Genomic DNA, 62,367 nt, shown 5'->3' with positions numbered 1-62,367 from the left:
GTTAGCATATTTTAAGAGTAATGTGTCTGAAATTCCTTGAAAAATCGGGGCATTACACTTGGTCTATTTGCCTCAAATAAGGCTGGATGCGCCAAGGAATTGGAGACAAACATTGCCAGCTGATCTTGTCAAGAAATAATTCTTAAACATAATCTTCAGCGATAACAAGGCATTAGTGACCAGCTGCAAGTTGAGGTTGCCACTACAAGTGCAAAAGACTTGCCATTGTAGTCTGAAGGGCTCTCGTTATGATTCTTCGAAAAAGAAATAGTCAAAGCATCATCAATCAGCTTAGCAGAACATTGCATTATTTTGTAGTTAGAAAATCCATTAATCTCACATCCCTGCATACAACATCTCAAAGAACATCATTATATCCAACAAAAATTAGGATTCTAATTAAATTACGCCTCTTGTGAACCTGGGTATGACTAATTTGAATCACAATCGATTTACTACACCACGTAAGACAACATGCGAGATCAAGATAGGTCAATGCGTTAGGCACAACAAATTTAAATATATACGGAGAGGGAAAAACTAAAAAGGGCAAAATATTTCACACTTCTAATTACTCTCAACAGAAAAACCAACAAAACATACTCCCTCCATCCGTTTTTCAGAGTCTAGTATTTCATTTTGGGTTGTCCCTTAACAAGTATCCATCTTGTAAAGTTAGTGGGTAAAAGTTTTTGTATTTTTATTTTGCCCCTAAAAGTACATTCCATTTTGAAAAGTTAGTGAGTAAAAGTGTAACGATGATGTCTCCATAGATGGTAAGTAGAAAAAGTGGAGATAAAAGTTGATGTGAAATGTATAATGATAATGTCTCCTTAATAAGTTGAAGTTACGAAACAGGACACTTAATAAGGGACGGAAGGAGTACAAAAGAAGAAAGAACTAATAAGGCAAGGCCACCTTCTGGGAACTGATTGCCATCTTCTTTTTTGCCATGATCCTCTATCAACGACTTTGATTGCCAAAAACTTTACTTGTTAATCTAAAATGAAAAGAAGCCCTAAATATTTAAGAACATGAAATTAATTTGAGACTCAAATATAATGAACATATACACAGAAATCAGAGCTAAAATATATAAGATTAGTAAGGAAATCTGAGAGAGTAAAGTAATTCATATATGTACGATGAGCTGCTCAGATCAACTGTTCTAGACAAAAAGATGGTACATCTATTCACATCAACAGGCAAGAGCAAGATTACATAGGTCTGTAAAGTATGAATAGTTATTGTGCTAATATTTCTTTCAGAGAGAGATTTTTTTTTTTTAAGAATTCATTCAAAGATAATTGAACCAAAATCTATAAAAAAAATTTAATAAAACACAAAACAAGCATTGTCAAAGGTGATGGTATTTCATTGAGATGGACAAACAACACATTACACACATGCACATATAGATTCAATCAACAAATATGAAATCGAAATAAACAAACTTATTCGAGTAAGGTGAATATTTACCTAATTACGGTCATCTGAACCTCATCGATCTCACTTCCATCGATGCTGATCAAATTCCCCATGAAGTCAGTGTACTCGGCGAATGATCACCGTTCCTGAAGCCACGAAGCTGTAGATCAACAATTGTTGGCCCATTTCTTCTCTGCTTTTTCTCCTAACCAAAACCCTAACCCAAGAATATGCAAAACGCAGAGAGAGAGAGAGAGTGTGTGTGTGTTCTCCAATCGAAGAAGAAATGGCATTGTCTGTGTGTAGAATTCACGGAGAGAGAGGGAGAGAGGAAAGTCAGTGGAGTACGTGTTCACACAGCAGAGCCACGTATTACTGCCAGGCTTTAGAAAGACGCCAACGCATAGGAAACTTGAAAAGACAAGCATACCCACCTAGCCAACATTAGATGCCCTCCAATTGAGGGGTAAAATTGTCCAAATCAGCCAAAATTGGCTAGCAATTCCAATTCCCAACTGGTTCTTCTTATAGAGGGTTAGGAAAACAAATATGATATGAAAATGATGAATGTCTTCCAATGTTTCATTATGACATGTTACTCTAGTTTCTCGGAAATACAAAATATAAATAAAACACGAATACGAAGTAATGGAAAACAATAACACATCAGACAAATTTCTTCTCCAATAAGCCGGATGCACCATCACGCCTAGTTGATGGAGCTTTCATTTTAGAAGAAACTAAGAAGGCTAATACTCCGTGCAATATAAAATCCAACTATTCCTTGTGTTCATTGTTTCCTTTTTCTATATATCAACAAGTATTAGAACATGTCGGGCCAATGTTAACGAGGTAACATAACTTCCTCATAACAATGTAGGCATATGTTGCTTATTTAATGAATACTATCATGCTTTCTACATTACAGGTTTCCATCATACAGAATTAATACAACAGGGTAAGTTTTCATTTTGAGACAGCAATGACCGACCAAGCATATCATTCCTCAATTAAGGAAAGCGTTCTGTCAGCCGAATATGGTCGAGGGTCCTTTTCAAGCCATACTTGAGCACTGCTTGGTTACCCTCTCTGAATCCTTCTCCATAGGCCGCTGAAGTATCCGACTCTATCTGGTGTTTAAAAAACTCACCAAGTTTCTTCTCAAATTGAGATCGTTTACCTTTCTTTGATGATGTGGAACTAGAAGAATATGAAGATGATGACTCCGAAGATGAAGCAACACTACTACCAGAACCAGCTGCAATCTCGGAGTCTAGCCACATATGAGCTAAAACTTGGCAGATACCTTCTTCCACATCAGGAGTTAGATTTCGGTAACCTACAAAGCACTCCAATAAAAAATTGATCTTCAGCATATTAGACAGAAAACAAAATGTGTTGTGAAGAAAAAGAAAATTATTTCTTTTGTTTTCTGTTTTCCTATCCATTCCCTTCCCTTAATAAATCTCCCCCCCCCCCCCCCCCCCCCCCCCCCCCACACACACACACACACACAAAAACAAACACAAAACCCTTAAATCTTTTTTTCTTTTTTCTTTTTTCTTTTTTTGAATATCAAAATACCCAGGCTCTGTAGCGTAAGATATTTTTCACTGAAGAATATTTTCCATGAAAAATGAGTTTGCAAAAAGAAAATTTTTGTTTATGTTTTTGGGTGTTTGGTTGATAGTGAAAAGTATTTTTCACAACAAAAGGTTTCGAGAGAAATCACCTTGAGTCAAGTTCATGTTTAGGCAAATACTTGAAACTACGATGTGTCTATTTTCCGCTTGACCAAAAAAAAAAGAAACTACGATGTGAAATTACCTCTCTCCCCTATCGCATACACATTCTTAATTTAACCCGAATATGAACCCAACTTTTTTTCAAATTTTTTTTATCCTATCCTATTAACTTGTTAAACCACCGATTGACCTACCAAAATTTTGATTTACATAACCCCAATTATACAAACACAAAGTATTTGCAAATACATACATGTGTGTGTAGATATATGTTTATGTAATATCTACTTATATCATCAGGATGTATGAAGTTCGGACCCCATTTTCACCGTGACATATCAATAGAGAAGAGATATCAATGGAGCATCAAAAGATTCAAAAGATTCAAGATGGGATTTTATATTACGATTAAGGTTGATTGTGAGGTTTGAGTGCTTTGACTCTATAGATTTTGAGAATGATAAGGTTGGTGGAAGAGACAAGGCTGTGGAGGAGGGCAATAGACACAAAGATATTGGTTGAGCATGTGGAAGGAGTAGAAAACCAAAAACTACTTGCGCCTTTCAAAGAGGAAAACATTTTCAACCACATGATATGACCAAAAATATTTTACATGGTAATTGTCTTTTGCCCAACCAAACACCAAAAAATAGGTAAAACAATTTATAGGAAAATATTTTTCGTCAAAACAAACGGAGTCTTAATCCAATCACAACCTTAAGGTACTATTTCACACAAATCAGAAAAAGCACCTTTGAGCCGCAACCATGCATGCATCATCTCGTGAGCAAGGATTGACCCAGTCAGCAACCTGCTTCATACAAGGGGTGTCATTTCACAGCAGAAACCAAAACTAGAGAATGAATTAGAATATAGATGAACATAAATTAACAAGAATTACCTAGGGAGGCCATACAAAATGAGGATAGCTGTCACTTCACAATGACGAACCAACCTATAAGGCTCTGTGAACATGTCTATTATGCGGTAGCCCCCAATCCTCGGCCTCCTTAAAATCTGATTATTTTGGTCAAATAAGTATGTATTGAATGAGTAACTACTTGTTCAATATAGTTAAGTCCTCAGAATCTAAGGATGAGATGTTAGAGAATTAGTCGCATACAGTGCTGACGATTTGTTCTTCTGATAGGCAGAGTCCTCTTGTTTCAGGCAAGTGATGATGACCCTACAAACGATAACAAAAATTGTGAATAATAGCTTCTGATTACAGTTCAACAGAACCTGTGTATTGATGTACATTAGATAAATATTGAGTTGCAACAATTTCATTGCATGAACCTCATATTTTTCCCATCTTAGAAGAAAAAAAAACCTCACATTTTTCTCTCCTTCCATGGCATCATTTAAAGCCTGTCTCTCGACCAAAAGTAATGGAATTTGCTGCTCCACTTTCATATTTAAGCCTTCATAAAAATCTTGTATTTCAAGGTAAAGAGGTTGGCACTCATGTGTATCCATGACTGCAGAATCCAGACACTCCAAACATAGTTTCCGACCATCATCAAGCACCAGATATCTCGTGTCACTTGGCTGCACATACAGGAAAGCTTTTAGAAACAATGCTAACAAAAGAAGCTTTGGTGATAATTGGCTAGCTACAAAGACTAATTGGGAGCAGTAATAACAATTTTCTGCATTTTCTTTTTTCATTCTTATGTTACTATACTTTTACCCCAAACTCACCTCCATTCTTTCACAGCTGCAACACCTAGGAGTCCCATCATGTTCATGTGTTGGGCAGTATTTTTGAAGCCAAAAAGGATGTGCTCTATACTCAATGAGACCAGCTGCATTTGTCGGTATCTAGACAAAGATGAAAGTTAGTAGAGATACTGAAGGCACCATATGGTTAGCGTTATAACAAAAACTAACACATATGGAAATATTAGTCTAAAATGTTCATTAATAACATGCTTTGGGTATTGAAAGATGTTAAGATTCACCACCTTGAAAAGTTGGTAATCATTCCAACTGGGGATATGCGTAAGAAGACTCACAAAAATCGAAGAACAAAGGAGATGAAAGTGCAAATTATTGCTTCGAAAATGACCCAAATTGGGGAGTTTCTACCTGAAGTCATATGGAAATATTTTCCTTCCATGTCAATCTTGAGTACCAAATGTTCACTATGAAGAGTACGAAACCTCTGATTGGCAATTAATCTTTCCCGATGAAAATCAATTAACCAACAAAAGTACCACCATAACAAAGGATGCAAATAACCTATGTAGCACGGATACGGACACGGACATTACAGGGGACACGACAAAAATAAACAAATAAATAAAATTTATTTTATACTAGTGCAAATATTGTTACATGTATATTCATGAAGCTTCAATATATATAAACAAGTATCATATATACATCATATTACACTTTCAACCCAAAATATTTGAAGTAATACACATTTACCCCCCAAAAATTAAAAAAATTGCATATTCAACCCTGGCCATGTCCCCATACGTGTCCCTCTAAAAAAATTAATTAAATTTATTGGACAAACCACGTGGCGTGTCTCATAAGTATTTTGCCATGTCCCCGCGTTTGTGTTGGACATGGGGCCTGTAGCAGTGTCGGTGCTTCATAGCAAATAACTATGACACCAAGTTAAGGTTTCACAATGTTGAGTATTGAGGTAAGACTTCGAGCTTCCAGTGCTGTTCTGGACACTATAGTTAATTTTCGAAGTGTTGATTGGGACCAGAGAATAAGCATAACACACAATTTGAATGTTAACACTTATTTCCAAGTGAAACCAGTGATTCTGTGCCAAAGTAGGTTTCATATTCCTATTTGGAAAAGGAAATTGATGCATGTCAAGAATTGCAGAGAAATATGCATCATTTTAACGGAGTGCCCTTCTTGGTTTTGTCATTTTTGTCATTCTCAAAGAAATTCCCATAAACCAGTCGTGCATCAGAATGCTATAAGCTCAAGAACATAACACAAGTACAGAAGATAAAATGTATCCTTTTTGGTGGAAAGCTTTTCTGATATTTATTTCTGTTATGTTTAGTTATTGACAAAATCTAGAGATAAAGTTTTAAGCAACATTGTGGAAGAGTTGAGGGCCTTGGGTCACTTTGCATTGAATTCCTTTAGCACCAATACCATTATTTTGCAGTCACTAGATGGCAGGGACTACTAACTTCTTGAAGATTTTAAATTGGCCACCAACTTTATGTTTTTCCACCCTGATGGCCTGTCAAACATTGTTTGTCAGAGAACTAAATTCAGACAAGGCACTATAGCATTAATTTCAATGCATAGTGCCCTACTTATTTTGCTAGTGAGATTTCGAAACAATACTTTTTCAGCTATTGACCAAAGTGAAAGACAGTAGAACTAGAACCCATGAATTTCACCCTCAATTATAGGAAATGGTCTATTGGGATTGCTTATATATATTGTCTGATAATTGAGATGTTCTTTCTAAACGTAATTTAAGAACTAATCTAGTATGAAGTAATTATTTCAAGATGGAAGGAAGACACTTACAAAGTTCTTGCAAACATCACATCTTGGGTGATGCTTCTCTTTATAGCAGGATTTATGGTAGGGGCGATTCTCAGACATGGAGAACTGTCAGGGAAAGCAGCCGAAGATATCAACCCTTTGCTGGGCAGTGGAAAAAAAATCAAAATGTGCTTTAACTAGATTTGAACCTCATAATCCGAAATTGGTAAATTGCAAGCATGACACCGGAAACATTCTGGGTGCCAAAAATTTTCCATGCAACTCAGGAATCGTCCATGACCAATTTCAGCATTGCAACCGGCACAGATCCTAGAATCAAACATCGTTCAAATAACACGTTCAGGTGTGTGCCAGAGAAGGCGTATGCTGCAGAAGGAAAATTTCATCTTCCAAACTGCTCTCATATTATGTAGTATGTGACTGGTTCAGAGCACAACTTTGCCAAGCAAGCTAACTCACTGTGTGACAAAAACTGGATGTTTTACTCCCATAACTAGAACACCTCAGTGTAAAGTCTACTAGTTCTACCATAGTAAAATACGTTGGATAACTTGATTGATGTTATTAGGGCCGCTTTCTAATATTTTTTGATTTTGGAAGCATTGGCAAACTAGCATGGTACTAAATCTTTGGTTTCTATGAGGTTTTAGCCTCAATTATATATATATGCCTCTCTAAGTGAATGAATCTTTGCATCTGCATGTGCAAAAAGTGGTTGGAAACGAAGGAGAACTAAAGCATAATGAATCTGCTGTTATACGTTCAACTTTGCTCTCGATTCTAACCATGTTCGAAATCAAAATTTGGAAAAAAGAGATGAAAGATCTACGTAGGTATTTCATGAAACTTCTAGCACATTTCACGAGGGTAACGGTGGCATAAGCACATATCCTAACATAAATATACTTTGATGTTGAAATTTTGACTTCCTTTCCAGTGCACCAATAGCTAGCTAATTAATTGACACCCTTATAGTTAAAGACTGATAAATGAGAAGAAACAAGTCAAGACAGGAGGCAAGAAAAGAAGAAAAAAATGTATATGGGTGCTAGCTTTATTTTCTTGCCGAACCAATGTAACGTAAGTATCACATTCAAATTCAGAATACTGCTGCAAGAAAACGATTTACCTGTACCCAGACTGAAAATAGTATGGGTAGGGTGGCAACAGATTTCCATAATCATATCTTGGTGCAGAATCAATATTCAGACTTTCTTGAAGAGCCTTGGCAAGTTGCTCATCTTCCTCAAAATGAGATTCAGTATCAGCATCTTTTTCTGGGTACGCATCAGTATCATCATCTAGTAGAGCAATAAGAAAACAAAATTAGAGTTACCAATAACAAATGAAAGAAAGCACCAGGTGCCTTCCCTCTTATTGAAGGCATGTTTGATTCTTCATTCAACTAGAACTAACGTCTACAACAGGCAACACAGCAAGGAGAAGATATAATGTGGCAATTATTCAATAATCAATATAAGAACCACCTTTCCTACGACTATATTTTGCACATCATCATAAGCTATGTACCTACAACTACAAAATGGTTTTTTACTGAATGTCAAGAAGTACTGTTAAGAAGCTCAATGTAATACTAACCCAAGGGACACATGATACTTCTTTATTCAATAGGTTAGATAGTATCTGTTTTCCCCTGGATGTTGAAGACACAAATATACTTCCTGTAGTAAGCCGGAATATCACTCTTAGTCCAATGGGCCTATTGGGCCCATGGCCTCCTAAGCCCACATGCAAAGGATAAGAATGAGGAGCATAGGGATTCCCTATCTGTTTGGGGGACAGCCAGGTCGGAGCCTTGGCCCGGGTCATGTTTAGAGACTGCAGTGAATCTCAAGTGCTCCAATATGAAACAAATCGGTACGGCCAAGTGGTGCCAGTCTTGGTCGACCACGTGGCATGGACAAACAGTAAACAATGAGATCGACGCACAGTACATGTACGGTCTGGCCACGCGTCGTCACCCAATACCGACACTTGGCGCCGTCCCCGACTGGGCGAGGGTAAGACTTCCATCGGTCGTTGGTACGGGTGTACGGGTCCAACCTAGTGCATCCAAGTAGCTCAATAATGCGCTGGTCAACAAGCTCAAGGCTGAACTACAACCTGGCTCTGCGTTCAGGCGGGGGTTGGTGGTCGGTGACATCACCTCGGCACGAGGGGAGCATGCTCCCTCGCTAACTTGGCCTCCAACTCCTCTATAAATACTATAGTTATAAACCATATGCTCTCTTCTCCCCTACTAAGTTTGGCTTTCCTCTTCTTGAGTTGGAACTTAGTCATTGGAGTGCCCGCCGGCAACCTTCGACCGGAAGGCACTAACCATTCACAATCTGTGCAGTGATCGGTAGAGGAAGAAGTGGGCTAGCAGATCAAACCCAAGAAAAGTAACCCAAATTTGAGAGAGTGAGGCCTAGATAGAAGAGTGAACACCACCCCACAATTAGTGAACCCAACGTGAAACTTCAACTGTTGTTCTTCTTCCTTCTTCACCTCCCCCTCACAGATCTCCTCACCTACCCCTAACAAAATGGTGGAAATCGACTTGAACCTCCACGACGTGCCTCTCCTTGGACTAAACACCCTGCCGAGCTAAATCCGTTCTGCAATGGCGAAGGTTAAGCCTTAGAGCCACACCACAGGGCCTACATCCGTCTTCTAGACCAACGTTTGGAGTCTAGAGACGAGATCTAGCGCTCCATGCAGGACGACCTCCGCCAGCTCAAGGAGGACGTCCAAAGACCAACGTACTTGAATGTCTTGTAGCTCATGTGGTTGGAGAGAGCAAACTCCATGCCACTTCGAAGAGCTGCATGACCGCCAACCAAAAAGATTAGCCAAGGACTGCCTGTCTCCCGTATGAGACGACGATCGCTGAGGTGACGGGGAATGACGCAGGAGGTCTAGCCCTTCGCTACCACGACGCGATGAAGAAATTCCAAAATGCCCTCCCGTCCACAAACAGCTCAGAGAGGTCTCAGTGGCGAGTACCCACTCGTGTTGTTATCCTCCTGACTCTAAGCTAGGGAAAACGTCTAGCCATGAAACCGCCGTTGACCGACAACTCAACAGACGGTTGAAAGAATGTCTGAGCGACCCACGTCGTTCGGGCACCAAAGCTGAACGTTGGAGAGAGCGTTCTGCCTGTGAGGCACATGACGGACGTTGTCATGGAAGGGAGAACAAAAACGGATGAAAGCCACTGCGGCGGCCACCCCAACGACGAACCCATCAAAAAGCTCGGATCACATCGCAATGGCCCCCAAGGTGTCCACTGAGACCACGCCCATCGACTGCCTAAAGCTGCGGGACAGGTCTCTCCGCCAGAACAAGAAAAAAAAATATGAAGGAAAAACCCAAGAGAAGCGGCAGCGGACCACTAAAAGACATCCTCCTAAACCAGATGGTCTCCTCACCCTTGACCGAGGAGATCAACTCGGTCATGCTGCCGGCTGGCTTTTCCCAGCCAAAATTCACCAAGTATGACATAAAAACTGACGCGTACACCCATCTGGTATAGTTCATGCAGGTTATGTTGCTGCACTCTTGTAATGACGCCCTCCTGTGCAAAGTGTTCCCATCAAGCCTAGGAGAACTAGGCCTCTTATGATTTGACCGCCTCAATTCCGGTTCAATCTCATGCTTCAAGGATCTCTCTAACTCCTTGCACCGGTTCGTGACTAGTTCGCGTCAAAAGAAGAACGTCAAGCACCTGCTCAACCTCAGAAAAAACAAGTCCGAGACCCTACGCAGTACATGAAGCGTTACTGGAAAAATTTTAACAAAATAAACGGTGTGACCAAAGTCTAGCCGTCACGTCCTTCGAAATGGGTCTATGAGGATCTCGTCATGGCAAAACCAAAAACCATGGACGAACTCATGGACCGGCTCGGAAGGTGGTACAGCCTTGAAGAGGCCAAGGCGGAGCACGTAGCAGTAGAGCAGAACCTGGTAACGAAGGGCGCCAGCAATCACGGGAACCAAAAGGAAGTCAACAAAGTGAAGACCGCTAACAAAAGTCCAGCAGCGGGTAAAAACGGTCCTCGGCCTTGGGAATACGAGGCGGGAAAGACTGTTTTCAACGACAATATTCTTAAGGACATCTCCAAGGAATCGTACTACGAGCGACCAACCAAGAAGCTCAGTGTCAGCCGCTCGAAACACCCCAAAGCCATATGCTCCTACCACGACGAACGGGACCGCGGCACAACCAGCTGTAAACAATTCAAAGCCTACCTTGAAAAGCTGGTGGCGGAGAGGCGCCTAGATAAGTGGGTAGACCAAGGGAAGACCCTCGAGAAGGCTCAACTCAACAACAATTAGAAAGATGACGATGGAGAGGTCTGCACTATCCACGACATCCACGGACATGCTAGCTCCTCAGTCGAGCATCGCCTGGAGCTCCAAATGGCGACGGCCAGAAAGGAGGTGATGTCTGTTGGCCCGGCACTCAAGAAAAGCTGGACCAAGGACCCCTAGACGATCTTTTTTTTTGAGCGAGACCTGGACCGCATGCAGCTCCCTCACAACGACGCTCTGGTCGTCATTCTCCAGATCGATGGTTGAAACATTCGACGTGTGTTGGTGGACCACATCAGCTCCGCTAAGATCATGTATTACTCACTCTTCAAGGAGCTTGGCCTTCCTGAGCTGAACCTAAGCCCGTCCAACATACCTTTGGTCAGGTTCAATAGCTCACCGGTATGGCCGATCTGACGCATCACACAGCCAGTCCGGACCAGATTTGTGATCATTCACACAGAATTCACAGTTGCTGACGTCTCGAGCCCTTACAGCGCCATCATCGGCCGAGCATGGCTGCACGGCATGAAGACCGTCGCGTCAACCTACTGCCAAGTGTTGCGTTACATCGGGGCGAACGGACGTCAAATAGACTTTCTCGGCGACCAGGTCGCATCAAAGAACTACCATGTGGCAGCAGTAAGGTGTAACAGTCCAAACAGGTGCATTGGATTTAGGTGCAGATCCAACCGGCATTGGAGGATGTCGGAAGAAACGAGGATGAGAAATCTATCGAGGACCTCATCACGGTGCCTGCAAATTTAGCCGGAGACCAATACTTCCTCGTCGGCTCTTCGATGGGGGACAACAAGGGAGAGAGACTTCAGTCCTCTGTTTCACCATATCAACATCGCTGTCATCTCGGGCATCCATCTCTTCAAAATCTCAAGCGGCTGGTCCTGTCTTGTGGTCGTGTCAATGTCTTACCATGTGAGTAAACACCATCATGTTTCCTTTCCCCCTAGGATAGAGAGACAAGTGTCAAGACCTTTTCATTAAGTTCATTCTGATATTCGGAGTCCTATCCATGTTTCGTCGCATACTGGTTTTCAGTATTTTGTTATTTTTGTGAATGATTCTAGAATTACTTATGTTTATTTTATGAAAGAACGGTCTGAGTTGTATGCCATTTTTAAGTCATTTTATCAATGAATAAAAACTCAATTTGATGTTCTTATTCGTATTTTTCGTTTTGATAATGCTCATGAATATTATCGTAATGCTTTGTCTGTAATCTTTAATGATCACGGTATTATCCACCAAACATCTTGTTCTCGAACTGCACAACAAAATGGGATTGCCGGACGCAAGTTGCAACATATGCTAGAGGTCTCCCGTGCTCTTTTATTTCAACAAGTACCCAAATCCTATTAGAGTGATGTTGTTCTTACTGCAGCATGCCTTATCAATCGTATGCCGTGTAGAGTTCTAGGGGGTCAGATTCCACACAATGTTTTGTTTCTTGGTCGTCCACTTCATCCACTACCCCCTCGCATATTTGGGTGCACATGTTATATTCATACTTTGGATCCAGGACGGGATAAACTGGATCCTTGATCTGTCCAATGTGTGTTTCTTGGGTATTCTCGTACTCAGAAGGGGTATAAATGTTACTCTCCTAATCTTCGTCGTGAATTTGTTTGTGCTAATGTAACCTTCAATGAGTTATTACATTTTTTTCCCGTCCACATCTTCATTGGATCCGTCTCACTACATACTCACAGCAATTCCATCTCCACCGCCGTTGCAGGTCTATGCTCATCGGTCTAAAATTCCCATCCCCCCTCCCTCTCCCCCTCCCCTACCACATCTTCCACTGCGTTGCGAGATCCGGACATCTCTCCCGACTCTCTTCCCATAGCTCTTCGCAAAGGTACTGGTACTTGTACTTGTACTTCTCATCCCATAGATCATTATGTCGCTTATGCTCACTTATCTCCATCTCTTCGTGCATGAGGATGAAATGTCAGCCCTTCATCATAAGGGCACTTGGGAGTTGGTACCTCTTCCGCCTGGAAAGACCATTGTTGGGTGTTGTTAGGTGTTCACAGCCAAATATATCATCCTAATGGGTCTGTTGGGCGCTACAAAGCACGTTTTGCTGCCAAGAGTTATACTCAGACATATGGTGTTATTATGCTAAGACTTTCTCACCAGTTGCCAAACTTGGGTATGTTCAGCTTCTTATCTCTCTTCCGGCCAATCTTTGATGGCCCCTGTTTCAGTTGGATGTTAAGAATGCTTTTTTGCATGGGGATCTTCAGGAGGAAGTTTATGTGGAGCAACCACGAGGGATTGTTGCTCAGGGGGAGACTAATCATGTGTGTCATCTTCGAAAAGCATTGTATGGTTTTAAATAGTCTCCTAAAGCTTGGTTTGGCAAGTTTTGTGACGCCGTTCTTCGATTTGGCATGCATCGATGTCAGTGTGATCATTCCGTATTTTCTCACATCTGATCGCAGAAAGGTATTATTGATAGTCTATGTGGATGATATTATCATTACTGGCGATGATCAGAAAGGCATTGATGAGTTGAAAGGTTTCTTACAGCGTGAGTTTCATACCAAAGACTTGGGAAAATTGCGATACTTCTTGGGTATTGTAGTGGCGCGATCTAAAGATGGCATTAGTTTAACTTAACAAATGTATGTGTTGGATATTCTGGAAGAATTTGATTTGTTAGGGACTAAGCTTGTTGAGAACCCTATGGATCCCAATGTCAAACTTTGTATTGATCAGGGGGAGTTATTTTCAAAACCGGAACAGTATCACCATGCCCGCTTGGTTGGTAAGCTAAATTATCTTATTATTGCATGCTCATTGCTCGGACATATCCTTTGCCGTCAGTATTGTGAGTCAATTTATGTCTGCTCCTTGCCTTCCACAATGGGAGGCTGTTGTTAGAATCATGAAGTATCTTAAGGCACATCTAGAACTTTATTTTTTATACCGGGCTAATGGGCACTTGCATGTTGAGGCATTTACTGATTCAGATTGGGCAGGAGGACCATCCGACATAAGATCTACTACAGGGTATTGTGTCTTTTTGGGTGAAAATCTTGTTAATTGGAAGACCAAGAAGCAAACAATGGTTGCGCGATCAAGTGCAGAAGCAGAGTATCGAGCAATGGCCCACATAACATGTGAGGTTGCATGGGTACACGCTCGTTTCTCGAGGAAATCGGATATGAGGTGAAACTTCCTATGAATCTATATTGTGATAATCATGCGGCAATTCACATTGGCAGATATGTTTACTAAGTCGTTCAAGCCACGGTTAGCTAAAGGTGTGATAGCTACTCTGTTTCTGTCTACAAGAGCTCAATTGGCAAATATGTTTACTAAGTCGTTCAAGCCACGGTTAGAGTCATTGTGTAACAAGCTGGGACTTTATGATATCTATTCTCCAGCTTAAGAGAGAGCGTTAGAATACTTTTAGTCTTTGTCCCACATTACTCAGTCAAGTATTGTAACAGCGTATCTCATATTATAAATAATAGTTATTTGTGTTCATTAACACTCTAATCACTTTTCCCAAACAACATATACAATCTATACATCTACTTGTATACGTTTAAACCTCTGTAATCTAAAATATTAGGTTTTTTTTTTTTTGGATGTTTAATTTGTAAGGTTGCTTTCTTTTTAACTTATACAAGTCTGGAACTTATTTTGATATTTTTTTACTTTTCGTAACTTTTTGTTGAGCTTCTTGTCGTAATTTTTGCGATTAATTGTTCGTCTCGACGAGATGAATCGGAAAAAGTACAAAAGTATGGACCGATGTTTTTTTGAAACGTATGGACCAATGTTGAAAGAATTCAAATAAGACGATACTTTAGACAAATAAGACAACTATTTGACACTTTTTCCATCTTTAGTGAACTTTTTTTTGCTTTTGGTCATAATTTTGTACTTTCTAGACATCTCTCGTCGAGACAGATGAATAATCCAAAAAATATCACACGAATCTAACAAAAATTAAGAAAAGACGAACAATACACACAAAACGAAGAAGAAAATCAAAAAGAATGCACCCTAAATTTGCGTTGATCATTTCAGTTATACGAAAGAAGCCCTAGAAATGTGCGCGAAGCTCCTCGAATCAAATCCCGAGTAAATCACGGCTTGGAATTGCAGAAAACTCGACGTCGAGTACATCGTTAGTCATTGGAAATGAGAGAGAGAGAGAGAGAGAGAGAGAGAGAGAGAGAGAGAGAGAGAATTTAAATCTTATTGAATAATGAAAGACTGAAAAGTGGTTTGTTAGCTACAGGAGGCGAGAAAGTGGGTTTCAACATCACAGTAGTTCATTCTTGTGAAGGGGATGAGTCTTTTAATTTTAACCCATATTGAACACATTTTCCACCCATTTTAAACCCATGTAGATATGGGTTTTATTTGGGTTCAACCCATTATTCAATATGGGCGGGGCGGGGCGGGGCGGGGCGGGTTGAGTGGGCAGATTTGGGCGGGTTAAAAAATATGGGTTAGGATTGTCACATCAAGTTACAACTATAGAAAAAGTAGCAACAATTTCGCATTGTATAGTAGGCCGAACGAATTAGCTCGGACCACGTGCTCAACGGACACGGACCGGGGCTAAGCCACGGCTGAACCTAACGTCGTCAAAGCCCGAGCTCGGCGAAGCCCGAAGCTCAGATAAGGATCTCACCTCACTGCTCAACGGCTCGGTCAAAGTCAAAGCACGAACAGACGACTTCATCACGTCTCTCTGTCTCCCCGAGCCGTCCGCTTCCTGGCTCGGCCAAAGTCAGGGCTCGGCCACTCTCAATGCCACATTTTCCCCAAACCAGGGGTACGGTTATGCCAAGAGATAATGATTAAAGCACATGAGGGTGCCAGCTCACCCTAGAAATGGTTATCCAGCCTTATCTCTGACGTCGCGATGACTTCAACCAACCCGTGCAAGGCATGTGCCTGTACTTAGAGAGCAAGCCAAGCAAACTCTATAAATACCAAGTGATGCAGCCCAAACTCAGACCTAAAACGCTAGTCTCTTGCTTTGCTCTCTGCACATTCTCATCCTCTAGCCGGGGGTGTTCCCGCAAGAGGGCCTTGCCAGGAACACCCCCGGCCAGGTCTTAGTCATGCGTTCCCTATGCAGGTCAGAGCGCCCTTGCCGGGAACACCCCCGGCCAGGTCTTAGTCATGCGTTCCCTATGCAGGTCAGAGCGAGAAGGCTAGGCACCCACAAGATCCATTGAAGAGGAGCTCATATTCAAGATTACGGGCCACACAATTGGTGAACCCGACGTGAAACGCTTCTGATTCACGGCGGCTCAAGATCCCTTCAACCATTATCTCTTCACGAAACAACCTCTGAATCTTGGCCACGACGGGCAGAGAACTACCAGACGGTTCCACGGTTCCATCTCTGACACCAAGGACCCTAGTGGAAACCCAGTTTTGCTACCGACGGCGGGACACATGTCAATCTTGATCCCTACAAGCTCTGGGCTCTCTCCGGCTCAGGACGACGTAAAGCAGGCATACATCCGGCTGTTACAGCGACGGGACAACGAGATAGCTGCCTTAAGGGCGGAGATGGCTCAGATGAAGCAACACATGAAAGACGTCCTCGCAACCTCAAAATCTGCTGGTGGTCGGAGGCGGCGATAGCCAACACCTCCTCCACCGCCGCAGAAGCTGCCCTTGGAGACGGGTTACTGCGGTTCGATGAAGGATCGTCTCGGTTTCACGCTTGAGAACGGCGACGCAAGGGAGTTGATTGTCTATAGACAACCGACTACATCTGCTACACGTCGCTCGAGAATCCATCAAGAACGCAGCTGATCCCGGGACACCGCCGACTCTTTCACAAGCACTTACTCAACCGGTCATGCGGAAAAATCCCGTAGCATGGCATCTCATCATAGCCAAGCCACGGTGGAGACAAGGCGCCACGTTTCCGAGCGTTTTGGAGAAATTCCCAATGAGAACTTGGAAGCCGAAACGTTCGACGAGACAGCAAAGGAGTTCGTGTCGAAATTCCTAATGAAAGCCAAACTTACGAACCAAAAACACGGCACAACAAAGAAATCCATTGACGGTCTTCGCTGAGTGGACTCGGAGATGAAGAAGCAGCCCTGGCGCAAGCACCATGAGAAACCTTCGGACAGGGACCCCAAGGATAAGGAGTACAAGAAGTCGAGAACGATGGGCACGGCAAACCTCCACACCTAGGATTCGAATGGCAGTTGAAGGAGCTCGGCATCTCACCCATCACGCCTAACATAATCAACGAGCCTCCAGAGCCTACCTTTCACTTGCCAAAATTCAACAAATTCGATCCGAATACCTGTGAGGCCTATACACACTTAATCCACTTTCGGCAAACTATCGCCCTTTGTACCCTAAAGGATGAAATCAAATGCAAAGCATTCCCCTCTAGCCTCGGCTCTCTTGGACTCCAGTGGTTCAACAAATTGCCCCTGGATCCATTCGGAACCTAGTTGAGCTTGAAAGGGCATTCAACACCCGGTTCACAACGAGCAACAAAACGGCCAAGGAACCGAAGTCCCTGCCCCAAATGAGGAAACAGTTGAACGAGACACTCAGGAAATATGCCGAACGCTACTGGCAACTTTTCAATGAAATTCCTGGGATTGACGGCTATTGGGCCGCATGTTCCTTTGAAAATGGATTGGAGTCCGGTAGCAAGATCTTGGACAAATTGGCAATCCAACCCCCACACGGCATGGACGAATTAATGCTAATTGTAGAAAGGTTCTGCGGCCTCGAGGAACTTCAAGCTGACCGAGCCGCTCAGGGGATTCCCAACCCAACTGCTCCATTGCCAGCAACCACCCCTCAGCTTGTGGCATAAGTGCCCACCCCGCAATCCTAGCCGAAGAAGCACATGAACAACATCAAGGAAAGAAGCGCCAACCAAGCACAATTACGTGGCTGAGACAACGATTTTCAAAGAACCCATTTGGTCTTTCCTCAAGGAGATCATGCGGGAACCCTACTTCAAGTGGCCGACAGGCAAGCCCGGCACGGACACGGGCTAGCCAGATCAAAACCCAAGAAAGAAATGTTCCTATCACAACGAGCTCAGCCATTACACGACGGCTTGTGCTCCGGACAAAGCACTCTTGGAGCGTCTTATGGCCCAGGGTCACCAGAACCGGTACATAGACCGAGCCAAAACTCCCGCCCTCCAGCCCATGGCTGTCCTCCCGAACCCCAATGAGCAGCGGATGGTGATCCACGTCATCCATGGCCCAATAACAAAAGAGTCCGAAGCTCAGCTGCGTATCGAGCTCGATCAAGCTTCCACTTCTAAGCAAGTGCTCTCGGTTGGACCCGGCTCCAAGAGACAGAGAACGGAGGATCTACCGAAATGGACAATCACTTTTACTGAGCGTTACCTCGAAAGGGTGCAAACCCCTCACACCGACGCTCTTGGGTTTATCGTCCAGCACGCATGACATTCGGCATGTTCTCGTCGACCAAGGCAGTTCGGCAACGGTCATGTACTACGACCTTTTCAAAAAACTTGATCTCCCAGAATCTGCACTCCAGCCGGCGGAAGTACCCCTCATTAGATTCAATGGAGCCCCGGTTTGGCCGCTCGACCAAGTATTCTTTCCGATCGTCGGCACGGCTACGTTAAGTGTCGAATTTGTCGTCGTGAACGTACCAAGCCCGTACAACGCAATACTTGACCGAAGCTAGCTCCACAGCATGAAAGCTATCGCCTCAACCGACCACCAGATGGTCCGCTTCATCGGTGCCAATGGTCGGAAAAAGACCTACGCGGCGATCAAGTTAGCATCCAAGAAGTGCTACGTCTCGGCCGTCCACAATGCAACAACCCCGAAGCAAGTCCAATGGGTCGAAGTTCCCGACTTGGCAGTCCTCGAAGACGTTGGCGAGCCCGCCGAAGAAAAAGCTATTGAAGACCTCGTAACCATGCCTCTCAACGAAGACGGCTCCCACTTCTTTCTGCTCGATTCTTCGCTCAGCGAAGCCGTGCGTGAGGAGATGTTCCAGTTCCTCAAACAAAACATCGAAGTATTCGCATGGACTCCCTATGAAATGCCAAGCGTGGATCCGAGCTTCATATGCCATAGCTTTAACGTCAAGGAGGATTGGAAGCCTGTGGTACAGAAGGTTAGACGCTCGGCCCCGGAGCACACCGAGGCAGTAATTGATTGAGTCAACCGACTCTTCGAAGCAAACGCAATACAAGAAGTCCAGTATCTCACGTGGTTATCAAATACCGTCGTGGTGACGAAGAAAAACAGAAAATGGAGGGTCTGCGTCAATTACCCTAATTTAAATGACGCCTGCCCCAAAGACTGTTTCCCCTTTCGAAGATCCACCAGTTGGTGGACGCCGACGCCACGGCTGGACACGCTCGGCTCAGCTTCATGGGCGCCTACCGAGGCTACCACCAGATCGCGATGGACCCCAACGATATGGGGAAAACATAGTTCATAACTCCATACCGAATCTACTGTTACTGAGTCATGCCTTTTGGACTCAAGAATTCAGGCGCAACTTTCACTTGAGCTATCTTCAAAATGCTACACTCCCAGACCGGCCATACAGTTGAAGCATACATTGATGACTTGGTTGTCAAGAGCCAGAAGGAGTCAAACCACCTCTGCCATTTGGCCGACGTATTTGAAGTTTTACAGATGCACAAGCTCCGTCTAAACGTAGAAAAATGTGCGTTCGGCGTTGGAGGCGGAAAGTTTCTCGGGCACCTAGTCACAAGGCGAGGAATCGAGGCCGACCCCTGTCACATATCGGCCGTCACAAACCTCCAGCCACCAAGGACAATTCAATAAATTCAACGACTGACGGGCATGGCAGCAGTGTTGAACAAATTCATCAGCAAGTCCTTGGACAAGTGCCATGCATTCTTCCACGCCCTAAAAGGAAAGAACCGACGAAGCTTTGAATGGACAACAGATTGCGACACGGCTTTGGCCGAACTCAAAGGCTACCTCAGTTCAGCTCCATTACTTGTCAAGCCAAAGGAGTTTGAGGACCACTACTTATACCTTGCTATCTCACCCCACGTTGTACGTTCAGCTCTGGTTCGGCGAGAAGGCGTAAAAGACAAACCAATTTACCTCCCAAACACACTACCTCCCACTTGAAAAACTAGCGCTCGCACTCGTGCTGGCAGCACGAAAGCTTCTGCCATACTTTCAATCTCATACCATAATTGTCCTTATGGCGCACCCCCTCAAAAGCCTCTTCCGAAAGGCCGACCTCTCAAATCGGTTATCTAAATGGGCCGTTGAACTTGCCAATTTCGACATCCGTTATGAACCGAGGACAGCAATCAAAGGACAGATCTTAGTCGACTTTATCGTAGAGCTGACTCCCGAAGACACAAGCAATCTCATCAATCTGGCATCACCCCAACCCACAACCGAACAACCAGGGGTCAACAAGACTTGGCATTTAATCCAAGGAGACACTTGAGGCCTACATGTCGACGGTGCCTCCAACAACAATGGCGCAGGAGCTGGAATTGTCATGGTTTCTCCTTGTGGGACTCTCCATGAGAGTGCTATTACCATAGACTTCTCAGCCACAAACAATGAGGCAGGATATGAGGCCCTTTTAGCTGGCCTACGCACCGCCATTGCCATGCAAGTCGAAGACCGTCTTCTGCGACTCTCAACTCATTGTCAATCAAGTCCTCGAGAAGCTCGGGACCCAAGAATGCTAAAGTACCAAGCGACCGCATCCGAATTGATCAAAAGTTTCAAGACATTCAAGATTGAGAAGATAAGCCAAGAGCACAACTCGCACGCCGATGCACTCGCCGGCCTTTCTTCGGCATGTGAAGTACCGAACGATCAACTTCAGCAATATTGAGAAACCAACCTTTGAAACAGAACAAGAGGTACTGAATGTGGAGCTCGGTCCGAGCTGAATGGACGAGATTGTTGCATTTACCGATGGACAAAAAGGAAGCCTATAGGCTTCGGAACAAGGCTGCCTACTACTTATTATCTGAGAGTGGCCAGCTCTACAGAAAGTCTATTTTCGGGCCGTACCTCCTAGTGGTCCATCCAACACAAGTGTCGACTATCTTATCTGAACTCCACTCCAGCAGTTATGGTTGTCACTCTAGCGGCCGCTCACTATGCCAATGAGCCATGAGCCAGAGCTACTTTTGGAAGAACATGAAGAAGGATTGTGAAGAGGTTGTAAGGAAATGCCGACCGTGCCAATTGTTTTCTCTCATCCCCAACAACCTGCACAAAATCGCTCTCCAATCACCAGTCCTTGGCCTTCCACCTAGTGGGGGTTTGACATTGTTGGCAAGTTGCCGACGGCACCTGGTGGATTCAAATTCCTCATCATAGCAACAAACTACTTCTCCAAGTGGGTAGAGGCCGAACCGCTGGTTACAATCACTGAGGCTGACGTCCGGTGTTTTTTCTGGAGGAACATTGTGACACGGTTCGGCTTTCCGTATGCTATCGTCTCCGACAACGGCACACAATTTGTTGGGATTGTTGGGAATGGCCTCACGAACCTTTGCGAAGAATTCGGGATCCGTTTTTTCAACTCTACTCCTATTTACCCAAAAGGAAATGGACAAGCCAAGGTTACCGACAAGACAGTTTGTGCTGGCATCAAGCGTCAGCTGAATTTAAAGAGAGGTAAATGGGTCGAGGAACAGCCCAGGTTCTTATGGGCTCACCATTCCACCCCTCGGTGTTCCACTAGCAGACACCATTCTGTATGGCGTTCCACATGGAAGCCGTCATCCCTCTCGAGTCCAAATTTCCTACCCGAAGGATAGAGCACTTTGATCCAAAAACCAACAAAGAAGCCGTGGAACAAGAACTTGTACTGGCGGAAGAGAATCGAGACGATGCTCGGCTAAAACTTACAGAATACCAGCAATAGGTGGCAAAGGGATACAACCGCAGCATTCAGACTAAGACCTTCAAGCCTGATGACTTGGTGTGGAGGAAAATTGTCCAAGCCAAGAAAAAAAACAAATTCAAGCCAAATTGGGAAGGACCATTCTGCGTCGTTCAGATAGCTAGAGAAGGGGCCTATGTTTTGGAGGACATGGTTGGAAAGATCCTCACTAACCCATGGAATGCCCAAAAGTTGAAGGCATACATGTGAAATTCCAGGATGGCGTGTCTCGGCTTCGGCCAAGCTATCTTTTTATGTTCTGTTTCAGCTTCGGCCTTGTTTATTTCATGTTTTGTGTAGGCTACGGCCACCATCTATCCTATGTAAGTCTAACTTTCGCTCGGACATTTTATTTCCCTATACTTCGTTGCAATTTTCAATACAAGTACCATGTCTTGCTCGGCAATCGACGTCTCTGTGTAATTCCTTATGTTTGTCCCCAAAAAATTTCTAAGTATTAGTCGCATTCGGCATTTGCCAAAAAATATCAACGATGACTTCGGTCTCACTTCTACAAACGGCGACTGCGCCACCGCTTCGACCATTATGATGCCCCTAGAAGCACCTCAGACATATGGTCCACTGAGCCTAAGACCCACACTACGGCCGGGACTAACGCTATGGTTCGGCTTCGCAAAACACTAAGGTTGGCCACAACTCGGTTATACTCACGCTTCGGTGAGTAAACCACCCACAAACTCCAAAATCCGCTAAGTCCCTCATACTTTGACTAAGGACTGGCACTTTGGCCGAGCCCTTAGCAAAAGTAGGGGGCACTAATCAAATTTTCTCTAAGAATCTTTTACTTTGGCTAAGGATTGACACTTTGGTCGAGCCATCGGTAAAAGTAGGGGCACTACTCGAATTTTTCCAAGGCTTTCATACTTTGGTCAAGGCTCGACACTTTGGTCAAGCCCTAACCAAAGTGGGGGCTACGAACAATCACATACTCAAAACAGCAACATGATCAAAATATTTCTAAGGCATTAGAACGAACCTCAAAACCATGTCCAAAATTGACATTAAATTAAAAGTGATGTGGAATTCCTAAGCAAGGAGACACGGCGTGGTAGATCGTTCAGTGCCGCCCTCCCACAATCTATTACATCAAAAAACCAAGCTGCCAATTGTTCGGTAAATTCCCTAGTCTCAACTATTACACCTGGCACGGCAAACTCCAGATGTTCGGAGCCATCCAGTCCAAATGAATCAAGTTCAAAAGACTTAATAGGATTTTAGAAAGTTAAAGGTTAATTCAACTACAGCAACTGACCAACAATTTATCCTGATTCTCTTCCTCAGCAACTTTATCCTGGTTCTCTTCCTCGACTGCTTTTTCCTAATTCGGCACCACTAGACTCACCCTGCTCTTCAGCCGTCACTTCAGCCCCTCCCTCTTCATCGTCCTCCTCGGGAGGCAATGGCTTGCACTCTTTGGCAGTATAAGGCAAATCAAGCTCTCTGGAATCACAGAAGCGGGAAGCTGATTTAGAAAACCTGTCCCGGGCTCAATCACCATAACCCCAATCATTGCAACGGCGTTGGCTTGATACCCAAGCTCATAGAAGTCGGGCAGCCTCAATTTAAGCTCATCATTCACTATGTCGCACGCCACCTTGGTGTACTCCTCCGCAGCTAGGTTGATATCGGCCGTGTAACCCTTAAGATCAGCAGCCTTCAGTTTTTCCTTTTCCTCCATCTTCTCAACCTCAGCTCGGGCGGCCTCAGCCTCCGTCCTCACATTGGCCATCTCATTCTTCAACTTCTCATTTTCAGCACCTGCAACCCTCGCCTGCTGTTCCAATGCCTTGACCTTCTAACGCATCGTGTCTCGATCGCTCTTGTAACGCTCATGCTCGGCGCCCACCTTCGTCACCTTGTCGGAGGCCTTGAGAGCAGCTTGTTCGACCTAACAAACAAAAGATTAGAAATCGACAAGTTTAAAGGAAATGGAAAAGTAACCAAAGCAAGAACTACTTGCACCACCAGGTGAGAGCACATCTCCACGAAATTCAGCATGAGCTCCGATGGCACCTGCTCCACATCCTTCGGCAGGGCCAAACCTCTCAAAAGGGTGACAGCAAGTCCAGGCTCGGCCTAAACAGAATCATCAACTCCTCCCATCAAGTCTAGCGTAGGACGGGCTGAACTCCCGCCGAGCGACTGCCTCCACCGGGGGCTCTGTTGTCTCCAAATGAAGCTTAGGAACAGTGACATTCGGCGTAAGAGCATTGCTGCCCTCAGTTTGCGCAGGTCCGGAGCTACTTTGCAGTACAGTATCATGAGAAGTCTTCTGCCTTTTCTCCCTCTAAGTGTCCGGAGGAACTCTGGAGCGAGCCAGGGCGAGAGTGCGAATTGGTATGACTGGCCGAGGAACGTTTCTTCTTGACATATCGTCATCAAAGATTGGAACGACAGTTCGGAGCGGCATGTTGAGTCCTGGCAATATTGGTTCCTAGACCTCATTCTCCAAGCCGAACCAGTAATCTGCCGACTTCCTAAAAGTCGGCAACCTAACTCTTGGCAACTTTTGTCCTCTCCCGGCCCCTTGAGTTTCTGAAGGCCCCGCTTTCTTTTTCAAGATTGGCTCCCCTTCCTTCTTTTTGGTTTTCTTCCTAAGCACCCCTTTGTATGACAGAACGTACTCAAGAAGGGTGGGAGCGTTTCAGTAAGCCTGAGCCTTCAGGGTCTCACAGTGCTCGGCGACGGAGTTGGTGTGCAAACCCTTGGAACTAGGACCGAGCGCTGCAAAGAACAAATAATGTCAGATAGACAGGAGACTAGAATCAAAATCCAAAAACAAGACACATGAAGGCAAAATTGCAAGACCTCTCATGTCGCTAACTTTCGATACAGAGTGACGCCTCGGCGCATCGCCGAACTCGTAGTGTCCATGGACTTCCAGATAGAAATCGGCCCATTTGTCAATATCCGGAAGGCCAGTGATCAAGGGCTCCATCTTTGGGCGGCTTGTCAAGTACCGACGCCCGCTTCGGCCGTGTCAGGACATGGTGTAGGTATGGAACAGGTCGGCGACTGTGAACTCAAACCCCTGGCTTTCCTTAAGGGCAATGATAGACATGATGATCCTATAGTTGTTTATGGCCAGCTGGTGTTGGGCAAGGCTAAATCTTGACAGGACCTCCCTAAGGAAGGGTGAAGAGGGAACCGTAGGCCGGCTTCACAAATGGCCATGAGAGGCACAATAATATGCTCAGGACGGTCCTGAGCCTTATCCTTAATCTAATCACTCCTAACTTGATTGAGCATCACGTCGGCACGAATGTCATACTCTCGACAGAAGTTTTGGTACTCCTTTGGGTCGCCACTAAAGAAATGGGCGTGGGGGCACAGTCGGCCCTGGTCAAACAGATCTGCGTCCTTCAGCGTAGAAGTTGAAGCCTCCGCACCGGTGTTGAACCTAGACTCGGCCTCATACCCCCTCTGAAGGTCGGCCTCCAACACAGTGGAAGGGGCTAGAGTGATCTCCGGTGTGGTGTTGAACTCTCATTCGGCGTTCAAATTGTCGGACATGTTTGAGGAAGCAGACATGTTCAAAGAAACGGAGGAAGAGCCTCGGCTTCGGTTCCTATGTCTGTCAATTAGCCTCCTGACCAACGAGTCCGCAGAGTCGCTTCCCGAGCTTTTGGAATCAGAGGAGATGAAGATGACCGGGTGGGCCAAACCTAACAAAATCAAAGGAAAGCAAAGAATGAAAATTCGGCGTCGGAAAGAAAGTCAAAAGACTCACAAGGTTCGACCTATCCTATTTGGCTCACCACGGTCGAGACGGTTGCAAGGGTTCGGCATCTAGCTAACCTAGGGTCTAAACTCTTTTGCTCGGTGAATACATCAAAAGATGGACACACTCGGCCAAAGCCAACCAGTGCCACTACTGGGGCTCGAAAGAACAGTTTGAAGATGGGGATGAACATCACTGTTCACCCCAGTATTCCACTATTCACTCAGAACAAAACTTCCAAAAAATGCAAAGAATCGATAAAAAAAATGATGCCAAAGCTGAATAAGATGGTAGAAACATAATGAAACGATCTCATACCGGTAGATTTCTGTGGAACTTGAGCTTTGAATTAAGAGATCTGGATCTGGATTGAAGCCTGGATGCGAGAAGTTAAAGAGAGAAGCTCTGGTTCTAGAAAGAGAAACACGAAGAGTAACCGTCTCTCTCCTCTCGTCCCACTTTATATGGAGGAAGGGAAACGGTTCAAATTTCCCGCCTCATCATTATCCCGCTGAGCCATGAGCCACTCAACATATGACACGTGGCCACGATAGGACAACCGCTCAGAGCCTCTCACATGCCAAACGTCCCTTCATCTGCCACCCCGACGCGATGATCGACACCTGGCACCCATCCATTGGGGCTCAACTCCGGCGGTTGCAGCTTTTGAAAAAGTTGTCGATAAGACGACTCGGGAAAACCATCCCTATGCTCCAAGTTATTGGCCCAGCTCAGGATCAATCCTTGCCATACAAGGGCATTGGCAGAAGTATAAAGGCTATTGTAGTAGGCCGAACAAATTGGCTCCCACATGCTCAATGGAGACGGGTCGGAGCTAAGCCACGGTCGAACCTAACGTCGCCAAAGCCCAAGCTCGGCAAAGCCCGAAGCTCGGATAAGGATCTCACCTTACCGCTCAACGGCTCGGCCAAAGTCAAAGCACAGACAGATGACTTCATCACGTCCCTCTGTCTCCCCGAGCCGTCCGCTTCCTGGCTCGGCCACTCTCAATGCCACATTTCCCAAAACCAGGGGAACGGTTACGCCAAGAGATAATGATTAAAGCACATGGGGGTGCCAACTCACCCCAGAAACGGTTATCCAACCTTATCTCTAACGTCACGATGACTCCAACCGACCCGTGCAAGGTATGTGCCTGTACTTGGAGAGCAAGCCAAGCAAACTCTATAAATACCAAGTGATGCAGCCCAAACTTAGACCTAAAACCCTAGACTCTTTCTTTGCTCTCTTCACATTCTCATCCTCTCGCCGGAGGACCTTGCCGGGAACACCCCCGGTCAAGTCTTAGTCGTGCGTTCCCTGTGCTCCCTGTGCAGGTCAGAGCGATTAGGCTAGGCACCCACAAGATCCATCAAAGAGGAGCTCATATTCAAGATCACGGGCCACACAAATTGTATTCACACACAAAATGCGACTCAGTAGAATGCAAGTAAAATACTTTATCACAGAGGATACATGCCCATATAAAGAGCAATAAAGGAGAATACACAAAGGAAGAGGTACTAAAGAAATGATCTTCAAGACACTTCGTCAATAATTTAGATAAGAGTCATGAGAACTTTCCCAGTCTCAATCTCTCCTTGAATATTACTGAGCATGTTATGTTTACTTACCAATTACTTTTTTCCCTTTATGATCTTCCTCCGCAAGGGAAAGTGCAATAGCATGATCAACGTCTTCCGTCTCAAAATCTGACCATGCATCCTGCACCCAAGTCCCCCAACAAACATAATAACAAGTACAGGAAAAAGAATTTGGGAGTAAAGCTAGGAAGTCATAAATAAATAACAGTGTGACTTTTGAGCATTGGAACCACATCATTTGTTGAAAACATGCTTACCTTACCCTAACCACAATGAGATAACAGACAAGATTAATGGAATGGCACATGCACAATATCAGTAAGACAAATATTACAGCATCGAAAGTGACCAAAAAATTAAAGTATACCGTAGTAGAAGGGCCGACCCAAATTCTTTCATCCCCATACTTCGCCTGATATTGCCCTTCAGAGATTTTGTGGCTGGAGCCTTTCATAATTTTGGTTAGCCAACCCATATTGTGTTACAATAACTGCTTGTGGGCCGGTAAATTTACCCTACACACTAAGCATTCACAGTAAACAACAGATGAACCATACTAGCAAACTCTACCTAGCATTATCCATCCTAGTTTGAAATAGAAAAAGGAGACAAAAAAAGACTACAAAACTGGTAGACATTGGAGCAGTGCAACAACCAATCTTGCTATTTGATCTAATTTCTAGGGGGGTAGAATGAATACAACAACACAAAAGTAAAGTTATTGACAAAAATAACTAGCAGAACCAAATTCGTATTTTTTTTCCTTTTATTAACTGAAATCTGAAGTTTCTTTGGACAAATAGAGGGTATAGCTTCTTAACCAGAGTCCCAAGTAACATGAAAAGACATGAGTAGTACCAACACAAACACTAAACAAGCAAACTTAGGCTATGTTTGGTAACGCTGCCACTTTTCTGTTTCCTGTATTTTGTTTGCTGAAATCAGTTTCTACTTATCCTAAAAAAAAGTGAAAGCAGAAAGCATGTTTGTGTCAACCTGTTTTCAAAAAAAAAAAATCAATTCCTGAAACCATTGTTTACTTTTTCTTAAATTGTCTCTATTGCAATTTCTCCTCTAATTCCCAAACGATACAGGAGAGAGAGAGAGAGAGAGAGAGAGAGAGAGAGAGAGAGTCATCCTAGCCTTTGCAACCACGTTAGAAACAAATTACATACTCTACCACGTCAAACTGAATCAAACCAATCTAATACTTGGACTAACTACTACTTCAAATTGCAATGGTACATATCCAAGAGAAACTCCAATCATTCCCATAGTCTCATAAAAGCAAGCAAGGAAAGTAAGAAAACATGAATGCTGATAGAGAAACAAGAGCTGCTCTCTATCAAGAGCTGCCAAAGCATCCTTATAAAATGCTGCCAATGGACAATTCATCAAAGCCTTTGCATATTAAAGATTTGGCGGGCAATAGTATTGCGAACTCTAGCCATTTCTCACAATTGAGCGGGGGTCACATTGACTTGTTGTGAAGAGCCCTGTTGCCTTGATCACTCTCCACAATCAAGTCTTCCTTGCTATCGAACTTGAACACATCATCATTTCAGTCATGCATCCTTATAAAGTTGTGGACCGTGCAACAAGTGGTTGGCAAATATTTTTGGGTCCGCACACTAAAGCCTTTAGGCATTTGTTTCAAGATAGGAAATCGCACCGACGCAGCACTCTATCACGTTGTGAAGCGATGAGTGACGATAATTGAACCATTCTTCTTCTTTTGTAGGTAATCGTCTACGTCCACGGAACAAGGACAAGTGGTACCACTCGCCCTTGTATGGCGTTAGAAACCCAGGCATATTTTGATACCCCGAATATCAACAAACTAAAATGCATTATAAGTTTAGTCTTTTTAACTTTAATTGAATTGAATCGAATCGAGTTTGCACAGCCGACTTATGGAAATACATAGTGCAGTGTTCAAGTTTGGAGCGAATTTTCAGCATCAATAATGCATTCTAGCTTTTGATCTATTGATGTAAAAAGTTGATTTCGAGCAAATTACAAATATAAATCTATCATCAATAGAAAAAGAAACTAAAACCAGATGGGAAGAATTCTAAAAATACGGAGAAAAGGTTTTCAAACCACCTATGAACCGAATTGGCTAAGTCTCAAATCTACTTTGAATCTACAGAGCTAATTCCCCAAACAGAAGTCAATTCAATCACCAAAAATTCACAAAAGCCGATTGAATACCTCTTACATAGTTCAAAACCATAGGAACACAAACACAGTTTTCTCGATCAGGAGAGGTAGGAGAGAGAAACGAAACAAACCAGAGCGAAATTGCAAATGGTATCGAGACCAGAGAGAGAGAGAGAGAGAGAGAGAGAGAACCTGGCCGCTTGAACAGTTGTCTCGATCTGAAGTCTGATGAACCCGCGCATCGGCTGGGATAAGTGCAAGCGGAAGGTTTCGGGTCTTCTGGCAGCCGGTTTTTCAATTCGAACTTCAACTCACCAAACATCCACAAAATCATAAACCCAATACATAAACTCCAACTCACCAATCAAAGGAAAAACAAAAACCTCAAAAATACCAATCATAACCCTTAAAACTTTTCCAGTCATGTGATTTTACAAACGAGTAACAGATATGTTCAATTGATAGAAACTCACCACAAACAGACAGATTTTGCAGAGACAAAGAAGTCTGATGAATCCCTGATCAGTTAAAGCTCTCAAATCAATCACAAGCGTAGTCACCACCAATATTTAGATGACAAATTTTGCATTGCTTCCCCCTATATGCCCTCGATTACTGTCAGTCCTAGCAATCGATACTACATAAGAAAATCAGAGTTGACTCAGAACAGTGATGGAACTTTTATTTAATCCAAGAAAAACACTCGTATGAAGATTCTAGAGGATAAGAAAATCAGAGTTCACTCAGAACAGTGATGGAAGTTTTATTTAATCCAAGAAAAACACTCGTATGAATATTCTAGAGGAGAAAGTGCAAAGACCCGCATCTTATTTTTAATTTTATTTATTCCTATATGTAGCGATGTGATTGCATGTCCTTGTAATTTATAATTTGTGTGCTACAGAATTATCTGTGTAGACATGCTTATACATGTGCTTCTAAGTTTAGTTGATCGGGCCGAGTTTGTGAGCACAGTGTGTTGAGAGACCCACGTGTATTTGGGAATGGTACAAATATTGTTATTTGATAGTGTTGGGGCCTTTTGTATGATAACTTATAACTTTGGGTGATAGGATGATAACCAATTAGTTGGGCGGCTGTAGTGCAATTAAGGGTGGATTTCAAAAATCCAAATAAGAACTTATTTTTTAAGAAAGCAATTTCAAGCTTAAAAATTATGTATTTACGTAAATAATTTTTCTATCACTATGGATCTTGTTTGATAGATCTCATTGAGATCTTTAATACGGTGCAAAAAAAAATTAAAAATTATTTTTCATTTACATTATTTTTGAGTTTGAAAATGTGAAATAAATACTTATTTTTTAAGAAGGTGCCTTATGCACTTAAAATGCCTGAATCACACCAGAGAACTTTCGAGAGTTTTTTTTTTTTTTTTCTTGTGCGTCTCATTCTCTCTCTCTATGAACTCTCATGCTTCAACCCCAAAATCGGAGACTAAGATTCGAAAATCTTGTAAAAAGACAAGAAGAAAATGTGATCTACGGATAAAGAGCCACACAGCGATCCAACCAAAATCTTAATCGGCCAACTTTGGGGTTCATAGCTTTTTCGAATTTTAGCTCTTTTGAGGTAAGATACATGACTAACTCTCTTGATATATTTATTTTTTATAAATGTTGTGAATGTATTGTAGAATATGAATATTCCTTAGATTATGTGAAAGATTGTGTAAGGATTTTAAGATCTCACATAAAAAATATGGGTTCTTGTTGATACTTATTTAATTCTTGAAAATTTATGTGTTATTGAGGTGTAGAGATGTCTAATGTTGGGAATAGATGTTGTCTATATGAGAGTACCTTGTTTCCATGTTGCACATTGAACATCTAGAGAAAGGAAAAAAATGTTTACTTGAGAAATTAAGTTTAATTTGAGATGCAAAAATTATGACTCTTGCACCTTGTGATTTATTTTTATGACTTGTGAAGGTTATTTGTGTTAATGAAAGAGTTTATGGGTGTTTGAAGTTTATTGAACGCTTAGAGCTGGGATACTCAATAGAAAATTATGCGGGTAATGTTCGGATAGAAATTATCCCGATTGGTGAGATAGGTAGAGATATTTGAGCTCGGATTATGTTGGTCTAGATCTAGATGGTGCACCTAGGAAAAAGCAAGCTGGGCTTGGCGAGCTCCTCAGTGAAAGATTGAAAATTTATGGGGTGGTACTCTGTACCCAATTACCCCAGTGCAAGGGTGGTGCTTGTACCTGATTACCCCGGTTCATGGGGTGATATTTGTACCCGACTACCCTTGATTTGTGAGGGTGGTGCTTGTATCCGTTTACCCCGGTTCATGGGGTGGTACTTGTACCCGGCTACCCTCGGTTAGATATTGGAGTTAACGTATGGTTATGACTTTGAGTTGAACCTAGAAATGTGGGGCTAGGTTGATTATGCGGGGAACATATGAGGTCATTAACATAGTAAATTTATTGACACTTGAGAATTATGTGTGGATTTTTAACTTGTGCTTGTTTCACGACATTTATGTTAAACTTGAACATATTATTTGGTTTAGTCTTGTTTCCTACGGGTTTCGGCTTTAACCATTTTAGGTGACAATGAGGCACTGAGTACTTAGTGAAGTGTAGCTATATGGAGTCTCTTTTGCGTTTTTATTTTGTTAGCATATGTCATGAAACGTGTTAAGGCCATAAGGCCGTATTTGATACAATGACTTTTGTAGTTTGATTGTGGAACCGAAAACTTATGTTATTATTTTGGAATTATAAAATTAGAGTTATGTACTCATCTCTTGGAAAACTTATCTTATGGCTTGTAGAACTTATTTTTGGCACTAAAGATTATGGAAAGAATATATTGTTCTTGGGACTTATGAGAATAAAGCTAGATAGTTTGATTCTATTGAGTTTAAGATTAGTGAAATATCCTTCATAGTACAGGAAACTTCTCAAGCTTTTGTGAAAAATATATTCGTTACGAATATCCTAATTTTAAAAAAAAAAAGATAAATTGTTTTAAGATTTTAAAGAAAGAAAAGGCTTTTATTTTCATCAACCCTTCCGATGTTTGACAAAGACTTGACTTTTTTAATGCGATATTTATGCATCTATGCCACGTGTTAAGGTTGAATTTTTCCGAGGCGTTACAGAAAGAGAAAATGAAGCAACCAAAAAAAATGGAAGAGTAATCAAATTTACGCAAACAAAGGCAAAAATTGATGAAAAGGGTAAAAGAAAGAATCTTGTTATCTATTCTAATATATCTATTCCATAAAAAAATACATTACATACACAATACATTACATTTTGTGTGGGGCCCACTTCAGGTTTCAAAAAAATCTAAAAAATATTCATAAATTTTAAAATATTATTTTATGGGGCCCTGTAAAAAATCAGCTCTAACGGATATGGGTAGGTATTATTTTTGGATTCATAGTGGTAAAACTGCATAGTTGAGCAGTTTCACCCATACAAATCCAAAAGTAATACTTACCAATATCTGTTGGAGCTAGTTTTTTACAGGATCCTATAAAATAATATTTCAAAATTTATGGATATTTTTCTGAAATTTTGTAAAACTCGAAATGGGCTCCACATAAGATGTAGTGTACTGTAGTATAAAAAGGTAGTGTATCTATATTTAGTGTAAAAATAATGTATGTGTATAAAATATACATACATTGAGTGGGGCACACCTGACCTAAAAAATGATCAAAGTTCAACGGCCTCTAGGGTGAACACTTTTTCGAAACTGTGTCACAAAAATAATTTCCATAATTACCCTTGTCACAAAAAGTTTTTACCATTATCCATGAGAATGTCATATGTAATTATCTGGGTAAAGTCGTAAAACCACATTACCTCAACTGTCATTGCCATAACCCTACATTCCCTACAAGTTTCATCTTAAAATAAAAACCTGCCACTTTTAAACCAACTTTTGAAATCTCCTCTTTCACACAGGTATATTGTCGTATTCCTTTTCACTTTTGGTAAAATGCTAGGAGTAATTTATTTTCTGTGTGTACAACCCACCAATCACTTTCATTGGCCTAGGTTGTACGTAGGTGATATACAAAATTGAAGAACTACCTGCTCTTTTAAGAGGTCTTTCACTTTTTGTTCATTTCTTTCTTTATGTGATATTTGCTTTTTCTTTTTCCTCGACAGTTATGGGTTGTTTATGGTTACATGTTTTGATATGGTATTTTACTTTTAGAATTGGCATTTATGTTCTAATTTCTGCATTGTATATGGAAGTATGTAATCTAATTTATAGTGTTTCACTAATTTGAGCATTTATCCATTTTTAATCTTTGGTTCAACCTAAAAATGAATCAGTTTTACTCCTTGATCAATAACTAGAGACTGTGATAAATACAATGCATGTGCAAGTCAAATTTTGAATATTTAACAAGTCATATTATGCACAATAGCTTTCCACTATTGTTTGATCCAATTTTGACTACGACACTTTCTCCACTTCTTTTTCTCCATGTGGGCTCATGGCCAATTGCTCCCATTTTCAATCATAGTCTCAATACAAGGCCAATATAGGAGTAACCACTAATGAACCAGTAAATTGAAATATCTCATTTATTTTATCCTTTTTTAAAAATAATTTTATTAATATAAATACTTTTATTTAATTTATCATAAAAGTAATACAAGTAAATCCAAATAAAATTTAATGTGGTAGGTACTAGAACAATAATGATGATACATAAATGTATATTTACCCGTCATTAATGTCATACTTACTATAGAATAATGCTTACTTACCAAAGCATAAGGCAAGAGATACCATGGAAGCAGAATTTTTACGATGAACTAATATTCATTGATAACACCTACCACATGGTTGACAATACTTACCATTAAATAAGGATAAAACGACTATATGTTTAAACCAGTCTTACCACGCAAACTGATCACGTTTTGTCAATTACCTTGTAATGTCATAGTATGTGACACCCCGTTTTCCGATGGCCAGCGATACTGCAGGATAGCAGGCTCCATCCGGACGGGAAGGGGCAAGTCATGGTTTATAAGAAAAGATCTCTCATACTTTTACAAAGGCCTTTTAAAGCTGTGAGGGCGGGCCAAAACGCATAGGAACTTCACAGTTAAGTGTGCTCATCCTGGAGTAGTCTAGGGATGGGTGACCTATTGGCAAGTCTATGGGTTTTGGGTGTCCAAAGCGGACAATATTGTTCAAAGATAAAACGGGTCATTACAATAGTCAATGTGTAGTTACAAGCAAACTTACCTACAATTATGAATCCTCACCAATCGCCCTAAGTTCTACTTCCTGAATCCTCGTTCACCACACCCAATGTTTGACCGCTACTACCTTCATGAATCTACAAGCCTTCTGTTTGCCTCCCGAAATCCATCGAAGAACTTCAACTTGCCTAGGAATATTCCACCTAGGGCTTTTCTGAACTAGGTATAGACGATGATATTGAAACCTCTTGGAGATGTATTTGACACTCAATGGTCCATAAATCGAGTAAATACTCCAAGATACAAAGCCAAATAACCCACTGAACTTGTTTTGGGGCGTCTCTAATATGCAGGGTTTTTCCAAACCCTAATTGAAGATATACCCATAGTTGTTGAACCGCACAGAACTGGTTTAAGCCAAGCAAAATGATATTGACTTGATTCTTGATGCCCAAGACCACGACATAACTGTACTATCGCACTCATACACTCAATACATGTTCAAAAAATTTCCTTTCCTTATAATCCCTAAACAGACTCTCTAAAAGGATAAATAAAATAAAATACAACTCGATAAATGGGATACATGGAAACACATGTGTTTTGTCAATGGAATTGCCAGCACAAAGGACTCGACTTTTTGGAACTGACAGTAGTAAAATGTTATGCCTTCCAGTGTTATAGGGGAGATACGATATCCCCCAGACAAGAGGGAGGATACCGTAACATTATAAAATAAATGAATTGGACTCTAATCTTTTTGAAAGGAACCATAATCTTCCATTGTGATTGCAATATCTGTGGCCACAATAGTTGATAATTAAACAGCAAATTTTTATAACTACCTCCGCATCAGATTTAATGACAACCTTATGCTATTGAAGTGCGATGGCTAACTGTAGCAGGCCGAACATGAGTTCGCTACTTAGCAACCGAGCCCGTGCCTTGCCGAGCACGCATCTTCAGCACGGCTCCCGTCCCTGTTCTGCGACAGCCCTTTCCATGACCACGGACTCGTTGGCGGATCGTCTCGTTGACGGCCACCTTCCACGGCAAGTCACTTGTGACTGTCCTCTCCTGTCGATCTGACGCCCGACCGACGAAGGCGTGTTCGGCCACCCGCAGGGCGAGGCCACTGCCGACCACGGCTAGCCACTGGTTTTGCATATTTTTCCACGTGTAAAGACGGTTATAACAAGCAATGATCATGAGCGCACATGGGTATGCCAGCTCAGCCCTAAAAACGGTTACCAGATCTATTTGGTGACGTCATGATGACACTGCCTGACCTGTGCAAGGCACGTGTTAGTGCTTGGAGAGCAAGTGAAGAGATTCTATAAATACCTAGCAGTGAAAACCCTAGAGAGGTACATGCTACTACATACTCTCCGATAATCTTCTGCCTACTCTCTCTACACATTACTCATCCTCACGCCGGAGGGCCTTGCCGGGACAACCCCCGGCCTGGCCTTTAGTCGTGCGCTCATCGTGCAGGCTGCGTGGAGAAGGCGAGGAGACCACTAAATCAACGAAGGAAGGACTCGAGTCGGAAGAGAGGGGCCACACAATTGGTGAACCCGACGTGAACCCTTCTCAGCCTCTGATCCAAACAGCTCAAACTCTTTTCCAAATCACATTCCTCTTAAGAAGACGGTCAAAAACTCAAACGGCGATGGGCGGAGATCCACAAAACGTTTCCGTCTCGGGGGCCAAAGACACCAGTGGAAATGCAATCCTCCCACCGTTTTCAGAAAGGCACATGTCCATCTCACTCCCCCCAGATTCTGGGCTTTCTCCGGCCGCAGACGACGTAACAACGGCCTACATCCGCCTTCTGCAACGAAGAGACGACGAAAGGGACAACGAACTTGCAGCGCTAAGAGCGGAAGTGGCCCAGATGGAGCAACATATGCAGGACGCAACCCCAGCCGCCTCCAGATCTACCGGAGGCGGACGACGGAAGCAAAGAAATTCTCCTCCTCCTCCTCCTCCGCCGCCCCGAGACCACCCAAACGAGGCGGGCCACCGCGTCTCCGTCAAAGACCGCCTTGGGTTTACGCCAGAAAAAGGGGACGCCAGAGAAATCATCCTCTACAAACGACCTACAACATCTGGTACACACCACTCGAGATCCCACCACGAGCGAACCCGCACAAGGGACACCGAATCATTCACGAGCACGTACTCGACTGGTCGCGCGGAGTTCTCTCGCACAACGGCATCACGCCGAAGCCGAGACTCCGTCGAAACCAGGCGCCACGTCTCTGAACGCCTCGGGGGGATACCACCAGAAAACTTGGATAATGAGAAAGATGTTCGGCGTAATGGCAAAGGCTTACGGATCGAAGGGGCGGAGAATGGGAACAGAACCTATTGCAACAAAGAGAAGTCCGTCGACCACCCCCGAAGGGAAACAACGGACCTGCGGGACAAGCTTCGCAGCCGAGTACACGAAAAAACATCAGAAAGAGAGAAGCACCCAAAGAGGCCACGCACGGACGAGCTAGGCAAACCACCGCGTCCTGGATTTGAACGGCAACTAAAGGACCTTGGTATCTCACCCTTCACCTCCCAAATCATCCACACCATCGCCGAACCCAATTTCCACCTACCAAAATTCACGAAGTTTGACCCAAGCAGCTGCGAAGCTTACACTCACCTCATTCACTTTCGCCAAACCATCGAGCTGTGCACTACGAAGGATGAAATCAAATGCAAAGCATTCCCATCCAGCCTTGGCTTTCTTGGACTCCAGTGGTTCAATAAATTGCCCGCTGGATCCATACGGAACCTGGCTGACCTCGAACGCGCCTTCAACACCCGCTTTATCACAAGTAACAGGACAGCCAAGGAGCTTGAATCCTTATCCCAGATGAGGAAGCTCCCAAATGAAACACTAAGACAATACGCCGAGCGTTATTGGCAGCTGTTCAACGAAATTCCAGGAATCGATGAATATTGGGCTGCGCGTACTTTCAAAAACGGTCTCGAAACCGGCAGCAAGATCCTAGACGAACTCGCCATCCGCCCACCACACGGCATGGGAGAATTAATGCGCGTCGTGGAGAGATTCTGTGCTCTTGAAGAGTTTTATGCGGACCGTGCGGCCCAGGGCATCCCAAGCTTGACAGCATCCTTCACCTCGGCCACAGCCCAACCGCCGGCACCAGCAATCATCCAGCACCCCCAACCCAAGAAGCAGGTGCACAACATCAAAGAAGGGAAAAAACGCCAGCCAAAAGAGCATGACTACGTGGCCGAAACCACCCACTTCAAGGAACCCATTTGGTCTTTTCTGAAAGAGATAATGAGGCAACCATGGTTCGAGTGGCCGACGGGCAAGCTCGGCACAGACAATGGCCAAGCTGATCAGAACCCAAGAAAGAAGTGCTCGTATCACAATGAGCTCGGCCACTACACGACGGCATGCGCCCCCTACAAGGCACTGTTGGAACGTTTGGTGACTCAAGGCCATCTCGATCAATACATTGACCGCTCAAAAACGCCCACCCGGCAGACAAATCCCAACCCCAACGAACAGCGCCCACTAATACACGTTATCCACGGTCCAGTATCAAAGGAATTTGAATCAACTCTTCAGGCCGACCTTAGCCGCGCATCAACTTCCAAGCAGGTACTCGCAGTAGGACCTGGATCCAAACGTCCACGAACAGAGGAGTTGCCCAAATGGACGATTACTTTTACCGAGCGCGATCTTGAACATGTGCAAACACCACACTCCGACGCTCTCGTCGTAACCGTCCAAATTGGAGTGCATGACGTCAAACGCGTTCTTGTCGATCAAGGAAGTTCAGCAGAGGTCATGTACTACGACCTTTTCAAAAAGCTGGACCTACCTGAGTCTGCCCTACAACCTACCGACGTACCCCTCATCGGCTTCAACGGTGCACCCGTCTGGCCGCTGGGCCGAATCTTCCTCCCAGTCGTCGTCGGCTCAAAAACCCTGACCGTCGAATTCATCGTCGTCAACGCACCAAGCCCATACAACGCCATCCTTGGCCGAACCTGGCTCCACGGAATGCAAGCCATTGCTTCTACCTACCACCAGGTCGTCCGCTTCATCGGCGCCACAGGACGACAGGAAGATTTGCGAGGCGACCAAGTGGCGTCCAAAAAGTGCTATGTCTCTACCGTCCACAACTCCGCCAAAGCCAAACAAGTACAATGGGTTGAAATCCCCGACATGGCAGTAACCGACGATGTTGGCCAAAAAGCAGAAGACAAAGCAGAGGAAGACCTCGTCCAGATGCCGATCAACGAGGATGGCTCCCGATTCTTCCTCATCAGCTCTTCCATCAGCGAGGCCGACCGCGAAGAAATGTTTCAATACCTCAAAGAAAATATCGAAGTTTTCGCTTGGACCCCCAACGAAATGCCGGGGGTCGACCCGAAATTCATCAGTCACTCCCTCAACATCAAGAAGGACGCTAAACCTGTCATCCAGAAGGCACGGCGATCTGCAGCCGAACACGCCGACGCCGTCGTCGAAGAAGTCAAACGTCTGCTGGAGGCCAACGCCATCCAAGAAGTACAATACCCGACATGGCTGTCCAACACTGTGGTTGTCAAAAAGAAAAACGGCAAATGGCGAGTTTGTGTGGATTATACCAATCTCAACGACGCTTGTCCAAAGGATTGGTTCCCACTGCCAAAAATTGATCAACTTGTGGATGCAACGGCAGGACATGCTCGGCTTAGCTTTTTGGACGCCTACCGTGGCTACCACCAAATTGCCATGGACCCCGACGATATGGAGAAAACTGCTTTCATCACGCCGTATGGAATCTTTTGCTACCGCGTCATGCCCTTTGGACTCAAGAATTCCGGGGCAACATTCAACAGAGCAATATTCAAGATGTTGGAAGAACAAATCGGCCACACTGTGGAGGCTTACATTGACGACCTAGTCATCAAAAGCAAGAAGGAATCCGACCACCTGCGAAACTTGGCCGAAGTTTTTGACATCCTCAAGCTACACAAGCTACGGCTCAATCCTGAGAAGTGTGCGTTCGGGGTAAGCGCTGGGAAATTTCTCGGACACCTGGTCACTCGAAGAGGTATCGAAGCCGATCCCAACCAAATCACAGCTGTTCAAAATTTGTGCCCACCCAGAACGATCAAGGAAGTTCAAAGGCTCACTGGGATGGCAGCGGCTCTCAACCGATTCATCAGCAAATCCTCAGACAAATGCCACGCATTCTTCCACGCCCTGAAGGGCAAAAGCCGACGCAGCTTTGAATGGACCCCGGACTGTGACTCAGCCTTTGCCGAACTTAAAGACTACTTGAAATCGGCCCCGCTGTTGGTAAAACCCAAAGAGTTCGAAACCCTTTATCTCTATCTCGCCGTGTCCGCCCACGCAACCAGCTCTGCACTTATACGGCGGGAAGGCGCCGATGACAAGCCCATCTATTTCACAAGCAAGACGCTCCTTCCAGCTCAAACTCGTTACCTACCGCTTGAAAAGCTAGCCCTTGCTCTCGTCTCAGCGGCCAGGAAGCTCCTGCCCTACTTCCAATCACACTCAATCGTCGTCCTAACAGAACACCCCCTCAAAGCTCTCTTTCGAAAAGCGGATCTGTCTAACAGGGTTTCCAAGTGGGCAGTTGAGTTAGCAAACTTTGATATCCGTTTTGAACCACGAACGGCAATCAAAGGACAGGTTCTTGCAGATTTCATTGCTGAGCTTACTCCAGCAGACACTGAACTCCTCAATACACCAATCCCAACACAAAGCATCGCCGAGCATCAATTGTCACCAGCTCCTTGGCACCTTTTCCAAGGCGACATATGGCGTCTGCATGTCGACGGAGCGTCAAACAGCAACGGAGCAGGGGCTGGGGTCGTACTAGTCTCCCCTTGTGGAACACTACACGAAAGTGCCATCAGCATTGACTTCCCCGCCACCAATAACGAAGCCGAATATGAAGCGCTCCTAGCTGGCCTACGCTCTGCCATTGCCTTGGATGTCTCCAACCTTGTCGTTTTCTATGACTCCCAACTCATAGTTAACCAAGTACTTGGTGACTATGAGGCTCGGGATCCGCGGATGTCAAAATACCAGGCAACCGTAGCCAAACTAACCACCAACTTCCCCAATTTCAAAATTGAGCAGATCAACCGCGAGCACAACGCCCACGCGGACGCGCTTGCTGGTCTCGCTTCGGCATCCACTGCCTCAGAATTCAGAACCATCAACTTCAGCAGCATTGGCCATCCGTCTTTCGAGCCCACTCCAGAGGTACTCAACGTTGAGCTCGGTCCCAGCTGGATGGATGAGATCGTTGCGTTTCTAAAGCACGACACCCTCCCAACAGACAAGAAGGAGGCTTACCGTGTGAGAAACAAGGCCGCTTACTACTGGCTTTCTGAAAGCGGCCAGTTATACAGGAAATCCATCTCCGGACCGTATCTTCTCGTTGTCCACCCAACCCAAGTGCCCGACATTCTGACAGAACTTCATTCAGGCAGCTGCGGATGTCACTCAGGCGGCCGCTCCCTCTGTCAACGTGCCATGAGCCAAGGTTACTTCTGGAAGAACATGAAGAAAGACTGCGAAGAAGTTGTCCGCAAATGCCGACCTTGCCAGCTGTTTTCACCTATACCAAAGCAACCCGCCCAGAATCTCTCCCCTATTACCAGCCCTTGGCCCTTCGCACAATGGGGGCTCGACATTGTCGGAAAACTGCCAACAGCTCCAGGAGGATTCAAGTTCTTGATCACAGCAACGGACTACTTCTCCAAATGGGTAGAAGCCGAACCCCTTGTGACAATCACAGAAGCTGACGTTCGCAGATTTGTCTGGCGAAACATTGTAACCAGATTCGGAGTTCCGTACGCCATTGTATCAGACAATGGCAGCCAATTTGTCGGTAAGGACCTGACCAGCCTCTGTGAGGAATTTGGGATACGCTTCTTCAACTCCACACCAGCATACCCCCAAGGGAACGGACAGGCCGAGGCCACAAACAAGACTGTCTGCGCCGGGATTAAGCGAAGACTGAACTCCAAGAGAGGAAAATGGGCTGACGAATTACCACGTGTCCTTTGGGCTTATCGTTCTACACCCCGGCGCTCAACTGGCCAAACCCCCTTTTCAATGGCATTCGGCATGGAGGCAGTAATCCCACTGGAGTCAAAGTTCCCAACTCTAAGGACTGAGAACTTTGATCCAAAGGCCAATGAAGATGCAGTGGAACAAGAATTGATTTTGGCAGAAGAAAAACGCGACGACGCTCAGCTAAAGCTCGCCGAATACCAACAACAAGTCGCAAGAGGCTACAACAGAAGTGTTCGAACCAAAACCTTCAAACCAGACGACATGGTTTGGCGAAAGGTGGTGCAAGCTAGCAAGAAGCAGAAGTTCAAACCCAACTGGGAGGGTCCCTTCCGTATTGTCAAGATCGCTGGTGAAGGTGCCTACGTGCTTGAGGACATGAATGGGAAAGTTCTCAGTAACCCATGGAATGCACAGAACCTCAAGAAGGCATACATGTAACCAAAACCCCAACAAGTGTGCCACATGTTCGGACACTACCTATCCTATTTCTCTTTCGGCTTCGGCCATGTCTTTACAATTTCAACATGTACTTCATGATTGAAGAATCAAAGAAATTTTATCTGACAAGCTTTCATTTTGCAATTCAGAGTTATTTTGTTAATATATACTATCTTGGCTAATTTGGCCGACCACAAACGTTGACCTCGGTCACACCCACAAACGGCTCATATGCCTCTGCTTCGGCCACTATTACTGCCCAAAGAAGCAAAACGGACATCAGGTCCACCGAGCCCAGATACACACAATATGGCTGGAATTTGGGCTCGGAATTGGCTTAGCAAGACGCTATGGTCGGCTACAGCCCGGTTACACTCACGTCTTGGTGAGCAAACCACCCACAAACATTCAATACTTTACATCCAGACTAAGACAAGACAAATCCACCGAGCCCCAAACTAAGGTTATGTCCACAACTTTGGCGAAAAATCTCACTAACTATATTAGCAACCAGCCGAGACCAACACGCGCGCTCGGCAAGCTCTCTTTATACCTTTTTACTTTGGTTCAAGCTCGGCAACACCTACAGTTTGTAACTTGAGCACTCAGACAAGAATTCTTGCCATAAGGCCGAACCCAAACCAAAGTAGGGGCTACAGGGTAACTACTACTCCATAAACCAAGGCCCGACAAACTTTCACATTAACACAAATCTAATGTGGCAAAGGCTCGGCATCTAACAAAAATAATGCATCGATCCAAGCTCGGCCAACAAACCATGATCTCAAACAAATCTCAAATAAAGCAAGACAGATTCAAGAAAGCATTGCAAAAAGAAGTCAATTCATTCAAAAGATCAAGTATTCAAGCTCGGTGAAAAGTTCCAGCTTTCAATACACCTGGTTCGGTAAAATCCAAACACGGATCCGTCCAGTCCAGCAAAGTACAAATTGAAGGAAAACAGCAAATTGACAAGTAAAAGCAAATTCAGCCTCGGCTCCGACTTCATCAACCTCAACCTTGGGCAGTATCCTCGGCAATAGCTCCGGTCGCAGCTGCGTCCACTCCGACCGCCGCACCACTACCGCCAGCACCACCTTCAGAATGGACATCCCTATCAACATGTAATGGTTCGTGTTCGGCATCCCCAACGACCATTCCAGCATCTTCAACAATTTTGTCACCAACAGCAGCTTTAGTGGCGGCCCCCACCTCACCACCATCACCAGAAACCTCCTCGACCTCATCATCACTGTCAGGAAACTGCTCGGGAGGGAGGGGTGCACACTCGTCTTCGGTGTACGGCAATACAAGCTCAGGAGTGACTGGGGCTGGAATAGACTTGGTCAAATTCATGTCAGCCTCCAGCTGCATGACTCCACAAGCTGCACTCACCCCATCCTTGTACCCTGTTCCGTAGGCGATGGGGATCCTCATGCGGATGGCGTCGTTGACCATGGACCGAGCTTCCCGCATATACTCGGCACCGGCTCGGTCAAAGCCAGCTTGGTACGCCGCCCCATCCACCTCCTTCATCTTCCTCTTCTCCCTCCTCAGAACTTTGGCCACTTCACCTTCGGCCTTTTTCATTCTCTCCTCCATCTCATCTCTCTCCTTCTCGAGCTCGGCCATCTGTGCTTTCACAGTCTTCAGGCTTCCCTTGTAGCTCCTCACCTTTTCTCGCTCGACCTTCAAGTCATCATGAAATCGAGCACGCTCGGCGACCACAAGTTCGGCGTCCTTTGATGAGCGCAACAAAGCCTGTCCAGCCTGATAAACGAAAAAGCGTCGGCATATAAATACTCAAGGATGGAAAGTGAAATAAAATGACCAAGGTCGGATGATACCTGAACAAGATAAGCACCAGCATTAACCAAACTCGGCTGGAGACCCTGAGGGATTTTTTGCATATCCTTCGGCAATGCCAGACCTTGAAGAATGGCAGTGGCTAAACCAGGTTCGGCTTTCACAGAATCCTCCACAGTCACGACTCTGCCCTCGGCCAAGGCGTATGACGGAGAGAACTCCTGAGCAACGACTGTGCTGGCCGAACCCAAAGGCCGTTCGGCTGTCTTTGAGCCACCAGCCGCTGACGACTCTGTCCTCTCCCTCTCGCTCGGATTTGAGCTCGGTGGCTTGGTCGGGAAGAAGTCATGGGTGACTTTTTGCCTCTTCTCCGCAGGCTCGGCAAATCCAGATTCCTGTCGAACCGCTTTGCCATCTCGTATGTTGACGCGGACAACGTTTCGACGGCCCATGTCACTGGCAAGATCGGGCACGAGAGATCTTAATGGAACGTTAACTCCTGGATGTTCGGCTTGTTCTTCTCCAAACCAAAACTCTGCCGGTTTCCTGAACGTCGGCAATTTCACCCTCGGCTGCTTACTACCTCCTGTCTGCCTCGGCTTCTTTCCTCGGCCCTGACCTTCTGTGCTGGGCACCGCCTCTCTTCCTCTCCTCCTTAGCTTGCCCTTGTATGACGGCTCGTATCCAAGAAGCGTCGGCGCATCCCTGCAAGCTTGAGATAGGAGGATATCAACGTGCGCCTCAACAGACAAAGATTGCTGAGTCTTTGTTATGGCTCGGTGATCTGCAAAAGCAATCAACTGTTAGGAAAATCACATGCATCAAAGGAAAAGTTAACGTTGGCTGAGCAGAAGAAACATAGTTACCTCGAAAGTCTTTTGTCTTCGGCACTGTATACTTACGTACGGTCTGGTCGCCGAACTCAAAGTTGCCCCTCACTTCGACATAAAAGTTTGCCCATTTGTCAGTGTCGGGCAAACCATCTACCAATGGTTGTTTCTTGCCACGTGTGGACAAGTATCGACGCTCGGTTTGGCCGTGCCTAGACATAATATAAGTATGGAAAAGGTCGGCTACGGTAAACTCAAGGTTGTGAAGCTCCTTCAGCTTAATCACCAACATTACTATTCGGTAGCTATTGATCGCAAAATAATGTGGAACGATGCTGAACCGAGCAAGAAGTTCCCTCAAGAAAGGATGAAGAGGGAACCTCAAACCAGCCTCGCATATCGCCATCAACGGGACTGTGATATGCTCGGGATGGTCCCCTCTCGTATCCGTGATTCTGTTGCTTGCTACTTGGTTGAGTATTACGTCATTTGGGATGTTGTACTCTCGGCAAAAGTCTTGGTACTCCCTGGCACTTCCGGTAAAGAAATGGGCATAGGGGCAAACTTGGCCCCTCTCATAAAGATCGTCTAGACCTCTACCCTCGGAGTGGGACTCACTGTACCCTGAAAGGATAGGGGTTGGGGCGTCGGCCTGTGGGACGAATCTAGACTCGGCCTCCGGTCCCAGTTGAGGCTCGGCATCAGAATGAGTAGATGGTGTGAAAGATATTTCAGGATCGGTTACAAACTCGTCGGCGTCGTATTCAAAGACGCGTTCGGCATTCGAGTCACATGAGTCGGATGACATATTTGAGGCGATGGATGATATTTGGTGTCGGCGTCTGTGTCTTCCCAACCACTCGCGGAAAAACAAGTCCCCAGAATCTTCCCCTGAGCTTTCAGAGTCGGAAGAGATGACAATGGGTGGGTGAGCCAGACCTAACAAAGACAAGAAAACAATGAGAGACCTCGTTGTCGGCTAGAAGGCAAGGGATCTCTATGCTCGGCTACCCTATTGACTCACCCGATTCGTCTCTTCAAGATTCAAGTTCGGGAAATACTAGGACTCCAAATGGGGCTCGGCCTGCCCGCGTACAAATGGGGCTCGGCCTGCCCGCGTTCAAAAATTGGGCTCGGAAAATCCCAACATGGCCGAGCACGAGCGTCGTTGCAAAACTCGTGCTCGGAAGAACAGATCGAAGACGAAGATGAACAGTCGTCCATCTCCAGACCTCTTGCTGTTCACTCAGAACAAAAAACTCCCAAAAACCCAAGAAAGCAGAAAGGAAAGCTTGGAAAAATGACACAAACTACAAGAGGGATAAAGATCGAACGCATACCTGTAAGTTTCAACAAGATTTGATGAAAAACTGCTGAGAATCAAGGCTGGAACACGAACGGGCAAGGAACGGAGCTCTGGCAATGGAGGTCTAGAGAGAGAAAGCAACGGTGGCTTCTCTCTCTAACTCCAGCCCTTTATAAAGACGTGGGGGTTTGAGATTCGAGTTTCCCGCCCATGAAGCTGTACCGCCGAACCTGCAGCCAATAAACATCTGACGCGTGGCCTGATGTGACGGGTTGGCAGAGCTCCACGCGTGCCCACCGTCTCCCTGTCAGCCGTACCCAACAAGAAATCGACACCTGGCGAATCCCCATTGGTCCCCGTCGTTGGCTGTTTTGTTGAAAAGGGTTCTAGGCTCGGCTAAATTCTGTCCAGTAACCGAGTTCCATGCTCGGCCAAAGTTAATATCAATCCCAACCGTGCACTTGGCGACGGCTGAGATTGAGGGGCTATTGTAGCAGGCCGAACATGAGTTCGCTACTTAGCAACCGAGCCCGTGCCTTGCCGAGCACGCATCTTCAGCACGGCTCCCGTCCCTGTTCTGCGACAGCCCTTTCCATGACCACGGACTCGTTGGCGGATCGTCTCGTTGACGGCCACCTTCCACGGCAAGTCACCTGTGACTGTCCTCTCCTGTCGATCTGACGCCCGACCGACGAAGGCGTGTTCGGCCACCCGCAGGGCGAGGCCACTGCCGACCACGGCTAGCCGCTGGTTTTGCATATTTTTCCACGTGTAAAGACGGTTATAACAAGCAATGATCATGAGCGCACATGGGTATGCCAGCTCAGCCCTAAAAACGGTTACCAGATCTATTTGGTGACGTCATGATGACACTGCCTGACCTGTGCAAGGCACGTGTTAGTGCTTAGAGAGCAAGTGAAGAGATTCTATAAATACCTAGCAGTGAAAACCCTAGAGAGGTACATGCTACTACATACTCTCCGATAATCTTCTGCCTACTCTCTCTACACATTACTCATCCTCACGCCGGAGGGCCTTGCCGGGACAACCCCCGGCCTGGCCTTTAGTCGTGCGCTCATCGTGCAGGCTGCGTGGAGAAGGCGAGGAGACCACTAAATCAACGAAGGAAGGACTCGAGTCGGAAGAGAGGGGCCACACACTAACCGTAAGCCTTTACGTATTGCAATGGCTTTTGCAATCCAATGAGATTTTACACTACGTATAAGTGCTTTTTGACTCTGTTGTCTCCACATTGATTTTGAGAACTCCAAGTATGGGGTGCCCCCATGCTAGAATATCAGAAGTGTTGGGTGGATCCCTCCTTAATTGGGGGAATTCCACATGAACCTATTTATTGGGTCAATAAAGTTATGGGGTAATCTTATCGTTTGTTTAATATAAAGGAGTGAACTTGTAATTTCATTACAAATGGCAAGGAAATATCTGGAGACTTTGTCTCCCAAATTCCAGTACGTGAAAAAAAAAAAAAAACAGAGAGCAGCGAGAGAAAAAGAAAAAGGGGCAAGGATTTTGCTCAAGTTCAAGCCAAGATAGGGTGTTCGCTTCATCTCTGATTTTGATGGGTTTTCAGTACGTTCTATAGCTTGATGAGCTTTATACATCTTTATACATTGATAGGAGCGGATCGACAAGTTTCTCTCAGGCTCTAAGAGTTTGGGATATTCACCTTGGTGAAACCTAAACTTGTATTTTGTTGACTTTGTTGAAGTCCACCTTAGGGTGATATTTGTATGCCTCTAGTTGATTGTTAGGGAAGAACTCTTGTAACCCCATTATCATTATAGTGGAAGATTAGGTAGTGAAATACCGTATTTCAAAACGGATTAAATTTTGCGACTATGGATTAATTACTTCTAAGAATATATCGCTTCCCAAATTAAACAAGTTAAATCACGGGTGTGTGCGTACGAGGTAAAAAAACCAACAAGCAAACCACAACACAAGATATACGTGGAAAACCATTGAAAGGGTAAAAACTACAGGAAGAAATCAAGCACTACTAAACACGAGGTTACAAGAACTTTTACGATAAATTTGAACTCCACAAACCTAAACCTAGATGCTCTTGCCGAATCCACATATACCTCTCTGAATGCTTGACTGCCACTGCCCCGAATCCACGAGCCTTCCAATTACCTCCGGAGATCCACCGAGGAAAGATAGGAATAGGTTTCCGCTACTGCCTTGTCGAGATACTGTGATGCCTCCAATAATCCAATCAATGTGCTTCTCCAAAACCCTTTCTAGTTTATAATTGAAAATTGCCAACAAGTAGTGTACCCGAGCCGCACCAAAACTTCCCCTATTTGAAGGAGTATAATTGTATCCGAGATATATCCCCAAGGCTGATTGAAGAACGACGCTCGACATGTCACTAATGACCTAAAGGGTCAATCCCTTCTTCTTCTTCTTCTTTTTAAAAAAGGCCCAAAAGGCATTCGAGCAAAAATATTTTGCTTGACCAAAATACTTTTTTTAACTCACGAATTGGCCCAATAAGAACTTGACTAGGAACGCTGAGTCACGCGCGTTGCGCGTGGGTGAAACTAGATGTTCCATTCAACACTTAGAATAATTGTTTGATGCTTGTGTGATTGTTGGGAGACCGACAGATGACTCGATCTAATTGCTTGATATTTCTTCCACATGAAATTACAACTCAATAATCAAATAATTGCAATTACACGGACGAATGTGTTTTGACCACATGCCATTGACAATCATAAATATTTTTTCTTTACAAGTAGCGATTATGCTCTCGTGTATGTACCTCTAATGTAGGGGGAATTACATAAAAATCCGGTGTCTGTGGAGTGGGAGTGATGGGTGAACCCTAGACACACATACTACTATACTTATATATTAAAGGTACTTTTGTAATTTTATTATATTATTTTTTCAATTCGATTCAGTTCGGGTAACAGTTAAACCATAACCGAATCGATACCCATTCGATTATCAAATGCCTCAACCATACCCATAGGGAAAAATTCGGTTATGGTTATGTTATTTCGGTTCGGATACCCATCGGTTCGGCATAAATTACCATCCCTACCCAAATCACTATTTGTGGGCTCGGCCTAACTGATTGTGTAGCCACTAGCTACTTTACGAGAGTAAAGTCTTGGATTTGATCGCAGTGAACACATTGTCTCTTTCAGTTATAATTCTGACATCTACTACCATACTAACCCAATAGTAGTAGTAATTTTGGGCTACTTCTGTATTTCTAAACTTATTTTGACCGGGGAGGTCAGGGCTGCTTGCTGGGACGGAAAAGGAGATTCTTCTTGGATAAAAGGCACCAAAAAAGGTAAAGGTGATTTTTCGTAAATTCCAATTGGATCAAACGTTAAAAATATCTATACTAAATGGGGCCGCTATTGGCAGCACACAATTTTTTCCGTACAGCCCGTTAAAATTTTCCAACTAATTGTAGCATGAATCCAATGCAGAAAGATCTAATTGCCCTTATAACTTTCTACACACAACCCATCATCATCTTTTTCCTCCCTCCCCCCGTTCCATTCAAAAACCAATGAACTAATCGGCTCTTCCATCATTCATCTCTCTCGGCTCATCCCTCTCACTCTTCATCTCTCAAGCTTTTTCCTGGTTCATCTCAATCTCAATGGAGAAGCAAGGGTTCAATGTTGTATCAATGGAAGGTTCCTCTCCTTCCATTGAAATGAAAAAATTGACCCACTTCTAGGTTGTGATTTTCAAATGAAAATGACATCAAATCATATCAACAACAGTACGATGGTTGAGGAGAAAGGTGTTGTGACAAATATTGTAACTTGGGAGCCGAACTCGCGTCAAGAGGTAAGTTTCCCTGATTGAGCATAAAATTTCTGATCTAGAATTTTGAATTTTCAGTTCTGAGAAAATGTATTTTTTGACATTTGTATATCGAAAAACATGCATGTAATTCGATTTTCGCGTACTGAAAAACTTAATCAATTTCGACAATTACCTACCGTAAATCTTCATCAAGCTCTCTATATTGAATTCGACATCTAAACAACGAAATGTGTATACTTGTTCGGTATAGAAATGTAACGACCCGAATTTCGAACAATTTTTTTTCGAATAAAAATAATAAAATTAAACAATATAATTATAAAAGTTATTATATATATATATATATACATATACATATACAAAATCACACCCATACCCACCTCTCACTCTCACACCAATCCCACCACCTCTCTTTTTTTCTCTTCTTCTCTCTGTTGTGATCTCTCTCTCTCTCTCTCTCTCTCTCTCTCTCTCTCTCTCTCCCCCCACGGTACCACCACCTCACCACCTTCCTAACCTAGCCCCTTTTTTGGACTTTCTCCCCCTCTCTCTCTCTGCCACCTCCCTCCCTCTCTCTCTTTCTCACAGTCTCTCTCTCCCTCTTCCCCGTGCCAACCTTGGCCACCGTGACACCACCCCATCCAACCACCTCACCACTTGCACCCCTACCTCCTGCACCCCTACCACGACTTCCACCTCCTCCTTTACAGTTTTATCTCCCCATCTCTCCTAAACCCGTCCCCACTCTCTCTCCTCATTTGCTTAGGCACCACCCAACCTCCCACCCTATAAATACCCCTCCTCACCTCCTCTCCAAGCACACCCAACATCCCTACTCCTGGAAAAACAGTAAAGAAGAAAGAAGGAGAGAGAAAGCTTGAGAATTGGCTATAGAGGTTTAGAGAGAGAAAGAAAGTGGGTTTCGATCGTTACGACGTGCTACGACCAAATTCGAGGTTCCAAACTTCAATACCATCCTCAAGCATCCCAAACCCATCAACAAATCACAAGGAAGCAGCCTTGAGGTCCCCATTTCAGTCGTCCCTTCCAAATTACCGAAAATGCTCCGTTTGCGTTTTAAGCTCATGCAACCAAAACTAAGGTAGATAAACCCCTAAACTACCTTCTCCTATGTATATTTAAGTATTTTGGACCTTACCTTTGGTCTCTAGAAGGCCCCATGCATCAAAATAAGAAGATAAAAATTTTTGTGTTGAACCAGACGCGACCTTGCAACCGCAACACCGAACCTTGTAGCCGCAAACTATGACCCTGTTTGACCTTGCGGCTGGATCCCTAGGTCAAACCTTGTGGTCTTACCAGTCAAACCTTGCGGCCACAACCTTGGTCTGTCAAACCTTGCGACCAACAGTTTTCAACCTCCATTTCGAACCTTTGAACATGTTCCGGACACTACAAGAAAATGTGGTTTTAACGGCATTTTTATTACCGTCTGTAGACACCCCAATCTGGTTTCCTTATTGTTTTATTTTGTTTTTCGGTTTCTTGCTTCCCCGATAATGAATCAGATCACAAACAGTCTTGAGAGTGAAATGATTTGAGCTTGGAGTGAGTGGAGCCCGTCCTAAACCCAAAAATCCTAAATCAAAACCCTGACCTCAGGTTTGACCATCGCGCGACCTATTGGATCCCTCGCGCGATGCTTCATCTGCCAAGTGTTGGTCAAAGTCAAAGCTTTAACTTTTGACCATCACGGAGCTGGTTTAACCGTCACGCGACGGTGTCACTCCATCGCGCGATGGTCAACACCTGTCACTTTCACCTTTTTCCAGCTGAATTTTGTGATGATCAGGGGGCCACTGTCCTGAGGAACCCCGTTTTCGTCGACTAAACAGTGTTCTGTAGGTGCATGGGTTGCACCACCCTCACAACCACTCCCATCACCTTGTTGGCCTCTTCCTCCACCAAGGGAGGCTGACCAGCCTTGTTGGCTAGTTGCTAGGCCAAGCCTTTCACCCACCATACACCTCCTCTTGCCCTATAAGTACCCCCCTATGGTTCTTCTTCCAAAGGGTTACAAAAAAAGGTTACCAATGCTCAAGCAAAAAAATGCTCTACAAACCCTAGCATACTTAATATCTCCTCACTCTAACCACATCCATACACTTATTTTCCAAGCTACACCACCTTGTTCACTCCATTTTCAAAACACTCAAGTAAAGGTATAATATCCTACTATTTACTGTTTTGATCCCTGAAGGGGGTTGTCAAGACCAAGGCTGGTAATCTATACCAGTCCTGGTCTTAAAGTCAGCAAGGTTGCAGGAAATCGTGCACTGGCACTCCCACGCGAGATGGACCCAGTCACGCGAGCGATGGTTCTCATCGTCGCGCGATGGTCCTCATGGGGATGGGGTGCTAGTTTATTTCCTGTTTTAACAAGTGTTATGAATAACTGTGAAGCATGACTAAAACTGATTCACTGTTTTGCATGAATAAATTTGTAGTTTAACTTAGAATTCTTATCCATTAGCTTGGGAATGCCCCTGGGTTGCTTCTGAACATATCTCAGAGCCCAGGCATGCAAAGTAATTTCTGGAAGTCCAGTCATGACCCTCGCGCGACGATCTGACTCCATCACGCGCGCGATGGTCAGCTTGTATCCAGCGATTGCCCTTGCATGGGAAACTTGGTCTGAAGGCCTCTGTTTTGGTACCCCCACTGTTTTGGGGTTGTATTTTATTCCTGTTATCCCTGTTTGTAATAATTATTTATTTTCAGTACATATAAATTGCTTGGTTTGATCCTGGGTGTGCACTGGTCCTTCCAGAGCCCAGAAGAAGATAAAATTGAACTTGTTGGAAGGATATGACCATCGCGCGATGGTATGAGTGGGTCGCGCGACGGTTGACTTGCATGCATGATAGTATGAGTTGGTCGCGCGACGGTTGACTTACATGCTGGCAGACCCATGCATGCAAGTTGGCCATTGCCCGTATCAAATACATGCCAACGTACTGTTTTGATATCCGGTCATAGTGTCGGATTTTATCTCATTTATTTTCCCGTATATCATTCATCCGTACAATCTTGTTCACATCCTGCAAAGTGTTACAGTTTTAAATTCCCTATTAACTGTTCCCCCGCCCTAACTGGCTAAAAATTGTTTAATAAAAGAAGAATCGCAAATATTTTCGCAAAATGCTTAAGTAGAAACCGATCTCCGGATTGGGCGAAAGGGGTGCCTTAAAACCCTTCCCCTCTCGTAACCTGACTCCCGAACCCAGATATTATTATGACGGACTGGTTCTTTAACTTTTTCAAATCAAATAGCGCGCTGGGTACTTCGAAATACGGTTCCTTGGGTGTCGGACCTTTAAAACCCGAGTGGCGACTTTGTATTCCGAGCGCTTGCTTCTCCGCTCGCGCTCCCTCGATTTCGGGCCCTCGCATTCGGAAATGCCAGAAATTTTCCGAAGGGCATGCTGCCCACACCGTCATCTGTTAAAGTGGCACTAATACTAGTTATTCCCGATATTAATAGTAATGTCGAAAAATATTATCTTTAAATAGCATTAGTTATAAAATGCCGGTAAAAACTACTCAAAAATGGCATTATTGTGGTAAATGCCATTTTTAGTTTCATTATAAAAGGCAATAATACCACGAATGCATGGATAAGAGAATCTGGATGGACTTAGGCATGGCTAGTGGCGAAAAAGTTTCCTCATAGTCGATCCCTTCTTTCTGAGTATACCCTTTCACAACAAGTGATTTCTTTTTTCTCTTTTTTAGGATCCAATTTGTCAGCTGTTTGTGGTCAAACGGGATGAAGAAGTCCAATTCCTCGATCATTAGAGTTGTACTGCGTTGTTTTGAAGGCCATAAATGAAAATGTCGTTCGCAAAACTGTACATCCCACTCATCTTTCTCTTAACAATGAAGTCTGATTGTTGATAAAAAAAAAAACAATGAAGTCCGATTCCTATTTTCAGAAGATAATATTAAGGCTGCTTTCCCGAATTGAAGTTCAATACCCATCCATTATAGTTTGAGGAGAAAACTCACACATCTGCACCTAGATGTGTTGTATATGTATTAGAATCTTCCATATTAGGTGAGCGGAGGTTCTGTGGCTGGACGAAACCATACACTGTAGCTTAATTTGATTGCCAATATGTCATTCTTTCCCTGGGTGTTATCCTCTCCATCTGTTCGCATAAGGTGCAAGATGTCAACGATAACAGATGCACTAAGAGCGATAGGGCTACATTAGAACATGAGTTGAAGTTTTAGAGCGTAGCAATTAGAAATTTAAGGACTAGCTAGTAGGAAACTCAATTAAAAGTGGCAGAGATAAGATTTAATTTACCCGAAATGTATAAATGAACACTTTTTGCACCTCAATGCTAGTTATGTCACTGAACTTTCGTTTACAACTACTAGAGTTTGTTATGCATTGTGGGAAACTTTACAGATAATATGTTGGTTTTGAAGGTTATAAATCCTGAAATTCTTCCTACTCTAAAATCACTGGTAATTTGCAACATTTTGAAATTCTTCCTGCTCATAGTTTGGAAACAAATGGGTAAGAGTCTCTTTCATGAATTTACTGGTCCTAATTTGTGAGATGGACGTGTGCAGCAACAAGAAGCTCAAATTCAAATTGAAGGAGACCCTTGGAGAGTTTTTTTTGGGACATCATAAATCCACCTATGGGGAAAGCAATTTTATCTAGCCAACGCTCATATGTCATTAATACATGTGTGACTAAAATGTTGTCAAACATGAGTAATGTGGACGTACCCCGTCAATGTTTGACTAGAATGTTGTCAAACATGACTAAAATGTTTTCAAACTTGATGAGAAATGCCCGCGTTACTCATGTTTAACAACATTTTAGTCACACATGTGTTAATGATATTTGAGCGTTGGCTAGCTGGAATTGCTTTCCCCACATGTGGATTTATGATGTCTCAAAAAACCTCTTCAAGGGCATCCTTCAATGGGTTTGAATTTGCTCTTTTCTTGTTGCTGCATGCGTCCATCTCACAATTTAGGACTAGTAAATGCATAAGAGGGAGAGATCTCACAAATTAGGACTAGTTAGTGCAGAATTTCAAAATTTATAACCTTTTAAACGAACATACTATTTTTAAAGTTTCCCACATGCATAACAAGCTCCAGTAGTTGAAAATGAAAGTTCAATGACATAACTAGAATTGGGGTAAAAAAAGTGTGGCTTAACAATTAGGTGCAAGAGGTGTGACATAACTAGCATGCAAAAAGTGTGGCTTTAAAGACACTATTGGACAATTGAGTGCTCGTTAAAGACCGCTTTTGAGTTCAAACACTTTTTCGATTTTTATCATAATTTTTACATCACATCGTTCTTTTCAACAAGAAAAATCATATAAAAGTGTAAAAATATAGATCGTGAACTTCAAAAGCAGCTCGACTCACAAGTTTCATCAACTGAACACCCAAATTATTATTATTTTTGCTTAGAATACATGTAAATTTTTGGGCTAGCTTTACTTTGAACACCTCACCCAAATGTTAATGAACAACCAACCCAAATATTAATGAAACACCCAACCCAAATGCTAAATCTAGTGGTAAGTATTATGTTTTGCGTTCTCTCTCCATCTCCATTGTCCATGGTCTAACTCTGTTAATTTCGCATTCGTTTTTCGCGACAATAATTACTTCATTATTTTGTCTATTTAGTTTATAGAATTACAGACAAAGATTTAAAAAAATTCAACTACATTGCAAAACCCCGTTTAACTTGAATAATATTCCATATAATTTAAGACTACGATAGAAAATTTCAATCATGTCATCCTAATGAACAACATATTTTCAAAAAGGTTAGCTCCAACATACTCTCTATAATTTCTTTCAAAATAGTTATAATAGATTTGGTTAAACATTAATACAAAATACGAGAACTTGTCTAGAAGAATAGTAAAATTTAACTCTTTCTATTCTCAAAACACTATCTAGTATACAATACGACAACATAAGAGAATTTTAAATTTTTGTTAAGAAAACATAGTATATTTATTTAAGTTCTCATTTTGTCTCATAGTTATTTTTTTTAGAATAGAAGATTTTTTTTGTCCAAATTATGTATATATTTTTTTAGAATAGAGATTTTGCGTATATATTATTGGTTAATAAATCCGCAACAGAGGTTTCGCAAAAAAAACGTCTTTTTCGTCTTTTTGACTAGAGTACTATTAATTTTTTTTTTTTTAGTGTAGTGATTAATCTAATTTTTTTTACTAGAGTACTTGAGCAGTCCAAAAGTATCCTCCTCCTCAAAACCCTTCAGAGCCGTCTCGAGCCGTAAACCCTGAACCAGGATGTTTTGAAAATCATGTCATCACCAACCTACAGCGACTCCGAAAGCGAAATTCCCCTCACATTCCCGCGGTCGAAACGGCATAGTAGTAGTGGCAGCGGGATAAGGAAACCTGCCGCCGATCTGATCACCGCATTGCCCGACTCTGTACTCGGTCACGTTCTCTCCTTCTTACCAATCGAAGACGCCATCAGATCTCAGATTCTATCCAAACGCTGGCAATACCTTTGGACTTACTCCACGTCCCTCGTTTTCCGTGATTCCAATTCTTCTGACAAAAGCGTTAGTGACTTTGTTACCTTTGTTGATAGAACCCTCGTTCTCTGCGCCTGTTCTAAGGTCACGAAATTGGGGGTTCAGTTTGCGTATGAGCCGGATTACGCTTCCAATGTCAATCTGTGGACTCGATTCGCAGCAGGGAGGGGGGCGGAGGAGCTTCAGCTTGACTTGGTGAATTACTCGGGTGATTTTGATGTGGATGATTATTACTTGGTACCAGAGCTTCTATATACTAATTCGTCGTTTAAAGCATTGCAGTTTTCTGAGTGCAAGGTGATGCCCAAAGGAGTTGTTTGTTGGCATTCGCTGAAGAAATTGTCAATTGGGCGTGCAAAATTGAGTGAAGATGTGATTCAGAAGATATTAGCGGGTAGTCCTGTGTTGGAGATTCTGGAGTTGTGTTACTGTTATGGTTTCAATCGTGTGCATGTTAGTGATGCAAGTTTGAAGAAACTGATACTAAGAGATGGTGATTATGATGATGATGGCGACGGTGGGCACCATCCTGTGTTGGAAATTTCAGCTCCTCATCTTCATTCGTTGGAGATTACGGGTGATTTAGGACGTAAAATTTGTCGGCTTGGGGATGTATCGTCTTTGGTTGATGCTAACATCAGTTTTCGCATATGGTATCGATATTACTGCTCAGATGATTACAAGGTGCACACAGATATGTTTGCAGGACTTCTCCAGAGCCTTGTTCATGTGAAGAAGATTACTTTAGGCAGTTGGGCTATACAGGTTGGTCTCTTTAGAATCCTTTATTTGTGCAATTCGCTTAGATGTGCTTCATAACTTAACTGAATATGGAAATGGAAGTATTTCCTAACCCTCAAAAAAATAATCTTGTCTGTAAGATTTTCTTTGTTTGTTGAGATAATGGAAAGCACAATTGTTCTCGGACACTTGAGTGCTCAATCAATTTGTGGAGAATGGTTCTATTTGCTCTTGAAAGTTCTTCACAACTCTGCCTTATATAGTAATTGGACTTATAGCTTCACATCCCCCAATCAGTTTACCATGAAGAGAAACATTAAAATTATCGGACTACATACTCGGTCTTTGGAGGTGAAACATGGAACACCAAAAGAATCCAACAATGTTAGTGCATATCTCTTGAGTGAGGATGGTATTACTGTACAATGTGCACATAAAGAGGAAGTTATGAAGAATGTTCTTTTACTTTTTCAGGTGTTAAGCGATAGCAGATCTTTTCATGTCTGTTGTCAAGTTGTTGTCTTGGATCAGGATTCGCTTGATTCTACTAATTGCAAGTCTTTCTGTTATTTAACGAACTAATAGATCTTGAGTTCACGCCATCTGAGTAAGGGAAGAAAAAAAATCTTACAGAGCTATGACATTGTCCATGTTTTTCTTAGTTTTTGTGCTTAATAGTAATATCTAATGGAAGAAGCCCATGCTTCCTTATATTAACAGTACTTTAGTCAGTTTGTGCGCGAAGAAACCAAACCTGGCTTCTTCAAAATTTGGTTGTTAGATGTTGTTCCAATACATTAAGTGAAATGTGGTTAGGGAATAACATGATGTTACAAATACACTGTGTCTCATAATATGCGAAAGACCTTATGGCAGATTTTGAACATGCTTCTAGAATATTCTATTTGTTTGTCTTGTTTTCGTTCATTTGTGTTTCTTTCTCTCTGATGGGCCAAGGTGCTATCTATAATGGAAGCAAAAGGTTTGCACTCTCCGCTGTTGAAGTGTGAATGCTTAACACTCGATACAGATATCAGGAAAAAAGTTCTCCCTGGTATAGCACACATGTTGGACAGTTCACGTAATCTGGAGACGCTAGTCATATCCTCGGCCCCTTACCACTGTCATGAGGTGCGTTTTATCCCGATTTATTTCCTTAATGTATTCTCTTGGAGTGATTTCGCAAGATGTGTAAAGAGTGACTTTGTTAAACATTAGTTAATTTATTAGTACGAATTAAACCCAAAAAAGTGGCTGAGAATTGATGCATGACAATAATTGACACATCAGCAAGTCAAGACTCACCCAATTGGCACATCAGCAAGTCAAGACTCACCCAATTGGTTAATATTGTGCAAGGGTGGGCCCGATTGGCTGATTTGTTCCTTCTTGGCCACTTTTTTTTAGTTTAAGTCTTGATATGTAGACCTCTATTTCTTTTCCTTGGTGATTCCACTCTGTGGGGTGGTATAAACCAATCTCCTGGCTCGGTTTTGGAACCACCTCCTTCTTCCTCACCTAGCTGCAAGACAGGGAACCGGCGTTAGTGCTTGGTCAGCCAGTGAACCAGTAGGCACTTTGAGTGGTGAGTTTGAACGGCGTATCTCTTTAGGGTTTGATACTGTACTTTATATAGAGAGTGGCTTGCCTTTGCCTCCTATGATGTCATGAATAACTGTTTCATGGTTTCATGTCATGCACGACGATTGCCGAACGCCACGCTGGCAGGTTGCGTGTGGTGAGCCATGTGGCCGAACCATGATTTGATCTGTTTCTCCTTGCTGGGGCTGATTGTGGTTCTCTCTTTCTGTTTTTAAAGCTGCTTTGGATGAGTTTACTTGTTCTCTGGTCTTGGACCAAATCTTCAGAAAAGCCAGATTTTCTTTTCTGGAGTTCTTGCTTCTGTGCCACGTGGCCGAACTGGTCAATTTGGCACTGACATGGCTTCCCCTCCAGCACACTTCACCTTTAACAGCCTGACCCGACATCCAGCTCAGCCCAAGTCAATCATGGGCCCACTCGGCTGCTAGGGGCGTTGGACATCGAGCTGCCTGGGCCTTCCCCAAATTTGGCCTATACGAACGGTCCTGGCACATGACCCACCATCTGGCCCACTTCACAGTCACTTGTACTTGGTAGATGCTGGAATTTGTTGGTTGTAGGGAGAGATAGATTAGCCATTTCTTGGGTTTAGAAGCTATATTCTGTCGTAAATATTTCCCCATCATTTATATGTCTTCATAGTTCATAATAACCTTTGTATCTGACCACTGACTTTGAATCCTTTTAATTAGTATAAGAAGTCGTTCTTTCATAAAACTGCATTGATGGCCTTAAACTTATGGAGAATGTCATCTGGATGTATTTTTGTTGGCAGGACTTTTGGGACGAACTTTGCAATGTTGGCGAAAAGCACTATTGGACATCAACAGAAAAGTCTTTCATGTGTTTGATGTTTTGTCTCCAAAAGGTTAAGCTTATCGGTTTTGGACTGTGTAAAGTTGACTACTACTTGCCTTTCGTACAATTTCTACTGAAGAATGCGAGGGTGCTCCAAAAGATGGTCATCGATGCGCAAACAGGAGGTTGTAACTGGCCAAAGGAATTTTCCCAAGCAGCTCAAAAGCTTTTAAGCTTCCCAAGATCCTCTCCCAATGCAGTAGTATTGTTCTGTGAGTAAAATGGACAACTCAAGTAATTTTTCAACATCTCAGTGAACTAGTGAAGGGTACTCTTTTCCTCTCCCAATGCTCATGTTATTGTTTCATATCAAGGGACAAAGGGTCGGACTATGATGGTAAATTATTTTATGCTACAGAGGTAGAATATCTGAGCTGTGTTTCTTTTCTTTTTCCTTCTTTTTTTTTTTTTTTTTTGGGGGGGGGGGGGGGGGGGGGGGGGGGGGGGGGTGGTTTATGAAATCTAAGGTGTTCCTTTTTGAGGGGATTTACTAAGAAAATAGTAAAGGTTACATGAAGCAATAAAATTTTGCTTCTTTCACCTAATTATTTTTATGTTTTTCTTAGTATCCTTTTCATATACTTGCGGTTGATTACTTATCCAATATATACACACACACACACTACCCATCAGGTGAGGACGACCTTATTTTCCTAAAATGCGGACATGCTGTGAGCCGCTGTAATAGAAGGGTGAGACACGCGGGTAAAAAGGGGGGGGGGGGGGTTGGGGTGTGGGGTCGGGTAAAATACAACTCGCGGGTCACCAGGTGATCTCAAACGGGCCAAACAAAACCCCCAATTCCCTCACTTCTCACTCGTTGAACAACAGACGAAGAGAGAGAGAGAGAAGAGAGGAGAAATCGAAGAAGGAGGAGAATCGACGAACGAAGAAACGAATCGAAGACGAACGATCTCTCTCTCTCTCTCTCTCTCTCTCTCTCTCTCTCGCTGAGATTAAAGTTAGGGTTTTTTCATGTTACTCGAACAGATGGACGAAGGAGGAAATCGGATTAGACGCAAAAGCGCTCTCTCTCTCTCTCTCTCTCTCTCTCTCTCTCTCTCTCTTCGAATCTGTGTAATTTTATTTTTTTTTGAGTAAGGATTTGTTCGAGAAATTGTGTGGACTGTAAGTATTTCTAGTGGGGTTTGTTAGGCAACTGAGAATTTTAGTTTTTTCGAGTTAGGGTTTGATCTGGGTAGAATTAATGGACTGTTAATGATCTGGGAATTTTTTTGGAGTCTGTATATATTTTTTAATCTCTCTCGATTTATCGATCTGGAGCTCTCTATATAGTAGGGTTCTTTACTATTTCTTTTGATTTTTTCCGCTGGTCCTAAATCTTATGTTTGTTGAAGGGGTTCAACTTGTTGCTCCTTGTACAGAGAAATTATAGCAGGCTTATGATTGAATCTGTCCATTTCTTCATTTACAATACATACGTGTGTCATGTACATACGTATAAACCTATACATATTTGTGTTTGTGTGTAGGTTAATTCCTGGAAAAATTATATTTTTTCCAAGTTTAAGAAAGTTGTAACTTGTTTTCCTACCAAACTTTGTCTCTGGTGATCAATTTTGGGTCCTAACATAGGAAAAGAGTTGGTTAAATACTAAGAATTTGAATCCCGTCTGATTTGTTTTCCTTTTCCTTTCACGCTATATCTTACTTTTCCGCTGATGTTATGTCTACTGGGCGGGAGAGAAAAGATCAAAAGTTGCATCAAAGTGCCTTGAACTGGAATATGCATTTAGAAGCTGAAATGGAGTGATGCCTTTCAAATTGTAAATGAGCAAGGATGGTGCTGACCGTGCTGCTATCTCCAGGCTAATCTGTGAACATGTGAGAGCATGCTTGTGTGGTTGAAGGAACATGACCCCCTCTCGTGACAATATTAGGCTATGTAATGCTTTGGTCCAAGGCTATCCCCTTGCCCTGGCTCCTTCTTGGTTGGTTAACTGCCAAAAAAAGAAAGAAAAATAATTTGCATCCATGTAATGTTGGGACCTCTCTGGTCATTGTACTTAACCATGCAATTGTGTGATTTGTACAGAATTTGTATGTGACACCTCATAATTTACATCTCTCTTCAGAAAGTTTTGATCTTTAGAGACTTCAATATGTTAGTGTTCGTTGTGTTTTACAAAACTGCATTTGGTTACGAACACATCAGGTAGACAGTAGGTTTTGTGTACATGGTTGTAAATCTGTCACCTTTTTCAAGCTTGGTTTAATAGTTCATTTGGCTACATAACACCTGAAGTAGGTAAGTTCTTATGGGTGCACATCCACTCAGACCAAACTGATGAAATGGTTTTGAGTATAGAATGGTTTTATAAGCTCCAATCCGGCTCTGATACACCCCAAAGAAGCAGAAATTTTCAAAAATGGAGCTGCAAAAGCTTGTTATTTTCAAATATGAATTGCAGCAAAAGCTTGTGTATGAAGCTGCAAAAGCCTGTTATTTTCAAATATGGCTCTGAGAATTGATGGTCTCGTTGTCTTATAATCATGTTTCCAATAACCTCATATCTTGCAGCTATGCTCAATCTACCTTCTGCTGTAATCTTGGAAAAATCTGAAGTTGCTTCCAAAAAATTATCAAAATTCAAAACCTTGTTTTGCTGGAAAGTAATAGCTCA

The 62,367-nt window shown here is 43.6% G+C and overlaps 2 protein-coding genes and 2 long non-coding RNA genes across 17 annotated transcripts; 2 read left to right on the top strand and 2 right to left on the bottom strand.

The window, feature by feature from the left end:
- Positions 1–2,188: 2,188 nt before the first annotated feature.
- On the bottom strand, positions 2,189–30,254 carry LOC131312334 (protein DA1-related 1-like). 11 transcript variants are annotated; one of them, XM_058340023.1, is made up of 13 exons: positions 29,909–30,254; positions 29,628–29,739; positions 27,640–27,787; positions 27,303–27,393; positions 7,804–7,975; positions 6,863–6,983; positions 6,696–6,779; positions 4,878–4,997; positions 4,512–4,724; positions 4,297–4,359; positions 4,075–4,190; positions 3,926–3,984; positions 2,189–2,767 (listed from the first exon to the last, which is right to left on the bottom strand). In XM_058340023.1, exons 3-13 carry the CDS (start codon positions 27,745–27,747, stop codon positions 2,439–2,441), a joined length of 1,476 nt encoding a protein of 491 aa, XP_058196006.1. In that variant the 5' UTR covers positions 27,748–27,787; positions 29,628–29,739; positions 29,909–30,254; the 3' UTR covers positions 2,189–2,438. The 11 variants fall into 11 exon arrangements, with proteins under 11 accessions (XP_058196006.1, XP_058196012.1, XP_058196010.1 ...); XM_058340029.1 differs by having other exon boundaries at positions 27,640–27,794; positions 29,628–29,680; positions 29,905–30,249; XM_058340027.1 differs by having other exon boundaries at positions 29,628–29,680; positions 29,905–30,249.
- LOC131312335 (uncharacterized) lies at positions 23,696–27,296 on the bottom strand. Its single transcript, XR_009195842.1, has 2 exons — positions 23,904–27,296; positions 23,696–23,835 (listed from the first exon to the last, which is right to left on the bottom strand). It is a non-coding gene; the product is annotated as an uncharacterized LOC131312335 (long non-coding RNA).
- Positions 30,255–56,238: 25,984 nt separating the features above from the next.
- LOC131312285 (F-box/LRR-repeat protein At5g02910-like) lies at positions 56,239–60,110 on the top strand. Of its 4 annotated transcripts, none has more exons than XM_058339943.1 (4): positions 56,239–56,716; positions 56,804–57,286; positions 58,220–58,393; positions 59,640–60,110. In XM_058339943.1, exons 1-4 carry the CDS (start codon positions 56,282–56,284, stop codon positions 59,940–59,942), a joined length of 1,395 nt encoding a protein of 464 aa, XP_058195926.1. In that variant the 5' UTR covers positions 56,239–56,281; the 3' UTR covers positions 59,943–60,110. The 4 variants fall into 4 exon arrangements, with proteins under 4 accessions (XP_058195926.1, XP_058195928.1, XP_058195927.1 ...); XM_058339945.1 differs by adding an exon at positions 58,785–58,847 and having other exon boundaries at positions 56,239–57,286; positions 59,640–59,771; XM_058339944.1 differs by lacking the exon at positions 59,640–60,110 and adding exons at positions 58,785–58,847; positions 58,991–59,628 and having other exon boundaries at positions 56,239–57,286.
- Positions 60,111–60,774: 664 nt separating this feature from the next.
- On the top strand, positions 60,775–61,832 carry LOC131312289 (uncharacterized). The gene is made up of 2 exons (XR_009195825.1): positions 60,775–61,166; positions 61,249–61,832. It is a non-coding gene; the product is annotated as an uncharacterized LOC131312289 (long non-coding RNA).
- The last annotated feature ends 535 nt before the right edge of the window (positions 61,833–62,367 follow it).

The sequence above is a fragment of the Rhododendron vialii genome, chromosome 13a (genome assembly GCF_030253575.1).
Source record: "Rhododendron vialii isolate Sample 1 chromosome 13a, ASM3025357v1".
Lineage (NCBI taxonomy): Eukaryota > Viridiplantae > Streptophyta > Magnoliopsida > Ericales > Ericaceae > Rhododendron > Rhododendron vialii.
This window is presented reverse-complemented; position numbering and strand designations above follow the sequence as displayed.

Coding starts and splice junctions, on each gene's coding strand:
- LOC131312334 (XM_058340023.1), bottom strand. CDS start 27,747: ATGGGTTGGCTAACCAAAATTATGAAAGGCTCCAGCCACAAAATCTCT. Junction 7,976..27,302: donor TAAAGGGAAAAAAGTAATTG/GTAAGTAAACAT, acceptor TTGCTCTACTAG/ATGATGATACTGATGCGTAC. Junction 4,191..4,296: donor AAGAACAAATCGTCAGCACT/GTATGCGACTAA, acceptor CAAAATAATCAG/ATTTTAAGGAGGCCGAGGAT.
- LOC131312285 (XM_058339942.1), top strand. CDS start 56,282: ATGTCATCACCAACCTACAGCGACTCCGAAAGCGAAATTCCCCTCACA. Junction 57,287..58,219: donor TAGGCAGTTGGGCTATACAG/GTTGGTCTCTTT, acceptor TGATGGGCCAAG/GTGCTATCTATAATGGAAGC. Junction 58,394..59,639: donor CCCCTTACCACTGTCATGAG/GTGCGTTTTATC, acceptor TTTTGTTGGCAG/GACTTTTGGGACGAACTTTG.